Raw genomic sequence first — 72,089 nt, forward strand, 5'->3', positions numbered from 1 at the left:
GTGCAAATTATACAAATAAGTGTAATACACTCTATAGTAAATCACTTCTTTTCTTCACCTTAAAAGTACGAAAATGAGTTTTGGAGAACTCCTATTCCAATTAAGTCCTGATGCTAAGAAAATAGTTAGAGGGATAGAAGCCCTAAACCAGAAAAAAATAAATACAGAATATGCGGTCATATTCAATGAAACATGTTTGAAAGAAAACCTGCTGCCAGTATACACCAATATATATATATGTCGTACCTAGTAGCCAGAACGCACTTCTCAGCCTACTATTCAAGGCCCGATTTGCCTAATAAGCCAAGTTTTTCTGAATTAATTGTTTTTCGACTACCTAACCTAACCTAACCTAACTTTTTAGGCAACCTAACCGAACCTAACCTATAAAGATAGGTTAGGAAAGGTTAGGTAGGGTTGGTTAGGTTCGGTCATATATCTACGTTAATTTTAACTCCAATAAAAAAAAATTGACTACATACATAATGAAATGGGTAGCTTTATCATTTCATAAGAAAAAAAATAGAGAAAATATATTAATTCAGGAAAACTTGGCTTATTAGGCAAATCGGGCCTTGCATAGTAGGCTGAGAAGTGCGTTCTGGCTATTAGGTACGACATATATATATATATATATATATATATATATATATATATATATATATATATATATATATATATATATATACACACATGTCGTACCTAGTAGCCAGAATGCACTTCTCGGCCTACTATGCAAGGCCCGATTTGCCTAATAGGCCGAGAGATTTTTTCTATTTATAATAAATTGTTTCCAATTGACTGATTTTACTTATAGTTGTTTTATTATATTAAGAACATATATTATTGAATTAGTTATGTTAGTTTAGGTTAGGTTAAGATAGGTTAGGTTAGGTTAGGTAGGGTTGGTTAGGTTCGGTCATATATCTCCGTTAGTTTTAAAAAACTCAAATTGAAAAAAAATGAACTCATACATAATGAAATGGATAGCTTTATCATTTCATAAGAAAAAATAATAGAAAAATATATAAATTCAGGAAAACTTGGCTTATTAGGCAAATCGGGCCTTGCATAGTAGGCCGAGAAGTGCATTCTAGCTACTAGGTACGACATATATATATATATATACTCGCAGACGTCCAGCCGTCTGCTATCGCTGTATCTATCGATGATTTCTGTGTTGTTTGCTAGGATTTCTCTGGTGATGGTTTGTTTGTGGGAAGAGATTATATGTTCCTTAATGGAGCCCTGTTGCTTATGCATTAGCAACAACGCTCCATTAAGGAATATATAATCTATATATATATAAATATATATATATATATATATATATATATATATATATATATATATATATATATATATATATATATTATTAAATATGACCGAAAAAGTAAGATTAATAATTCTAACACGAATTTTCTCAATCTTTCGTACATTTCTTTTCACTGTTGGAGGTAATTCAAAAATCAATTCTCCAAAATTCATTTTTATTTCTAGTCTGACGCGACACTTGAGCGCGTTTCGTAAAACTTATTACATTTTCAAAGACTTTACACATACACAACTGAATAGAACTTACATATCTCCAATTTGTTTATATCTACATTTGAGTGAGGTGGATGGGGTGAGGTGGTATTTAATAGGGTATTAATTTCATCAACACAAGACAGAACATGAAACAATAGGTATTGAAATGGAAGTGATTGTAGAAAGCCTATTGGTCCATATTTCTTGATGCTTCTATATTGGAGCGGAGTCTTGAGGTGGGTAGAATATAGTTGTGCATTAATTGGCTGTTGATTGCTGGTGTTGACTTCTTAATGTGCAGTGCCTCGCAAACGTCAAGCCGTCTGCTATCGCTGTATCTATCGATGATTTCTGTGTTTTTACTACGATTTCTCTGACGATGGTTTGGTTGTGGGAAGAGATTATATGTTCCTTAATGGAGCCCTGTTGCTTATGCATCGTTAAACGCCTAGAAAGAGATGTTGTTGTCTTGCCTATATACTGGGTTTTTTGGAGCTTACAGTCCCCAAGTGGGCATTTGAAGGCATATACGACGTTGGTCTCTTTTAAAGCGTTCTGCTTTGTGTCTGGAGAGTTTCTCATGAGTAGGCTGGCCGTTTTTCTGGTTTTATAGTAAATCGTCAGTTGTATCCTCTGATTTTTGTCTGTAGGGATAACGTTTCTATTAACAATATCTTTCAGGACCCTTTCCTCCGTTTTATGAGCTGTGGAAAAGAAGTTCCTGTAAAATAGTCTAACAGGGGGTATAGGTGTTGTGTTAGTTGTCTCTTCAGAGGTTGCATGGCGTTTCACTTTCCTTCTTATGATGTCTTCGACGAAACCATTGGAGAAGCCGTTGTTGACTAGGACCTGCCTTACCCTACAGAGTTCTTCGTCGACTTGCTTCCATTCTGAGCTGTGGCTGAGATCACGGTCGACATATGCGTTAACAACACTCCTCTTGTACCTGTCTGGGCACTTCGTCGACTTGCTTCCATAACAAAACAAGAGGAGTGTTGTTAACGCATATGTCGCCCGTGCTCTCTCTCTCTATATATATATATGCAAAATCTAAATATAAAAAATCTATATAAAAAAAATGGAAATCACACATAATGCAATAGAGGGAATGTTTAGGTCCCGTTGAATACAGTTTCTGTGTGGTTTTCTCCTACCACCCTCTTCCTTTTGTGTTTTGTTGTCTTTTATTAGATATTTAAAGGTTACAATATGTACATTAGTTAATACAATTAGCGCTTAAAGGTCATGGATCTCTTGTGAAACACATGGGTATTAATAGTTGTTTTATTATGTAAAATAAATATAAAAGGCCCAAGGGCCATGTAGGAACAAGAATGCAAGGCCGGCAGAAGCTGCCATAAGTCTGGGAAGACAGAAGATTCTTTTGCTTTGAAGAAATTAGAAGACCCTGCTTCTCCATCCTCCTGTTTCCAAGATGGCGGCCACACCCTGCTTGCCCTGGACAATCACCATATGGAGAAGGACTGTGTGTTTACTGTGAAGGGAAGGTCAACAAATGCAGTGCCAGCATGAGTCAGTCTTGAAAGGTAAACGGTGATGGCACCCTCCCAGTAACACAAAAGCCAAGCAGGCCCAGTGAGGAAGACCTGTTGAAGGGAAAGAAGGAGAACTTGTAGTCATACATTTTTATTATATAAGATTCCTAAATATTAGATTGATATAAATTTGTGAGAGTATTCTGAGCATTTTGAATCATCTTGAGTCTTCTCCTCCCTCAGCAAATAAACTGTCAAAAGATTAAACAACCCCTGGCTCACAAGTAGCATACCCATCAATGCTTACCAATATAATACAAAGAGCCAAAGCTTCCTTTTATGAGAATAGATTTAAAGAAGCAAAACGAAATATGAACATTACATGGAAAGTCATCTCTAACATCCTAGGGTCTAAACAACACTCACATACCAAGCAGATAAAACTCTCCAAAGATGGTTACACACTTGCAACAGACTTAGATATTGCAACTAATTTCAATAGCTTCTTTTCATCAATTGGTGCAAACCTTGCCAGAAAAATTCCAGAGACCCAGACACAATATACTACATATCTCACAGGTAGCTAACTCTCTATTCCTTTTACCAGTCAGCCCGACAGACATTATATCCATAATTCAATTACTTAAAACCAAAACTTGGAACATTAATAAAATACCATCTATGATATATAAGAGTGCTGCCCCTGTTCTTGCAACACCCATTCCTCTGCTATTCAACAAATCTCTAGTGTCCTACTTTTCCTGATATCCTTAAAAAAGCAAGATTGGTGCCAGTTAATAAAGGAGGCGAGACAACTGACAATTACAGAATAATATCACATCTACCTATACTTTCAAAAATTGTTTTTTTTTTTAATCAGCTCTATTCCTACTTCGTAAAATCTATATACTAAGTCCCTGCCAGTTTGGCTTTTGTTTCCAAATGAGTATCAATGATGCCATCATTAGACTGTTTGATATAATCTACACTGCCCTTGACAAAAATGAGTTCTCAATTGGCCTCTTCATTGACTTGAGAAAAGCCTTTGATACTATAAACCATAATTACCTCTTATTTAAACTTCACCACTATGGTATTCAAGGCCTTGCTTTGGACTATATTCGTTCCTATCTAAGTGACAGGAACTAATATGTACTCATCAATAGCATAACTCCAACTTTTGGACAAAAGTCCAACTTTTGCCTTATTCAAAAATAAAACCAAAAAGTACCTATTTCATCTTCATAGTTTTCTACCTAGTACTTTATGTTCACACTGTATCTAGTGCTACCTAATCCCCCAACATTTGTACCTAAGCCATATTACTTTACCACTGTAATCTTAGATATCATCTGATATCATGGTTGTTGTATTGAGTGCATATTCTACTGCATTATTCCTTGAGATTTTTCCTTGAAACGATCCTCATATTATGCTTCAGTGAACCAACTATAACCCTGAAATGTTATCCTCATGTACCTAGTAATCCTTGTTTCATTATTGTGTATTGTTATTATTGCGTATTGTTATTATTGTGTATTGTTATTAATAAAAATATTAAAAAATTATCCATTAATAAAAAACATGACCTTGAGAAGAAGTATAGGTTAGGAACCGTCTCCAAAGAATTCTCTAAGAATTACTCGTTATTGCTATCTAAAATAATTAGTCGAGCCAAAACTAAATACTACGAAGATAAATTTACCCAAATAAAGAGCAACATTAAAAAAACTTGGAGCACAATTTCACAAATATTGGGATCAAAGAAGATTTTAAATAACAAACCAACAGTCATGTCCAATAACGATGGTCAGCTTTCAGCCTCTGATTCTGCTATTGAGTTCAATAGGTTCTTCTCTTCCATTGGGTCATCCCTTGCAAATGATATTCCATCTTCCAGTACTGATGTTAAGGACTATCTTACAGGTAACTATCCACAGCCTCTGTACCTAAAGCCTACAAATTCCACTGACGTTAATGAGATAATCCTTTCCCTTAAAACCAAGTCTAGTGCCCTTGAGGAGATACCAACTTTAATTTACAAAAAAGCCTCCAGATTTTTAGCCTCTGGTATTGCATTGCTCTTCAACAAGTCACTTGAACTCCAAATCTTTCCAGATATTCTAAAAAAAGCGAGAGTAACCCCTGTCCACAAATGTGGTGATCTCACAGATGTTAACAACTACAGACCTATATCAATCCTGCCTAACTTGTCAAAAATATTTGAAAAACTAATCTACAAGCAGATTTACTCTTATCTAGCCAAACACAATATACTTAGCTCTTGTCAATATGGCTTCAGACCCAAAAAAGCACTAACGATGCACTTATTAGTATGATTAACTTGATTCATGCAGCTCTTGATAAAAATGAGTTCCCTGTTGGGCTATTTGTGGACCTGCGTAAGGCTTTTAACACTGTCAACCACCAACACCTTCTTCTTAAATTACATCATTATGGAGTCAGAGGACGCTCCCTGCAATACCTCAAATCTTACCTTACTGACAGGCTCCAGTATGTTTCTGTGAATAATTCAATTTCTCCCACCCCTACCCATCAACATCGGTGTTCCTCAGGGCAGCATACTTGGACCTCTCCTGTTTCTCATCTACATTAATGACCTTCCAAATCCCTCCCAACACCTCAAACCAATTCTATTTGCTGATGACACAACCTTCATTTACTCCAGTCCTGACCCCCTTACTGTAAATGCCACAGTAAATATTGAGCTAAATAAAGTCCATCTTTGACTAACTGCCAACAAACTCACCCTTAACATTGAAAAAAAATTCTATATTCTGTTTGGCAATAAATCCTCTAATCAAATAAATCTCAGAATAAACAATACCCAAATTTGTAACAAAATAGATGGCAAATTCCTAGGCGTTCTCATTGACCACAAGCTGAATTTCCAGGGACACATTCTAAATATATAAAAAAAAGTTTCAAAAACTGTTGCCATTCTTTCTAAGATCAGATATTAAGTTCCCCGCCCTGCCCTGGTGACGCTCTATTACTCCCTCATCTATCCATATCTCAACTATGGTATTTGTGCTTGGGGTTCTACTACCCAAAATCATTTACGTCCTCTAATTACTCAACACAAAGCTGCTATTACGATAATATCCAACTCTGGCCCCAGACATCACTCGGTACCCCTACTCAAATCTCTGAATATGTTAGATATTAAGTCACTGCACATTCTCTCATATGTATTATACATATATAAAACGCTGAACTGTAATGCCAATCCTGACCTCAAAAGCTTCATTGAAGGTTGCAACAGAACCCATGAGCACCACACCAGAAACAAATACAGTTTTGATATTCCAAGAGTACGACTTAATCAAACTAGAAATGCTCTACAAATCAAGGGACTCAGAATGTGGAATGACCTTCCCAATCATGTTAAAGACTGTATCTCTCTCAACCAGATTAAGATAAAAGCGAAGCACTACCTAATAAATTCCCTGTAACTACCTTACCCCTATATTGTCAACCCATGTCTGTTTTTTTAAACAACGCTGTTTGTCGACCTAATTGTATTTGTGCTGCTTTTTCAATCATGTTACCCCCCTTTTTTATCTTTATTTTAATTTGTTCTCAACACATTCTATACTTTAAACTCAACTTGTATTAAGTTATAGTCTTTAATGTTTTTCCTGCCCGAAACGCTTTGCGTAATAGTGGCTTTAGGCATTGTATGTACTAGCCCTATCTATAAATCTAGAAATTTTTGTAAAATCTGTTGTGTGTATGTACCTTACCTGAATAAACATTTATTTATTAATTATTTATTATTGTGTATTGTTATTATTCTAATCTGCTTTTGTGTCAAATTTCTTCAATGTACCTGTAAACATTTTTTTGTTAATTTTAATGTAATTCTTCTACTTAAAATTATCTGTACAGGTAAAATAAATCTGTAAAGTACCTGTAAACATTTTTTTATCAATTTTACTGTTAATTTATGTAAAAAATTTCTGTTAGTTTAAGGACTTGCCCGAAACGCTATGCTTACTAGTGGCTTTACAAGAATGTAAATTCAATTTAATTTCTGTATTCTCTGTTAACCCCCAATGTACCTTCTTGTATATAAATAAATATAAATAGCCTCCCCCTACTCTACCATTGACAGTAGGGGTGCCACAGGGCAGCATCTTGGGACCTCTCCTATTTCTTATTCAGATTCAGATTCAGATTCAGATGTTTATTCAGGTAAGGTATATACATACAAGTGATGTTACATTAATGGATTGATATATAGATAGAGCTAGTACATACAATGCCTAAAGCCACTATTACGCAATGCGTTTCGGGCAAGAAAAACATTAATATCTAGAACTTAATACTAATTGAGCATAAAGAATAAAAGATGTTGAGAACAAATACAAATAAAGATAAAAAAAAGGGGGAACATGACTGAAAAGGCAGCACAAATACAATAGGTTGACAAACAGTGTTGATTAAAAAAAAAAAGAAAAAAAAAAAAAAAAAGAAAATAACAGACATGGGTTGACAATAGAGGAGTGAGGTAGATTACAGGGAATTTATTAGGTAGTGTTTAGTTTTTATCTTAAACTGGTTGAGAGAGGTACAGTCTTTAACATGGTTGGGAAGGTCATTCCACATTCTGGGCCCCTTGATTTGCAGAGCATTTCTAGTTTGATTAAGACGTACTCTAGGAATATCAAAACTGTATTTATTTCTGGTGTGGTGCTCATGGGTATATACATTATATACGTATATACATTATATATACATTATATAGTACATTACATACATTACATTACATACATTACATTACATTACATATATATACATTATATACATTATATAGTATATACGTATATACATTATATATATATATATATATATATATATATATATATATATATATATATATATATATATATATATATATATATATATATATATATATATATATATATATATATGTCGTACTTAGTAGCCATAACTCACTTCTCAGCCTACTATGCAAGGCCCGATTTACCTAATAAGCCTAGTTTTCATGAATTAATGTTTTTTCGACAACCTAACCTTCCTAACCTAACCTAACCTAACGTTTTCGGCTACCTAACCTAACCTAACCTATCTTTATAGGTTAGGTTAGGTTAGGTAGGGTTGGTTAGGTTCGGTCATATATCTACGTTAATTTTAACTACAATAAAAAAAAATTGACCTCATACATAATGAAATTGGTAGCTTTATCATTTCATAAGAAAAAAATTAGAGAAAATATATTAATTCAGTAAAACTTGGCTTATTAGGCAAATCGGGCCTCGCATAGTAGGCTGAGAAGTGAGTTCTGGCTACTAGGTACGACATATATATATATATATATATATATATATATGTCGTACCTAGTAGCCAGAACGCACTTCTCGACCTACTATGCAAGGCCCGATTTGCCTATTAAGCCAAGTTTTCCTGAATTGATGTATTTTTTCTAATTTTTTTCTTATGAAATGATAAAGCTACCCATTTCATTATGTATGAGGTCAATTTTTTTTTATTGGAGTTAAAACTAACGTAGATATATGACCGAACCTAACCAACCCTACCTAACCTATCCTAACCTATCTCTATCGGTTAGGTTACGTTAGGTAGCAGAAAAAGTTAGGTTAGGTTAGGTTAGGTAGGTTAGGTAGTCGAAAAAACATTAATTCATGAAAACTTGGCTTATTAGGCAAATTGGGCAATGCATAGTAGGCAGAGAAGTGCGTTCTGGCTACTAGGTACGACATATATATATATTGATATATATATATATATATATATATATATTTTATTAAATATGACCGAAAAAGTAAGATTAATAATTCTATCACGAATTTTCTCAATCTTTCGTACATTATGCTTCACTGTTGGAGGTAAATCAAAAATCACTTCTCCAAAATTCATTTTTATTTCTAGTCTGACGCGACACGGGCGCGTTTCGTAAAACTTATTACATTTTCAAAGACTTCACAAATACACAACTGATTAGAACTTGCGTTTCCCTGATTTTATATCTACATTTGAGTGAGGTGGGAAGGGTGATGTGGCATTACATTTGAGTAAGGTGGGAAGGATGATGTGGCATTAGAGGATATTAATAGGGTATTAAAAGTATCAACACAAGACAGAACACGAAACAATGGATATTGAATAGAAGTGTTTGTAGAAAGCCTATTGGTCCATATTTCTTGATGCTTCTATATTGGAGCGGAGTCTTGAGGTGGGTAGAATATAGTTGTGCAATAATTGGCTGTTGATTGCTGGTGTTGACTTCTTGATGTGTAGTGCCTCGCAAACGTCGAGCCGCCTGCTATCGCTGTATCTATCGATGATTTCTGTGTTGTTTACTAGGATTTCTCTGGCGATGGTTTGGTTATGGGAAGAGATTATATGTTCCTTAATGGAGCCCTGTTGTTTATGCATCGTTAAACGCCTAGAAAGAGATGTTGTTGTCTTGCCTATATACTGGTTTTTTTGGAGCTTACAGTCCCCAAGTGGGCATTTGAAGGCATAGACGACGTTAGTCTCTTTTAAAGCGTTCTGTTTCGTGTCTGGAGAGTTTCTCATGAGTAGGCTGGCCGTTTTTCTGGTTTTATAGTAAATCGTCAGTTGTATCCTCTGATTTTTGTCTGTAGGGATAACGTTTCTATTAACAATATCTTTCAGGACCCTTTCCTCTGTTTTATGAGCTGTGGAAAAGAAGTTCCTGTAAAATAGTCTAATAGGGGGTATAGGTGTTGTGTTAGTTGTCTCTTCGGAGGTTGCATGGCTTTTCACTTTCCTTCTTATGATGTCTTCGATGAAACCATTGGAGAAGCCGTTATTGACTAGAACCTGCCTTACCCTACAGAGTTCTTCGTCGACTTGCTTCCATTCTGAGCTGTGGCTGAGAGCACGGTCGACGTATGCGTTAACAACACTCCTCTTGTACCTGTCAGGGCAGTCGCTGTTGGCATTTAGGCACATTCCTATGTTTGTTTCCTTTGTGTAGACTGCAGTGTGGAAACCTCCGCCCTTTTCCATGACTGTTACATCTAGAAAAGGCAGCTTCCCATCCTTTTCCGTCTCGTAAGTGAAACGCAGCACGGAACTCTGCTCAAATGCCTCCTTCAGCTCCTGCAGATGTCTGACATCAGGTACCTGTGTAAAAATGTCGTCAACATACCTGCAGTATATGGCCGGTTTCAAGTTCATGTCGACTAAGACTTTTTGCTCGATGGTACCCATGTAGAAGTTTGCAAACAGGACACCTAGGGGAGAACCCATAGCGACCCCATCTACTTGCTTATACATGTGCCCATCCGGGCTCAAGAAGGGTGCCTCTTTAGTACAAGCTTGGAGTAGTTTCCTCAGAATACTTTCTGGCATGTCAAGAGGAGTACAGGCTGGATCACGATACACTCTGTCGGCTATCATTCCGATTGTCTCGTCCACAGGTACGTTAGTGAACAGCGATTCTACGTCCAACGAGGCTCTTATCCCTGTGGCCCGTGCGCCCCGCAGTAAGTCCACAAATTCCTTTGGAGACTTCAGGCTGAAGGCGCAAGGAACATAAGGAGTCAGCAGGCCGTTGAGTCGCTTCGCCAATCTGTACGTGGGTGTGGGTATCTGGCTAATGATTGGCCGAAGTGGGTTTCCAGGCTTGTGCGTCTTGACATTTCCATACGCATATCCAGGTTTATATTCCCCAATGATCTTTGGCAGGTGGAGTCCGGATTTCTTGGCGTTCACAGTTTCGATCAGTTTGTTGACCTTTGCTTTTAATTCGGCTGTAGTGTCCTTCGTTACCCTTTGGAACTTAGTTTGGTCAGAGAGTATGATGTTCATTTTCGCCAGATATTCGTCTTTTTTAAGAATGACATATATTGGCGACTTGTCACCTCTCCTGACAACTATCTCCTTGTTCTCACGAAGGCTTTTAGCTGCCGCTCTAAGCTCGGGGGACAGTATGGTGCTTCTGTAGTTGCCTCGATTCTTTCCTCCTTCTGCAATAAGTTCTGCTTGTAAGGTATCTTTGGTAGTGACCTTCTTTTGTGTCTCGAGTTCGAATATGTCGTCCAACAGAATTTCCAACTCCACTTTCCGGGCCATTTCACTCGGTCTGGACATAACATGACAGTTTATGCCCAGATTTAGGAGAGTGACTTGGTCCTCAGTGAGGTTAATTCCTGCAAGGTTCAGGAAGCCATCTCTTGGTCGTGGAATTGCCATAGGTCCTCCATATAATGTTGTTAGTTTCTTGATAATCCTTGTTTTAGTGCTGAGGTGATGTTGGTCTGTGAGGATGTCGAGGTGTTGTTCAATGCGGGTACGGATACTATGGTCGATGTTGCTATTTCTCCACTCGTTTGTAGCATGAAGTAGTTGCGTTTTTTTGTCTTTGATTTCATTCTCTGCCTTGTATATCTGATCACGAATCAGATCCTGGCGATATTTTATCGTGAAGGCTTTATCGTGCCTGCTGACTCCTTATGTTCCTTGCGCCTTCAGCCTGAAGTCTCCAAAGGAATTTGTGGACTTACTGCGGGGCGCACGGGCCACAGGGATAAGAGCCTCGTTGGACGTAGAATCGCTGTTCACTAACGTACCTGTGGACGAGACAATCGGAATGATAGCCGACAGAGTGTATCGTGATCCAGCCTGTACTCCTCTTGACATGCCAGAAAGTATTCTGAGGAAACTACTCCAAGCTTGTACTAAAGAGGCACCCTTCTTGAGCCCGGATGGGCACATGTATAAGCAAGTAGATGGGGTCGCTATGGGTTCTCCCCTAGGTGTCCTGTTTGCAAACTTCTACATGGGTACCATCGAGCAAAAAGTCTTAGTCGACATGAACTTGAAACCGGCCATATACTGCAGGTATGTTGACGACATTTTTACACAGGTACCTGATGTCAGACATCTGCAGGAGCTGAAGGAGGCATTTGAGCAGAGTTCCGTGCTGCGTTTCACTTACGAGACGGAAAAGGATGGGAAGCTGCCTTTTCTAGATGTAACAGTCATGGAAAAGGGCGGAGGTTTCCACACTGCAGTCTACACAAAGGAAACAAACATAGGAATGTGCCTAAATGCCAACAGCGACTGCCCTGACAGGTACAAGAGGAGTGTTGTTAACGCATACGTCGACCGTGCTCTCAGCCACAGCTCAGAATGGAAGCAAGTCGACGAAGAACTCTGTAGGGTAAGGCAGGTTCTAGTCAATAACGGCTTCTCCAATGGTTTCATCGAAGACATCATAAGAAGGAAAGTGAAAAGCCATGCAACCTCCGAAGAGACAACTAACACAACACCTATACCCCCTATTAGACTATTTTACAGGAACTTCTTTTCCACAGCTCATAAAACAGAGGAAAGGGTCCTGAAAGATATTGTTAATAGAAACGTTATCCCTACAGACAAAAATCAGAGGATACAACTGATGATTTACTATAAAACCAGAAAAACGGCCAGCCTACTCATGAGAAACTCTCCAGACACGAAACAGAACGCTTTAAAAGAGACTAACGTCGTCTATGCCTTCAAATGCCCACTTGGGGACTGTAAGCTCCAAAAAAACCAGTATATAGGCAAGACAACAACATCTCTTTCTAGGCGTTTAACGATGCATAAACAACAGGGCTCCATTAAGGAACATATAATCTCTTCCCATAACCAAACCATCGCCAGAGAAATCCTAGTAAACAACACAGAAATCATCGATAGATACAGCGATAGCAGGCGGCTCGACGTTTGCGAGGCACTACACATCAAGAAGTCAACACCAGCAATCAACAGCCAATTATTGCACAACTATATTCTACCCACCTCAAGACTCCGCTCCAATATAGAAGCATCAAGAAATATGGACCAATAGGCTTTCTACAAACACTTCTATTCAATATCCATTGTTTCGTGTTCTGTCTTGTGTTGATACTTTTAATACCCTATTAATATCCTCTAATGCCACATCATCCTTCCCACCTTACTCAAATGTAATGCCACATCACCCTTCCCACCTCACTCAAATGTAGATATAAAATCAGGGAAACGCAAGTTCTAATCAGTTGTGTATTTGTGAAGTCTTTGAAAATGTAATAAGTTTTACGAAACGCGCCCGTGTCGCGTCAGACTAGAAATAAAAATGAATTTTGGAGAAGTGATTTTTGATTTACCTCCAACAGTGAAGCATAATGTACGAAAGATTGAGAAAATTCGTGATAGAATTATTAATCTTACTTTTTCGGTCATATTTAATAAAATATGTCTACAGGAAAGACTGCTACCAAAATATACTAATATATATATATATATATATATATATATATATATATATATATATATATATATATATCAATATATATATATGTCGTACCTAGTAGCCAGAACGCACTTCTCTGCCTACTATGCAAGGCCCGATTTGCCTATTAAGCCAAGTTTTCATGAATTAATTGTTTTTCGACTACCTAACCTAACCTAACTTTTTCGGCTACCTAACCTAACCTAACCTATAAAGATAGGTTAGGTTAGGTTAGGTAGGGTTGGTTAGGTTCGGTCATATATCTACGTTAATTTTAACTCCAATAAAAAAAATTTGACCTCATACATAACGAAATGGGTAGCTTTATCACTTCATAAGAAAAAAATTAGAGAAAATATATTAATTCAGGAAAACTTGGCTTATTAGGCAAATTTGGCCTTGCATAGTAGGCTGAGAAGTGCGTTCTGGCTACTAGGTACGACATATATATATATATATATATATATATATATATATATATATATATATATATATATATATATATATATATATATATATATATATATATATATATTAGTATATTTTGGTAGCAGTCTTTCCTGTAGACATATTTTATTAAATATGACCGAAAAAGTAAGATTAATAATTCTAACACGAACTTTCTCGATATTTCGTACGTTTCTTTTCACTGTTGGTGGTAATTCAAAAATCAATTCTCCAAAATTCATTTTTATTTCTAGTCTGACGCGACACTTGGGCGCGTTTCGTAAAACTTATTACATTTTCAAAGACTTTAGTTTACACATACACAACTGAATAGAACTTACACATCTTCGATTTGTTTATATCTACATTTGAGTGAGGTGGATGGGATGAGGTGGTATTAATAGGGTATTAAATTCCTAAACACAAGACAGAACACGAAATAATGGGTATTGAATGGAAGTGATTGTAGAAAGCCTATTGGTCCATATTTCTTGATGCTTCTATATTGGAGCGGAGTCTTGAGGTGGGTAGAATATAGTTGTGCATTAATTGGCTGTTGATTGCTGGTGTTGACTTCTTGATGTGTAGTGCCTCGCAGACGTCAAGCCGCCTGCTATCGCTGTATCTATCGATGATTTCTGTGTTGTTTACTAGGATTTCTCTGGCAATGGTTTGGTTGTGGGAAGAGATTATATGTTCCTTAATGGAGCCCTGTTGCTTATGCATCGTTAAACGCCTAGAAAGAGATGTTGTTGTCTTGCCTATATACTGGTTTTTTTGGAGCTTACAGTCCCCAAGAGGGCATTTGAAGGCATAGACGACGTTGGTCTCTTTTAAAGCGTTCTGCTTTGTGTCTGGAGAGTTTCTCATGAGTAGGCTGGCCGTATTTCTGGTTTTATAGTAAATCGTCAGTTGTATCCTCTGATTTTTGTCTGTAGCGATAACGTTCCTATTAACAATATCTTTCAGGACCCTTTCCTCCGTTTTATGAGCTGTGGAAGAGAAGTTCCTGTAAAATAGTCTAATAGGGGGTATAGGTGTTGTGTTAGTTGTCTCTTCAGAGGTTGCATGGCGTTTCACTTTCCTACTTATGATGTCTTCGACGAAACCATTGGAGAAGCCAATGTGTAAACTAAAGTCTTTGAAAATGTAAGTGTCGCGTCACACTAGAAATAAAAATAAATTTTGGAGAATTGATTTTTGAATTACCACCAACAGTGAAAAGAAACGTACGAAAGATCGAGAAAATTCGTGTTAGAATTATTAATCTTACTTTTTCGGTCATATATATATATATATATATATATATATATATATATATATATATATATATATAATATATATATATATATATATATATATATATATATATATATATATATATATATATATATATATATATATTGGTGTATACTGGCAGCAGGTTTTCTTTCAAACATGTTTCATTGAATATGACCGCATATTCTGTATTTATTATTTTCTGGTTTAGGGCTTCTATCCCTCTAACTATTTTCTTAGCATCAGGGCTTAATTGGAATAGGAGTTCTCCAAAACTCATTTTCGTACTTTTAAGGTGAAGAAAAGAAGTGATTTACTATAGAGTGTATTACACTTATTTGTATAATTTGCACGACGTTTCGAACCTCCATGGTTCATTCTCAAGTGAACAATCTTACAATACTAGTTGATTTTATACCCGCATTAGGTCAGGTGATAATACAATGAAGGTGAAAAACATGGGGGGATACATAAGGGATAAACATAGGGGCTGCAGAAGGCTAATTGGCCCATACGAGGCATCTCCTATCTAAACACAAAGATTAATCCAGTGTAATTGGCCTGTTATGTTGGACATTGTCTTCTGTGTTGGCATCGATATGTTCTTGTCTTGTTCTTACTCTCATGGTGGGTAGAGTAAATAGTTCCGTGATTTGGGTGTTCATGGTAGGTCGCTCTATTCTTATGTGAATTGCCTCAAGAATTTGTAATCTTCTTGAATCTTGGGTTTTATCTATTATGCAAGTATTCTTGTTCAACATTTCTCTTGTTAGAGTAATGTCATGGGCTTGTCTCATGTGATTCCTAGGGGCACCAGATTGAAGATGGCATGTCAAACGCCTCGTCAGCTTGGTCGACGTCATACCTATGTACTTACATTGAAGGTTACATCCTTCGTGGGGGCAAGTGTACATGTATACAACGCTTGACTGCTGTAGAGGGTTCTCCGTCGGCTTCGGGCTGTTTTTGATAAGGAGTTCGGAAGTCTTCTTGGTTTTGTAGAATATTATCAGGTTTATGTTTTGGTTAGGAGTAGTGCTTTTTACTCCTTTACGGATTATTTCTTTCATTATTCTTTCCTCTTTTATATGTTCACTGTGCATGGTTGATTTGTAATATAATTTTATTGGGGGTGTTGTGGTTTCTGTTCTAGGTTCTGAATTATACCAACGGTCCAAGTGTCTTCTTATAGCAGCGTTTATTTCCGCGTTGCTATATCCGTTGTTCACCAATACCTGAGTTACTCTTTCAAACTCTCTACTCACGTTGCTCCATTCAGAGCAGTGGGTAAGCGCTCGACGAATACAAGCATTGAGAACACTGGCTTTGTATCTTTGGGGGCACTCACTTCTACCGTTCAGGCATAATCCTATGTTGGTGGGCTTGGTATATACGTTGGTGCTTAAAGAGGTTCCTGTTTTTGTTATTAGTACATCCAAGAATGGCAGACTGTTATTTTCACTATTTTCATGTGTAAATCGGAGTACTGACTCTCTCTCTAGGTGTCTTTTTAGGTCAATTAGTTCATCTGAGTCTTTTACTATTACGAATATGTCATCTACATAACGGCAGTATACAGTTGGTTTTTGTCTGCTACTGAAGACCCTATCTTCGATGGTTCCCATATAAAAATTAGCAAATAAAACTCCTAAGGGGGAGCCCATTGCTACTCCGTCTATATGTAAATACATGTCTCCTTGTGGACTGATGAAAGGGGCTTCCTTTGTACATGCTTCGAGAAGACTTTTCAAGTGTGGCTCAGGTATGTCTAATTTGGGGGTGCTCTCGTCTCTGTATACTCTGTCCAGTATCATTCCTATGGTTGTGTCGACTGGGACGTTGGTAAAAAGGGATTCAACGTCCAGGGAAGCGATGATTCCATCGGGCTGGGTAGATTTGATCAATTCTAGGAAATCTGCTGATGATTGTAGACTAAACTTACTTGGAGTGTATGGAGTTAGGAGTTCATTGAGTTTTTTTGCCAGGTGATAAGTTGGGGTTGGTATTTGGCTGATTATAGGGCGTAGTGGGTTACCTGGTTTATGCGTCTTAACATTGCCGTAGGCATATCCTAAGCCATAGTCGCCTTGAAGTTTATTGAAATGCACACTACCTTTCTTTGCGTTGATTGCTGTAATTGTTTTGTTTACTTTCCGCTTAAGGTCTTCTACGGGGTTCCTCGTGATTCGTTGAAATTTGGAGTCGTCACTTAGGATGTCGCTAATTTTGTTCATGTATTCATTGGTAGGAATCAATACATATGCTCCTGTTTTGTCGGCTTTTCTTATTGTTACGTCTTTCAGATTTTTTAGTTGTTTCGCTGCTTCTTTGAGTCGTGGGGTTAAGATTGTAGATGAATATGTTCCTCGTTTTTTCCCTGCTTCTGCAAGTAGTTCAGCTTGAAGTGTGTCCGTGGTGATGACTTTTTTGTTGTCTTCTAGCTTATGGATATCGTCCAGAAGCATTTCGATTTCCAGGCGTTTTTGATGCATCTTTGGTTTAGATAAGAATTGACAATTTAGACCAAGATTTAAGAGGTCTCGTTGGTCCTGGGTAAGATCATAAGAAGTCAGGTTAAAGTAGCCATCTTTAGGACGAGGGATTTTTAGCTGTCCACCGTTTAGGGATGTTAACTTAAGGAGTGTCTTTGTTTCTACAAGAGTTTTATGTTGTTGTTTCAGGTTAAATAGTTCACTGTTGATGGTTTGCTTGAGTTGGATAGGGATGTCGTACTGGGTCCATTTGTTTAACAGATGCTCCGCCTGCTCTATAAAGGTTTGGAGGGCTTCCTTCTTCTTGTTTAGTTGATGCCGAATGAGCTCTTGCCTATACTTATAGGTAAACTCTGTATTGCGGACTGCTGGGTCATGTGGGTTTATATTGGTGTATACTGGCAGCAGGTTTTCTTTCAAACATGTTTCATTGAATATATATATATATATATATATATATATATATATATATATATGTGTGTCATATATATATATATATATATATATATATATATATATATATATATATATATATATATATATATATATATATATATATATATATATATATATATATATATATGACAATGTCAGACCACGGAGGAAAAATGAAACAGGAAATTTCCTTAAGTACTTTCGTATATTAAATACATCTTCAGAAGGACCTTCTGAAGATGTATTTAATATACGAAAGTACTTAAGGAAATTTCCTGTTTCATTTTTCCTCCGTGGTCTGACATTGTCACATTCTTAATCACGTGTTTATTTTCGTGATATACACACATATATATATATATATATTTATAGTAGCCAGAACGCACTTCTCAGCCTACTATGCAAGGCCCGATTTGCCTAATAAGCCAAGTTTTCATGAATTAATATATTTTCTCTAATTTTTTTCTTATGAAATGATAAAGCTACCCATTTCATTATGTATGAGGTCAATTTTTTTTTATTTTAGTAAAAATTAACGTAGATATATGACTGAACCTAACCAACCCTGCCTAACCTAACCTAACCTATCTCTATAGGTTAGGTTAGGTTAGGTAGCCGAAAAAGTCAGATTAGGTTAGGTTAGGTAGGTTAGGTAGTCGAAAAACAATTAATTCATGAAAACGTGGCTTATTAGGCAAATCGGGCCTTGCATAGTTGGCTGAGAAGTGCGTTCTGGCTACTAGGTACGACATTATATATATATATATATATATATATATATATATATATATATATATATATATATATACCTAACCAGCCCTACCTAACCTAACCTATCTCTATAGGTTAGGTTAGGTTAGGTAGCCGAAAAAGTCAGATTAGGTTAGGTTAGGTAGGTTAGGTAGTCGAAAAACAATTAATTCATGAAAACGTGGCTTATTAGGCAAATCGGGCCTTGCATAGTTGGCTGAGAAGTGCGTTCTGGCTACTAGGTACGACATTATATATATATATATATATATATATATATATATATATATATATATATATATATATGTCGTACCTAGTAGCCAGAACGCACTTCCCAGTCTACTATGCAAGGCCTGATTTGCTTAATAAGCCAAGTTTTCATGAATTAATTGTTTTTCGACTACCTAACCTACCTAACCTAACCTAACCTAACTTTTTCGGCTACCTAACCTAATCTAACCTATAAAGATAGGTTAGGTTAGGTTAGGTAGGGTTGGTTAGGTTCGGTCATATATCTACGTTAATTTTAACTCCAATAAAAAATAATTGACCTCATACATAATGAAATGGGTAGCTTTATCATTTCACAAGACAAAAATTAGAGAAAATATATTAATTCAAGAAAACTTGGCTTATTAGGCAAATCGGGCCTTGCATAGTAGGCTGAGAAGTGCGTTCTGGCTACTAGGTACGACATATATATATATATATATATATATATATATATATATATATGTCGTACCTAGTAGCCAGAACGCACTTCTCAGCCAACTATGCAAGGCCCGATTTGCCTAATAAGCCACGTTTTCATGAATTAATTGTTTTTCGACTACCTAACCTACCTAACCTAACCTAATCTGACTTTTTTGGCTACCTAACCTAACCTAACCTATAGAGATAGGTTAGGTTAGGTAGGGCTGGTTAGGTTCGGTCATATATCTACGTTAATTTTAACTCCAATAAGAAAAAAATGACCTCATACATTATGAAATGAGTAGCTTTATCATTTCATAATAAAAAAATTAGAGAAAATATATTAATTCAGTAAAACTTGGCTTATTAGGCAAATCGGGTCTTGCATAGTAGGCTGAGAAGTGCGTTCTGGCTACTAGGTACGACATATATATATATATATATATATATATATATATATATATATATATATATATATATATATATATAGAAAGATAGATACAGCGATAGCAGGCGGCTTGACGTTTGCGAGGCACTACACATCAAGAAGTCAACACCAGCAATCAACAGCCAATTATTGCACAACTATATTCTACCCACCTCAAGACTCCGCTCCAATATAGAAGCATCAAGAAATATGGACCAATAGGCTTTCTACAAACACTTCTATTCAATATCCATTGTTTCGTGTTCTGTCTTGTGTTGATGAAATTAATACCCTATTAATACCCTTGTTCTGTCTTGTGTTGATGAAATTAATACCCTATTAATACCACATTTTGTTCTGTCTTGTGTTAATGCCACATCACCCCTTCCACCTCACTCAAATGTAGATATAAAATCGGAGATACGTAAGTTCTATTCAGTTGTGTATTTGTGAACTAAAGTCTTTGAAAATGTAATAAGTTTTACGAAACGCGCCCGTGTCGCGTCAGACTAGAAATAAAAATGAATTTTGGAGAATTGATTTTTGATTTACCTCCAACAGTGAAGCGTAATGTACGAAAGATTGAGAAAATTCGTGTTAGAATTATTAATCTTACTTTTTCGGTCATATTTAATAATATATGTCTACAGGAAAGACTGCTACCAAAATATACTAATATATATATATATATATATATATATATATATATATATATATATATATATATATATATATATATGTCGTACCTAGTAGCCAGCCAGAACACAGTCCTCGGCCTACTATGCAAGGCCCGATTTGTTAAATAAGCCAAGTTTTCCAGAATTTACATATTTTTCGATTTTTTTGTAATGAAATGATAAAGCTATCCATTTCATTATGTATGAGTTAAGTTTTTAATATGATTTAAAACTAAAGTAGGTACGTGACCGAACCTAACCAACCCTACCTAACCTAAACTAACATAACTAAGTCAATAATTTATGTTCTTAATATACAGACAATCTTCAGAATAGACAGTACGTTTTAATACTAAATGTAATAAGTACAATCCTGACTATCGGCATAGTACATAAATGCACTTAATCGCCAGCATTCCACCAAAATATTGTGAATATTATTGTTTACCTAAAAAGCTGTATAGAAAACCACGACCTAAACTTACCTTAGTTATGTAGGAGGACAAACATGTAAATAGCATTTATTGCTTATTAATTACAATTAATACCTAACCTATATCTATATGGATATTACAGTTTTATAGAACTAATAAAACAAAACTAAAGTCTTTCAATAAATTATAAAGTATCTCAGGATATTTGCATTTTTTTTATAAAATCTCTATTGTTTAAAACAACGGAAAAAGAAATTCTTTATATTTAAAACTTGTGTGCATAGAATTGAACACAAAAACTTCAACCTAAAAATTTTGAGTGTATTAACAAGAAATAAGGGGAATATATGGGAAGGTAAATGTAACAGCATAATTAAGTGTAATGATATACTATTTAGACAGTCAGGAATGTACTTATTACATTTAGTTTTAAAGGGTACTGTCTATTCGAAAGAAGGGTTGCACTCACAAGATGAGTATGGGGTGTCCAATAAACTACAACTTGCATGATGAGTATAATATTCATGCTATATATTACAGTAAATAAAATATAACATTTTATCTGTGGCGTACCAAAGGTAAAATGGTAAATTTTAAGGGTTAACTGGAGAAGATCATCACAACAAATGGGGGGACCATCGACAAGCCGCCAGCTTCTTGTCCTCGTCGATGCCACTAATGTAAGTGACCCTCAGGTATATAAATACTTTAATGACAAAAATTTGAAAATATATAGTATGGTTCCGAATGTCTCATGATATAGAACATATTAAGGTTTAAAATCAAATTAATTAGGAGCTCTACTTGTGGCTGACATTCCCCAGCTTGGCGCCTTCTTTTGGTAATTACTTGCTTGTGGCTGACATACAGTATATAATCAGACTATTTCTGCCATAATTCAGCTACACATCAGTCATGCATCATAGTTAGCATATGCATATCTTTACTGCTGTTTTGTGTATTAACGCAAGTAAGTAATTATCAAAGAAGGCACCAAACCGGAAAGGCTATGTAGCACCATCAAATGTGTGGAATAATCAGAGGGCGCTAAATATCACTAAGGATGCCAATACGAGAACAAACGCTTAAGGCGAACGATATCAAAAGTATCCGATTCTTGGTGAATCCTATCGAGGGACAAGTGACCGCGAGGGACGGTCGGAAAGCAAGACACGCTCGTCCTGGAAGTGAAGACATTCAACAAGGATATGCACAACTGTAAGAGGGATAATGCAGTTAGGACAATAAGGAGCAGGGCGGCGCTCCATTAAGTGTCCATGAGACACTTAAGCTCGTCTGGCCAATACGCAACCTCGCCAGAACCGTTTCCCACTCGGTTACGGTGGTAGGAGGAAGGCCACGGGGACACACTACTCTTAAGAGTATGCAGTTTGTTACCAGTATCAGAAGACCAACAACTCTGCCATTGGGCAAGGATGGAGGAATGAATAACTGGGTAAAAGTCAGAATAAAGAATCCCTTTATGGGAGATAGGATAGGTGCGGAGAGCTTCCTGAGCGGCAGCATCCACACGCTCATTGAAAGAGACACCAATATGGCTGGGAACCCAGCAAAACTCAATTGTCTTAAATCTACTGGAGATAAGAAACAGTCAATGTTGAACCTCGACGACCACCAGATTGACTGGATTAAAGGACTCCAGAGCCATAAAGGCACTGCGAGAGTCAACTACAACCACAAAGGAGGATTGACAGCGAGAAAGCAGGAGACGAAGAGCATAGAGAATAGCATAAAGTTCTGCAGTGAAGATGCTAGTCTCCGGAAGCAGGCGACACATATAGGTGTGGTCAGGAAAAACAACAGAGTTGCCTATACCATGCACAGATTTAGACCAAATGGTGAAGATGGAAACGGAGTGGGAGTGTGAAGATAAGTGTTCAAGGAAAAGGCGTTTCAGAACTGTAGAAGAGGTAAAAGCGTTAGTGATGTGAGTCAGAGATTTACAATATTTAGGAAGGGGGACCCTCCACAGAGGCATGCACGGAACAACACGAGGAGAAATGTTAGTAATACTAACTGAAAGAGAATGTTGCAGGAGAGACAACCAGACAGAAAGAGGGAGATGGTGAAGGGGAACAGGAACTATAGGACTGGGGAAAAGTCAAAGCACGACACAGGCAAGAGTGAGGGTGTTGTAAGGACCACGCAAGGTAGCGAAGATAGTAGCGGTCTCGGCGGTCCTGGAGAGACAGGAAGCGAGTGTCAACATACAAGCTGAGGGCAGGAGTTGAACGAAAGGCACCAGAGCTGAGGTGCAACCCAGTATGGTGCCAAGGATCAAGACGGCGAAGAGTAGAAGGAGAAGCAGAAGAGTAAACAATGCAACCATAATCGAGATTGAACAGTATGAGAGAGGAATGTAAAGAGAGGAGTGTACTCCTATCCGGTCCCCAAGAAGTATGGGACAAAACCTTAAGTAGGTTAAGGGCCTTAGAGCATTCAACACGGAGGTAAGAGATATGGGGTGACCAAGACAAACGAGTGTCAAAGATTAACCCCAAAAGCTTAGGAAAATCTTTGTACACAAGGGGATGACCATAAAGCGACAAAGAGGGACGGAGAACGACATGCTTCCGAGTAAAAGTCACAGCAAAAGTCTTAGTTGCAGAGAACTTGAAGTCATGATTGGAGCCCAAGACAACACAGCATCAATCGCAAGTTGAAGCCGCCGTTGAAGGATAGGTGAATCATCACTTCGACAGCAGAGGGCAAGATCGTTGATATAGAGAGCGGAGAAGACGCCAGAAGGGAGGGAAGAAGACCATTGAGGGCAACCAGAAAAAGATTAGTACTCAGAACACTACCTTGGGGTACACCTTCGTATTGTCGAAAAGAGGCAGAGAGAGTGGCACCAAGCCTCACTCTAAAGGAACGATGAGAGAGGAAGCTTCGGAGGAAGAGAGGGAGATTACCACGAAGGCCAAAATAACGAAGTTGGGACAGAATATGGTATCTCCAGGTGGTGTCGTAGCCTTTTCCAGGTCAAAAAGGAAAGCTACAATGAAGGTCTTCACAGCAAAAGCAGTGCGAATATGAACGTCCAAGTTCACCAGAACATAAGTCGTGCTGCGGCACTTGTGAAAACCAAATTCAGAAGGGAAGAGGAGGTGAAAGCATTCCAAGTACTACATCAGACACACATTGTCCACTCATTCAAAGAGTTTGTTAACACAACTCGGTGAGGGAAATAGGGCGGAAGTCCTTAGGGAATGTCCCGAGAGACCCCGGTTTCCGAATAGGGCAGTACAACGGCATTGAGCCAGTCCTCAGAGACTGACGACGACTCCCAGACCTGATTATACAGACTCAGTAAATACTGAGACGTGCAAAGAGGGGGATGCCGAAGCATCTCATAATGAATTTCATCTTAACCCCCTGCCGTAGAACCGCAGAGGGCCAGGGCAGACTGCAGTTCAAAGAGAGAGAGAGAGAAGGCATCTTTATAGGGAAGGTGGAGATGAGTGCAGAAATCTAAGGGATGAGATTCAAGAGCGGGCTTAAGAAGAAGGAAGGATTGAGGAAGATGAGAACCAGAGCTAACAGTAGAAAAGTGGGAACCCAGTTCGGTTACGACCTTCACTGGGTCCGCCACAAGAGTACCTGGAGGTGAAGGACCGTGAGACATCTGGAACGAACTTACTTCTTGCGGACTTTCTTCCAGATTTGCGGTAGAGGAGTTTCGGATGTAATGGTGGAAACATAAGATTGCCAACTCTCACGTTTAGCTGTACGGATGGTCCTATGGGCCACTGCTCTTGCCTTCCGAAACAAAATAAAAGAATCAGCCGTCTGCCGACGTTGGTATTTATTCCAGGCTGCACGCTTACAGCGGACATAGTCCGCATTCCACCAGAGAACGCACTTCTACGTGCCCCGGAAGGTAGAGCGAGGAATAAAGAGGAAGGCAGTGTCGAAGACAGTATCATGAAAAAGGAGGAGGGCGTGAGGGAAAGGCAGAGCGGAGAGGTCGGAGAGAGTAGCATGGAGGGTGAATAGATTCCAGTCAGCCCTGGCAAACTACCACCTAGGGAAGGAAAAGGGAGGGTGAAAAGAGAAAAAGATAACAAGGATGGGGAAATGGTCACTGTTATGGAGGTCATTAAAAACCCGTCACGTGAAATCTAAGTAAAGAGATGACAAACAAAGAAAAAGATCAAGACAGGAAAGGGTGCGAGTGCGAGAGTTCACTTGAGTGGTTTCACCAGGATTCAGAAGAGACGGAAGAAGAGAGGACAAATGGTTCCAGAAGGCGGCCTCGGGTGTTTGTCAGAACATCACCCCAGAGGGTATTGTTGGAAATTTCCAACACTGATACATCTCTATTGTATCACAATACACTACTGTTGTATATTAATTACAGTATCAATTAACTTTACTTACTGTAGTACTAATATAAACTAATATTTCTATCTGCGCGTCATTTGCTGACATTCTCACCACATCGAGAGGCAGGATTGCATCAGATATTGTCTAGTATGACATATTTATTACCAATATGTTAGAGAATTGAGTAAGGTTCTCTACTTTTATCAGTATTCTGTATAATAATTAATTATGTGAAGATTGGCATGGCTGGCGAGTCGCACAGCAAGACGTGAGGATTGGCGTGGCTGACGAGTCGCACAGCGAGACGTGAGGATTGGCGTGGCTGACGAGTCGCACAGCGAGACGTGAGGATTGGCGTGGCTGACGAGTCGCACAGCGAGACGTGAGGATTGGCGTGGCTGACGAGTCGCACAGCGAGACGTGAGAATTGGCGTGGCTGACGAGTCGCACAGCAAGACGTGAGGATTGGCGTGGCTGACGAGTCGCACAGCGAGACGTGAGGAGTGGCGTGGCTGACGAGTCGCACAGCGAGACGTGAGGAGTGGCGTGGCTGACGAGTCGCACAGCGAGACGTGAGGATTGGCGTGGCTGACGAGTCGCACAGCGAGACGTGAGGATTGGCGTGGCTGACGAGTCGCACAGCGAGACGTGAGGATTGGCGTGGCTGACAAGTCGCACAGCATTAGTCGCGTGGTAGCTCAACAGACGGCCACCATTCAATACCATCACGTGGTCTACAGTGCTCAACAGTTTAATAATGCGTCTACAATTATAGTCATGACCTGTTATTACGCGTACACAGCAGTGGACGCCAGGGACTGACAGATGCGATACCGGCAGACCTTAGTGTTCTCGCACGCTCACGTTAAGTATACTTTTCTGGTTTGATACATCATTCAAGATCGTGTATTTGTGGGTAGTCTGTCGTTATATTACAAGAAGACCTATACTACAATGTTAGTTGATTTTCCCTTTTTATTTCAATGAATATTTAAATAATTCATAGCCTAATCAAATGCTACTCAAATTTCCATGATTGCAGCATGCAGGCGAGGATGTAACAAGTTGTCTCTCTTCACCTATGATGTTCACTGCTGGTTTCTTCATTATTGGAATCTTGTGATCACGTGGGCGAGTAACGAAACGGACTTAGTGAAGTCGTCTTACAGCTAAGACATATGTTTTTGTAGAAATTTGAATAAGATTAGTAGTAGTTTCTCTATATAAATTCATATAGGATAGTTAAGAGGAATAATCTAACGCAAGAATTTATCACTCGGTGTTTAATGAACCTACATTTATTATTTCTTAAGATTTAATAATCTTTCATTATTAATTATTTAATATGTCATATCTTGAATCTACATTCTAGTTCAGTTTTTGCCATGTTACTGACCTTTTAATGAACTAGTGACGAACCACACTGGTTCCTAGATATATATGAACGTCTAGAAATAACCCCCCAATGTTGATATTTGAGGCTTTAACTTTAATCAATTAATAATACAGTCTATTCATTGTCTTTAAGTGATTGTTAAATCAATTACCATACATAGGCACTGGTTCTATAGTGTTAAATTCATACTCACCTTTATTTGTTTTCCCTCTTTTCTCAAAAGTGGGTGGTCCTTCGATTTATGTTAATTATCATTATTAAATAATTCAATATGTGAGTAAAGCCCCAGATACCCAACAGGTATGTCAACAGTTGAAATCACTCAACAGGAGCACAGGCTCCGGCAAGGAGTCCAGTAGGTCCTTAAGATCAGGAGGAGAAAGTGGGACATTTGGGGGGGGGGGGAAGATAAATGGAACAAACCGTATACCATTTACTCTGACAAAGACATGGGCAGCAGAACATTGGATAGGGATGGAAAATGTAGGGGGACGAAGGGAATATTAGTACGAATCGAGAGAGCAGTAGAGTTATGAGCCCCAGAAAAAGTTGGGGAAGGGGGGGAGAGAAAAAGGAATAACCACGGAAGTGACCAGGACGAGCACCAAGCATTGGCTCCTGGAGACATACAAAAAGGGGTGAAAACTGTGTAATCATGAGTTGGAGTTCATGGAAGTTGGCATAAAATCCACGAATAATCCATTGAAGCATTGAAGAATAGACATCGGCAAAAAGAGAAAGGACAGCAACAGAGAATAATGAAGAAACAAAGGTAAAGAAGAACACAATATATTAAATAAGCTCAGGATCAGGATCAGAGTCAGCAAAGTCAGGGTTAAGGGGGCATTTATAAACTGAGTAAGGATGGAGTGAAGGGAGTGGGAGGACAGACCAGAGGCGGACGGGTAGATTCCGGAGGAGGAGAAGACAACTGAGAGGGGTGGTCTGGGACAGCAGGAGGAGGGGGTGGGGCAGAAACAGGGGAGGGAATCAGGGGCTAAAGTAACCTCCATGGCTGGGACAGGGGGCATGACCACCGAAATGGGAGAGGATGGAGTGAGAGAGTCAGGGGTAGGGGGGGGGGGGAAGGAAGAGAGTGTTGCCTTCTTACCCGCCGGGGAGGACAAAAGAGAGGAGCCAGGCTTATGTTTCAGACTCGAAGAGACAGGTGTTCCAGCAACAACGTACTGGGTGACAGACTCAATTGTCTTAACAGGAGAAGATGAATGGGAGTGAACAACATGGAGATTGCAGGGAGGATGATGTATATCAGCCTGGACAGACAGGCGGTGTGGAGGGCCACGAGACTGGGGGAAGGGATGGGAAGAAGGATCGGGGAAAGAAGACACAGGAGACATGGCAGACTGGGTAGGAAGGGGGGAAACTCCAGATGGAGAACCAGGAGGGGGGCCCCTTCAGGACAGAACGTAAAGGAACAGAGGAGGAGGTGGGCGTGTCCGTGTCTAAGGCCTGGAAACGGTTGAGACTGAGTAAGGTGGGAAGGACGAGGAGAGGTAGAACGCAACACGCGAGCACAAGATACGCCAGTGAAAGGGGTGAGACAGCGAACTTGGTGTCTCGCTTCATTAAAAAGACAGACGATCCCAGTGTTTCAAGTGGAGGACGACTTCCTTAAGATTGTAGTGAACATACGCGCGGGAGAAGGTTCACCGCAATTGAGGTAGCGAGCCTGAGGGGAAGAGCACTCTGACTTAGAGTGATCATTATCCCTACACAAGGGGCATAGATACACAGTACTTGTGCATTTGAGAGCACCATGCCTGAACTTTCAGCACTTATTGCAAAGTCTAGGAGAGGGAATGTACTCCTGAACGTAGAGGGCGGAAGGGTCCTACTATTAAAGGTGATTTTTAGAACTCGAAGGGGCTGACGGCGATGACCACGAGGGGGTCGAGTAAACGTGCCCACCTGGAGGACAGAATGGCCTTAGGCTTTGAGGATATATTTAATATTCAAATTCAAATTCAAATGTTTATTTAGGTAAAGTACATGCATACAAGGTGTGATACAAATATTGATGAATTTATAGATAGGGCTAGTACATACAATGCCTAAAGCCACTATTACGCAAAGCGTTTCAGGGAGGAAAAACACTAAAGACTAAAACTTAATACTAATTGAGATTAAAGTATAAAATGTGTTGAGAAAATAAAAAAATAAAAAAAGGGGGGAACATAGCAGAAAAACAGCAAAAATACAGTATGGTCGACAAACAGCATTGTTTAAAAAAATAACAGACATGGGTTGACATTATAGGGGAAAGGTAGGTTACAGGGAGTTAATTAGGTAGTGCTTAGTTTTTATCTTAAACTGGTTGAGAGAGGTACAGTCTTTAACATGATTGGGAAGGTCATTCCACATTCTGGGTTCCTTGATTTGTAGAGCATTTCTAGTTTGATTAAGTCGTACTCTTGAAATATCAAAACTGTATTTGTTTCTGGTGTGGTGCTCATGGGTTCTGTTACAACCTTCAATGAAGCTTTTAAGGTCAGGATTGGTATTACAGTTCAGCGTTATATATATATATATTATATATATATATATATATATATATATATATATATATATATATATATATATATATATATATATATATATATATATATATATATATATATATATATATATATATATATATATATATGTCGTACCTAGTAGACAGAACGCACTTCTCAGCCTACTATGCAAGGCCCGATTTGCCTAATAAGCTAAGTTTTCATGAATTAATATATTTTCTCTAATTTTTTTCTTATGAAATGATAAAGCTACCCATTTCATTATGTATGAGGTCAATTATTTTTTATTGGGAGTTAAAATTAACGTAGATATATGACCGAACCTAACCAACCCTACCTAACCTATCTTTATAGGTTACGTTAGGTGGCCGAAAAAGTTAGATTAGGTTAGGTTAGGTAGTCGAAAAACAATTTATTCATGAAAACATGGCTTATTAGGCAAATCGGGCCTTGCATAGTAGGCCGAGAAGTGCGTTCTGGCTACTAGGTACGACATATATATACCTGTATATATATATATATATATATATATATATATATATATATATATATATATATATATATATATATATATATATATATACAGGTATATATATGTATCCCCAGTACTCTAGCTGGGGAGCCGGCTAGAGTACCATCATCCAAAAACTAAATGTTGAGCTCACTGGACAGGTTATCGGTGACTTCCTTGAAAACTAGGCAGAAAAGAAAGGGAGCAAGGGGGTCACCTTGTTGGACACCTTCTTGTGATTCAATTTCATGTTCCCCCCCCCCCAAAAAAAAAAACACACAAAAATATATATATATATATATATTATATATATATATATATATATATATATATATAAGTGTTTGTAGAAAGCCTATTGGTCCATATTTCTTGATGCTTCTATATTGGAGCGGAGTCTTGAGGTGGGTAGAATATAGTTGTGCAATAATTGGCTGTTGATTGCTGGTGTTGACTTCTTGATGTGTAGTGCCTCGCAAACGTCAAGCCGCCTGCTATCGCTGTATCTATCGATGATTTCTGTGTTGTTTACTAGGATTTCTCTGGCGATGGTTTGGTTGTGGGAAGAGATTATATGTTCCTTAATGGAGCCCTGTTGCTTATGCATCGTTAAACGCCTAGAAAGAGATGTTGTTGTCTTGCCTATATACTGGGTTTTTTGGAGCTTACAGTCCCCAAGAGGGCATTTGAAGGCATAGACGACGTTAGTCTCTTTTAAAGCGTTCTGTTTTGTGTCTGGAGAGTTTCTCATGAGTAGGCTGGCCGTTTTTCTGGTTTTATAGTAAATCGTCAGTTGTATCCTCTGATTTTTGTCTGTAGGGATAACGTTTCTATTAACAATATCTTTCAGGACCCTTTCCTCCGTTTTATGAGCTGTGGAAAAGAAGTTCCTGTAAAATAGTCTAATAGGGGGTATAGGTGTTGTGTTAGTTGTCTCTTCAGAGGTTGCATGGCTTTTCACTTTCCTTCTTATGATGTCTTCGACGAAACCATTGGAGAAGCCGTTATTGACTAGGACCTGCCTTACCCTACAGAGTTCTTCGTCGACTTGCTTCCATTCTGAGCTGTGGCTGAGAGCACGGTCGACGTATGCGTTAACAACACTCCTCTTGTACCTGTCTGGGCAGTCGCTGTTGGCATTTAGGCACATTCCTATGTTTGTTTCCTTAGTGTAGACTGCAGTGTGGAAACCTCCGCCCTTTTCCATGACTGTTACATCTAGAAAGGGCAGCTTCCCATCCTTTTCCATCTCGTAAGTGAAACGTAGCACGGAACTCTGCTCAAATGCCTCCTTCAGCTCCTGCAGATGTCTGACATCAGGTACCTGTGTAAAAAATGTCGTCAACATACCTGCAGTATATGGCCGGTTTCAAGTTCATGTCGACTAAGACTTTTTGCTCGATGGTACCCATGTAGAAGTTTGCAAACAGGACACCTAGGGGAGAACCCATGGCGACCCCACCTACTTGCTTATACATGTGCCCATCCGGGCTCAAGAAGGGTGCCTCTTTAGTACAAGCTTGGAGTAGTTTCCTCAGAATATTTTCTGGTATGTCAAGAGGAGTACAGGCTGGATCACGATACACTCTGTCTGTGTATATATATATATATATATATATATATATATATATATATATATATATATATATATATATATATATTTTTTTTTTTTTTTTTGTGTTTTTTTTTTTTTGGGGGGGGGGGACATGAAATTGAATCACAAGAAGGTGTCCAACAAGGTGACCCCCTTGCTCCCTTTCTTTTCTGCCTAGTTTTCAAAGAAGTCACCGATAACCTGTCCAGTGAGCTCAACATTTGGTTTTTGGATGATGGTACTCTAGCCGGCTCCCCAGCCTCACTCTTGGACGACATAAGAATAATTCAGGAGCACGGAGCACGTCTAGGCCTCACCCTGAACCCTTCCAAGTGCGAAATAACCTCCACCAACCAGCACATAATAGAGCAAATAATGGTTGTTTTGCCTGACATTCATACAACCAACCCTGAGGACAGCACACTCCTAGGTGCTCCTCTTGGAAGGAATGCCATCGACAGGGTCCTTGGTAAGAAGATCACTGACCTGAAGAGGATGAACGAGAGGATTGAAGACATCGATGCTCATGATGCACTTTACCTCATCACCAGATGCTTGTCCCTCCCCAGGCTGACCTACTTTCTAAGATGTTCGCCATCTTTCAACAATATTAAATTAGAAGAGTACGACAGCTTGCTGAAATCAACACTAGAAAAAGCCCTCAGTCTTTCCCTCAGCGACTTACAGTGGAAACAGGCCTCCCTTCCTGTCAGACTCGGGGGCCTTGGCGTGCGCACAGCAACACAAATTGCTGTACCAGCGTTCCTGTCCTCTTCAGTGGGGTCTGACAACTTGGTGAAGGAAATCCTACCTGAGCACCTAGTTCAACAGGCAGGGGTACATGATCCCAGTTTCACAGACTGCATAACCAAATGGGCCTCTCTCGCAGGCCCAGCACCCCAACCACCGCCTTCTGAAGCCCATATGCAATCCAGCTGGGATCGCCCCATTGCCGACCAAGAAGCTGCGACTTTGCTAGAAGCTGCAACAACACCACATGACACTGCCCGACTTAGAGCTGTAGCAGCTCCCCATGCAGGTGATTTCCTATTAGCAACCCCAATGTCAGCAATCGGCACCCGTCCCACACCGCAGGCCCTCCGAATTGCCGTGGCTCTCTGCCTCGCTGCCCCAATCCACACCGAATACTCCTGTATTCGCGGGGAGGCAGAGGCGACAGATACGGACAGGAGGATGGCATGTAAGACACGGCGAGGTCAATGACATTATTAAGAGAAGCCTTACCACAGCCGGTTGTCCAGCAGAGAGAGAGAGCCCCGTTACCTAATGTCCCGCAACTCTGATGAGCCTGTCGGTCGCCCAGACAGAATCACGGTGAACCCCTGGAAGAATGGTAGACAGTTGGTGTGGGACTACACTTGCGTTTCAACTTTAGCCAATACCTATGTTGACTTCAGTGCTACACAAGCAGGAGGAGCTGCCAATCACTGGGAAGCGGCCAAGTCACGTAAATACAGAGACCTTGAGCACCACTACAATTTTGTCCCCATTGCCTCAGAGACACTTGGTGCCTGGGGTAAAAGTGCTGCTAGCTTTTTGAAGGAGTTGGGGTGTAAGCTAATCGAAACAACTAGAGACCCTAGAGCTGCCAGTTTTCTTTTTCAGCGCCTTAGTGTGGCAATCCAGAGAGGAAATGCTCACTGCATCCATGCTTCCTGCCCGCCATCTGAGGAGCTGGAGGAACTGTTCAACTTGTGACAAGCAGCCTTGTACCCTGCATGTAATCAATATTGTAACTTTTTTTGTGTAATGACATTTTCAAATAAAGTTAGATAAATATACACACATACCAAAAGAATAGGGGTGGTAGGAGAAGAAAATATCAAAGTGTTCAGTGAGGATCCACAAGGTCTTCTCTGAGTACTCTTTATTTTCTTCTCCGAGGCTATGGGTCCCTACACTTGCACCAGAGGTGGTACCCCTTCTAGGTAAAAAAAAAAAATATATATATAAATATATATATATATATATATATATATATATATATATATATATATATATATATATATATATATATATATATAATACACATGAGAGGATGTGTAGTGACTTAATATCTAACATATTCAGAGATTTGAGTAGGGGTACCGAGTGATGTCTGGGGCCAAAGTGAGATATTGTCCTAATAGCAGCTTTGTGTTGAGTAATTAGAGGACGTAAATGATTTTGGGTAGTAGAACCCCAAGCACAAATACCATAGTTGAGATAAGGAAAGACGATGGAGTAATAGAACGTCACCAGGGCAGGGCGAGGTACATAATATCTGATCTTAGAAAGAATGCCAACAGTTTTTTAATCTTTTTTTGATATATTAAGAATGTATCCCTGGAAATTTAGTTTGTGGTCAATGAGAATGCCAAGGAATTTGCCACCTATTTTGTTACAAATTTGGGTATTATTTATCCTGAGATTTATTTGATTTGAGGATTTATTGCCAAACAAAATATAGAAAGTTTTGTTTGGCAATAAATCATCAAATCAAATAAATCTCAGGACAAATAATATCCTCGTGGCAGTCTTTTAGGTCTCTAACACCAGTTGCAACAGAACAATGCGGCTAAGCAGGTAGCTGCATCCTGAGAAGGAGCAGCGACGACACGTGTACCGAGACGGGCGGGGTTAAAAGTAACAGAGGCATCTACCGAATCAACAGGGTGTTTGTGGAGGAAGAAATCGTCAGGAAAAGTTGAATCAAGATGATGTAGATCAAGTGTGGCCGTGGTGGGGACGGCATTGAGAACCCCCACAGAGAGAGAGGTTAAAAGGTGCGGTAGTCACAATGAGAGACAGAGCCGTGCCGAGGTCACCCGTGACGGCTTGGGACTCAACCCTACCAAAGAAGGGGGTGGGAGCGGGGGCAGTAGTTCGGTCTGGGCCCAATGTAGCGAGGGCTTACTTTGAGGTTACCCTGAGGTGCTTCCGGGGCTTAGCGTCCCCGCGGCCCGGTCGTCGACCAGGCCTCCTGGTTGCCGGACTGATCAACCAGGCTGTTGGACGTAGCAACTCGCAGCCTGAAGTATGAGACACAGCCTAGTTGATCAAGTATCCTTTGGAGGTGCTTATCCAGTTCTCTCTTGAACACTGTGAGGGGTTTGCCAGTTATGCCCCTTATGTGTAGTGGAAGCGTGTTGAACAGTCTCGGGCCTCTGATGTTGATAGAGTTCTCTCTCAGAGTACCTGTTGCACCTCTGCTTTTCAACGGGGGTATTCTGCACATCCTGCCATGTCTTCTGGTCTCATGTGATGTTATTTCTGTGTGCAGGTTTGGGACCAGCCCCTCTAATATTTTCCACGTGTAAATTATTATATATCTCTCCCGCCTGCGCTCAAGGGAGTACAGATTTAGGCTCTTTCGGCTCGATCGGTCCCAATAGTTTAGATGTTTTACTGAGTGGATTCTAGCAGTAAAGGATCTCTGCACGCTTTCCAGGTCAGCAATTTCTCCAGCTTTGAAAGGGGCTGTCATTATACAGCAGTACTCCACTCTAGAGAGCACTAGCGTCTTGAAAAGTATCATTATCGGTATAGCATCTTTAGTGTGAAAAATTCTTGTTATCCAACCTGTCATTTTTCTTGCAGTTGTGACGGCTACTTTATTGTGTTCTTTAAAGGTAAGTTCTTCCGACTTGAGTACACCCAGATCCTTTACATTGCCTTTTCGTTCTATGTTATGATTTGCCTGAGTTTTGTACGTGGTTTCCGTTTTTATATTTTCATTTTTTCCATTGCGCATGAGCTGGAACTTATCTTCGTTAAACACCATATTATTTTCTGTAGCCCATAGAAAGACCTGATCTACATCTGATTGGAGGTTTGCCGTGTCCTCTATGTTGCCAACTCATGAAGATCCTAGTGTCATCTGCAAAGGATGTTACAGTGCTATTGGTTGTGTTCTTGTCTATGTCCGATATGAGGATGAGAAAAAGTACTGGAGCAAGCACAGTACCCTGGGTGACTGAGCTCTTCACGGTTGATGGGCTGGATTTTATTTTGTTGACTATTACACATTGGGTTCTGTTGGTCAGGAAATTGTAGATCCATCTGCCTATTTTTCCGGTAATTCCTTTTGAACGCATTTTATGTGCAATAACACCATGGTCACATTAATCAAAAGCTTTGGCGAAATCTGTGTAAATTACATCAGCGTTTTGTTTGTCTTCCATAGCATCTAATGCCATATCATAGTGGTCCCGCAATTGCGACAGGCAAGAGCGCCCTGTTCTGAAACTATGTTGTCCGGGGTTATGGAGATGCTGTGATTCCAAGTATTTTGTGATCTTACTTCTTAGCACTCTCTCAAAAACTTTTATGATGTGCGATGTTAGTGCTATCGGTCTGTAATTTTTTGCCTCTGCCTTATTTCCTCCTTTATGAAGTGGTGCTATCTCTGCTGTTTTTAGTATATCAGGAATAACGCCAGTATCTAGGCTTTGTCTCCACAAAATGTGGAGGGCCTGCGTAGTGTTTTTTTACAGTTCTTGATGAATATGGAGTTCCAAGAATCCGGGCCTGGTGCAGAGTGCATAGGCATACTGTTTATGGCTTCTTCAAAATCCAGTGGGGATAGGGTGATGTCTGATATATGATTTGATGTTGGTATCATATCCATGAAAAATTCTACAGCTACAAAGGGCTACAAAGTCTTCCATCACAGTCCGACTCAGGGGCCAGGTCGTCCACCCCACGAGTCTCGGTAAGAAAGATCGTGTCGGTTTCCATTCGGCATTCACTTTAAAAGCCTGGGGCTTGGAACCAAGGGACACCACCTACCAGGGCAGCCAGGGAGGCCGAATGCCGGCCAGTGCAGGAAGGGTGCGGCGTCCCCAGCGATTTTCCACCTTTTTAACAGGGGAGTCCTACTGCTTCTTCCAGTCTCCCTCACTGGTGCAAAGACCCCATTCCCCCTTTTGTCCCAGCCTGGACACCCAACCATCCACTTAAGGCAGTCCCTCACGGGCGACCCCTCCAGTGGGCGGCCCGATGACTCACAAGGCCCTTACGTGGTGCCTTTTAGCACGTACAACACCCAAAGAGGGGAGGAGAGGGGACAAAGGCAACCCTCACCAGTCCCAGGGAGGTTTATGTGAGCCCCTCACTACGACAAGGCGACACCACGGAGGCGTTTGTGTATTAAAGTGACAAAAAATTTAAGTTAATTTCTGTCTGAATATGATGATGATAAAGTGCAATTAAGGTATCATTGCAACTTTATAGGAAATCGTTAAATGCTAAATATATCTTGGTTCTAATACTTGAAATATTGTTACATTAAATGTTTAAAACAAAGTTTATATCTGTATTTTTAATAAATATAAAATATTAACGTTTATCAATGCATCTCTGAGAGTTACATAATTTATTAGGATTGTGCAGCCTGTGTTCACCATCTGGCTGGACACTGTTGCCTTGGTAGTGTTCATGTGTCCGGACACTGGTGATGGTGGAGTAGTATTTATTTAACCATGTCTGGGTTTTCATGTAAGATATATGTTCCTTGAAATGTAGACACATTATCATCTACATCTGTCTTTATTCTGACTTATAGACCTTTAAGGTTACTTTGTATATATGCAATTTAATTACGAAATTTATTGACATTTGTGCAGGGCTTCACACTCCCTGAGCTAGCCATCAACAATAAAAATGCTTATATCTTCACTGTCACTTCAGTTGTATAGGAACAGACAAAATCTTTTATTTAAACTACATCAAGTTCGTAAAAATTCCAATGGATCAATTAAACATTGTTTTGTAAGAGGTGGTAAAACACTAGCTAAGAAGTCTGACACTGGGAAGACCTATGAAATAACCACTGAGGCACACCTCAGATCTTTCCTCACTGACTGTGGATTATTGACTGAATAACCAGATGCCAAGTGAACACTATCCCTGGAGTCCCCTCTACCACAGAACCCTATCCCTGGGGTCCCTCTACCACAGAGCCCTATCCCTGGGGTCCCCTCTACCACAGAACCCTATCCCTGGGGTCCCCTCTACCACAGAACACTATCCCTGGGGTCCCTCTACCACAGAGCCCTATCCCTGGGGTCCCCTCTACCACAGAACCCTATCCCTGGGGTCCCCTCTACTACAGAACCCTATCCCTGGGGTCCCCTATACCACAGAACCCCTATCCCTGGGGTCCCCTCTACCACAGAACCCTATCCCTGGGGTCCCCTCTACCACAGAACCCTATCCCTGGGGCCCCCTCTACCACAGAACACTATCCCTGGAGTCCCTCTACCACAGAACCCTATCCCTGGGGTCCCCTCTACCACAGAACACTATCCCTGGGGTCCCTCTACCACAGAGCCCTATCCCTGGGGTCCCCTCTACCACAGAACCCTATCCCTGGTGTCCCCTCTACTACAGAACCCTATCCCTGGGGTCCCCTATACCACAGAACCCCTATCCCTGGGGTCCCCTCTACCACAGAACCCTATCCCTGGGGTCCCCTCTACCACAGAACCCTATCCCTGGGGCCCCCTCTACCACAGAACACTATCCCTGGAGTCCCTCTACCACAGAACCCTATCCCTGGGGTCCCCTCTACCACAGAACACTATCCCTGGAGTCCCTCTACCACAGAACACTATCCCTGGGGTCCCTCTACCACAGAACACTATCCCTGGGGTCCCCTCTACCACAGAACACTATCCCTGGGGTCCCCTCTACCACAGAACACTATCCCTGGGTCCCTCTACCACAGAACACTATCCCTGGGGTCCCTCTACCACAGAACACTATCCCTGGGGTCCCTCTACCACAGAACACTATCCCTGGGGTCCCCTCTACCACAGAACACTATCCCTGGGGTCCCCTCTACCACAGAACACTATCCCTGGGTCCCTTTACCACAGAACACTATCCCTGGGGTCCCTCTACCACAGAGCCCTATCCCTGGGGTCCCCTCTACTACAGAACCCTATCCCTGGGGTCCCCTATACCACAGAACCCCTATCCCTGGGGTCCCCTCTACCACAGAACACTATCCCTGGAGTTCCTCTACCACAGAACACTATCCCTGGAGTCCCTCTACCACAGAACACTATCCCTGGGGTCCCCTCTACCACATAACCCTATCCCTGGGGCCCCCTCTACCACAGAACACTATCCCTGGAGTCCCTTTACCACAGAACCCTATCCCTGGGGTCCCCTCTACCACAGAACACTATCCCGGGGTCCCTCTACCACAGAACAGTATCCCTGGGGTCCCTCTACCACAGAACCCTATCCCTGGGGTCCCCTCTACCACAGAACCCTATCCCTGGGGCCCCCTCTACCACAGAACACTATCCCTGGAGTCCCTCTACCACAGAACCCTATCCCTGGGGTCCCCTCTACCACAGAACCCTATCCCTGGGGCCCCCTCTACCACAGAACACTATCCCTGGAGTCCCTCTACCACAGAACACTATCCCTGGAGTCCCCTCTACCACAGAACCCTATCCCTGGGGCCCCCTCTACCACAGAACACTATCCCTGGAGTCCCTCTACCACAGAACCCTATCCCTGGGGCCCCCTCTACCACAGAACACTATCCCTGGAGTCCCTCTACCACAGAACCCTATCCCTGGGGTCCCCTCTACCACAGAACACTATCCCCGGGGTCCCTCTACCACAGAACACTATCCCTGGGGTCCCTCTACCACAGAACCCTATCCCTGGGGCCCCCTCTACCACAGAACCCTATCCCTGGGGCCCCCTCTACCACAGAACACTATCCCTGGAGTCCCTCTACCACAGAACCCTATCCCTGGGGTCCCCTCTACCACAGAACACTATCCCTGGAGTCCCCTCTACCACAGAACCCTATCCCTGGGGTCCCTCTACCACAGAACACGATCCCTGGAGTCCCTCTACCACAGAACACTATCCCTGGGGTCCCTCTACCACAGAACCCTATCCCTGGGGTCCCCTCTACCACAGAACACTATCCCTGGAGTCCCCTCTACCACAGAACACTATCCCCGGGGTCCCTCTACCACAGAACACTATCCCTGGGGTCCCCTCTACCACAGAACACTATCCCTGGGGCCCCCTCTACCACAGAACACTATCCCTGGAATCCCTCTACCACAGAACCCTATCCCTGGGGTCCCCTCTACCACAGAACACTATCCCTGGAGTCCCCTCTACCACAGAACACTATCCCTGGGGTCCCCCTCTGCCACAGAACACTATCCCTGGAGTCCCTCTACTACAGAACACTATCCCTGGGGTCCCTCTACCACAGAACACTATCCCTGGAGTCCCTCTACTACAGAACACTATCCCTGGGGTCCTTCTTCCTACCTCAGAACACTATCCCTGGGGTCCCTCTACCACAGAACACTATCCCTGGGGTCCTTCTACCTACCTCAGAACACTATCCCTGGGGTCCCTCTACCACAGAACACTATCCCTGGGTTCCCCTCTACCACAGAACCCTATCTCTGGAGTCCCTCTACCACAGAACACTATCCCTGGAGTCCCTCTACCACAGAACACTATCCCTGGGGTCCCCTCTACCACAGAACACTATCCCCGGAGTCCCTCTACCACAGAACACTATCCCTGGGGTTCCCTCTACCACAGAACACTATCCCCGGGGTCCCTCTACCACAGAACACTATCCCTGGAGTCCCTCTACCACAGAACCCTATCCCTGGAGTCCCTCTACCACAGAACACTATCCCTGGAGTCCCCTCTACCACAGAACACTATCCCTGGGGTCCCTCTACCACAGAACACTATCCCTGGGGTCCCTCTACCACAGAACACTATCCCTGGGGTCCCTCTACCACAGAACACTATCCCTGGAGTCCCTCTACCACAGAACACTATCCCTGGAGTCCCTCTACCACAGAACACTATCCCTGGGGTTCCTCCACCACAGAACACTATCCCTGTGGCCCCTCTACCACAGAACACTATCCCTGGGGTCCCTCTACCACAGAACCCTATCCCAGGAGTCACTCTACCACAGAACACTATCCCTGGGGTCCCTCTACCACAGAACCCTATCCCAGGAGTCCCTCTACCACAGAACACTATCCCTGGGGTCCCTCTACCACAGAACACTATCCCTGGAGTCCCTCTACCACAGAACACTATCCCTGGAGTCCCTCTACCACAGAACACTATCCCTGGGGTCCCTCTACCACAGAACACTATCCCTGGAGTCCCTCTACCACAGAACACTATCCCTGGGGTCCCTCTACCACAGAACACTATCCCTGGAGTCTCTCTACCACAGAACACTATCCCTGGAGTCCCTCTACCACAGAACACTATCCCTGGGGTCCCTCTACCACAGAACCCTATCCCAGGAGTCCCTCTACCACAGAACACTATCCCTGGGGTCCCTCTACCACAGAACACTATCCCTGGGGTCCCCTCTACCACAGAACACTACCCCTGGGGTCCCTCTACCACAGAATACTATCCCTGGGGTCCCCTCTACCACAGAACACTACCCCTGGGGTCCCTCTACCACAGAATACTATCCCTGGGGTCCCCTCTACCACAGAACACTATCCCTGGGGTTCCTCCACCACAGAACACTATCCCTGTGGCCCCTCTACCACAGAACACTATCCCTGGGGTCCCTCTACCACAGAACCCTATCCCAGGAGTCACTCTACCACAGAACACTATCCCTGGGGTCCCTCTACCACAGAACCCTATCCCAGGAGTCCCTCTACCACAGAACACTATCCCTGGGGTCCCTCTACCACAGAACACTATCCCTGGAGTCCCTCTACCACAGAACACTATCCCTGGAGTCCCTCTACCACAGAACACTATCCCTGGGGTCCCTCTACCACAGAACACTACCCCTGGGGTCCACTCTACCACAGAACCTTCTCAACACCAGAGTGTACCTTATAGTTTCATCTAACAACCAAAGTGTACTATAGCTCTGCCTTTCCATTCAAAAGGTTTTAAATTTTATTTTGTTTTTATCTTGTTTATCCCACCATTTTACATTGTTCATTTCTTCATTTGTCACTTACTGTATTATTATTTGTTATTACTGTCACAGTACAATGAGCTATATTTTACTTTTACTTGTTTCATTTAAATGTGGTTCTTCATTTTTCTTTTTTTACTATAGTTATTTAATATTTACAGCAGATATAGTATTTGACTAAATTGCATTGGGAAATTTTCGGTAATTTCTTACCTTATTGTATTTTGACTCAATTGCATCTACATGCAAGCTGATAGTGATCTTGAACTAAATCTGCTGTGACAAATTTACAATAGCCAGTATATTGATCATCACTACTGCAGGTATTACACAGCAAACTTTGCAAAAAACAAACTCCAGAATAACATTTGCCTATCAGTTTTTCACCAAAATGTCAGATCACGTGGTAATCATTTTTGATGATATAAATGCACTATTCACAGCAGTAAGTACTAAACTATGGGTCCTTATTTTAAAAGAAACCTGGCTAAATAGAGACCATACCCAACTTTACAACTTTGTTGGTTACAAAGCCATTCACAACTGTAGGCCTAACTAAAAAGAAAGTAGCACAACTATATATTACCAAGATACCTTCATTTGCAATAGTATCATTAGTGATAGAGATGATTACTGTGAATATACCTTTGATCACTTCAAGGAGTTCCCTTAAATCCTCCTTGATTATAGGAGCTATCTATAGATTTGCCAATACTAACAAAGCTTCATTATCAGATAACCCAAGGAATCTTATCGTAAACAACAATCTCAACTAAAATCACATCATTCTAGAAGGTGACTTCAATACTGACCTGTGTCAACAAAATAGCCTTCAAGTCGACTATTTCCTAAACTGCATGAACTCCTGTATGCTAATCCCCACAATCACCAAGCCCACCCGAGTCACTCAAACATCTGCCACTACCTTGGAGCACTTATGGACTAACGTAGTAGCTCCCCTTGCATCTGTTATAATCACTGACAGAACTGACCACTATTCTACCTTCCTCATAGCAAACATGGACATAACACCACCAACGAACAAGAAACTTACCTTCAGGTTACACAGTGAAGCAGCAATTGACAATCTCACAAATGCACTTCACAATATATACTGGGAATCTGAATGTAATAATACACAGGATATAAATTCATTAGTTAATTAACCTCTTCCTTTCCAAAACTCTGAGTCTTTACAACACTAATTTTTCTCTCCTCACCAAGCAAGTAACCGGCTAAAAATTAGACAATCACTGGCTCACAAGTGGCATAATCAATCAATAAGAAACATGAATATGAAAAAATCTTAGGAATGGCCTAGTTACAAAGGAAGTAGTTAAGAGGTACTCAACAATGCTTACCAGTATAATAAGAAAAGCAAAACTTTCCTATTGTGAGTAGATTCCAAGAAACAAAAGGCAACATGAAAAGCACATGGAGAGCCATCTCTATCATCCTAGGAGCTAAACAACATTCACATAACCAGATGAAACTCTCCAAGGATGATTATACACCTGCAACAGATCTTGAAGCGGGAACAGAATTTAATAGGTGCTTGGTGCTAACCTTGCCAGAAAATTTCCAAAGACTCAAGACACATATTACCACATATCTTTCAGGCAGCTATCCAAATTCTTTTCTCCTTTCACCAATCAGCCCGACTGGTGACTCATTGAATCACTGAATTGTGTCCATCATTCACTTACTGGAAACCAAAGCTGGGAACATTAGTGAAATACCATCTATGGTGCCTCGAGGGGGCCTCGTAGCCTGGTGGATAGCGAGGGGGCCTCGTAGCCTGGTGGATAGCGAGGGGGCCTCGTAGCCTGGTGGATAGCGCGCAGGACTTGTAATTGTGTGGCGCGGGTTCGATTCCCGCACGAGGCAGAAACAAATGGGCAAAAGTTTCTTTCACCCTGAATGCCCCTGTTACCTAGCAGTAAATAGGTACCTTGGAGTTAAGTCAGCTGTCACGGGCTGCTTACTGGGGGTGGAGGCCTGGTCGAGGACCGGGCCGCGGGGACACTAAAGCCCCGAAATCATCTCAAGATAACCTCAAGATGGTATACAAGAGCACCTCCCATGCCCTTGTGCACCCAAAGCTCTGCTGTTCAGCAAATCTCTAGTATGTCATTCATTCCCTGATATCCTTAAAAAAACAAGAGTAACGCCAGTTCATAAAGGTTCATCCGACAGACATAAGCAATTACAGACCATATCAAATCTACGTATATTATTAAAAATATTTGAACAAATTATTTACAAATAGCTCTACCACCACCTCCTAAAACCTAAAATTCACCATACTAAAAAACCTACCTAAAATTCAACATACTAAGTCCCGGTCAGTCTGGCTACCGCTCCCTAAAAAGAGTTCCAACGATGCAATTATTAGTCTCCTTGATATAATCTTCTCAGCCCTTGACAAAAATGAGTTTCAGATTGGACTCTTCATTGACCTGAGAAAGGCCTTTGATTCTGTTAACCATAACTACCTCTTACTTAAACTCCACCATTATGGAATCCGAGGCCTTGCCCTGAACTATATATGATCCTATCTTAGTGACAGACACCAATATGTAGCCCCATCAATGATAAAACCTCTCCCACTCTACCATTAACCATAGGAGTGCCACAGGGCAGCATCCTAGTGCCTCTCCTATTTCTTATATACATCAATGATTTTCAAAACCCTGCTCTTAAATGCAAACCCTGTTCTGAAACTCTTCCTGGACAGATGTAATAGAACCCATAATCGCCACACCAGAAATAAATATCTCTTTGGTATCCCCAGAAGTCAAACTTAATCTGTGTAAAAACACTATGCAAATAAAGGGACCTAGTCTATGGAACTCACTAACGAATTGATAAGCTGTCCAACTTTTGCCTTATTAAAAAAAAGTGCCTAATTTCACCTTCATATTCCTACTTAGTGCTTTTAACTCGCATTGTATCTAGTGCTACCCAATCCGCCAATATATGTACATGAGCCTTTACATAACATGTACATTACTTTACCCTTGTAATCATTGCTATCCTCTTATATCATGGTGTTACTCTGAATGCAAATTTTACTTCAAAATACCTTTAAATAATCCTCAAATTATGCTACAATGTACCTGTTGATAACCCTCAAATTTTATTTTAATGTACCTACTAATGTCAAATTTTCTTATAAATTACCTACTTAAAATTATCTGTTAGATTAATGACCTGCCTGAAACGATATGCGTGCTAGTGGCTTTACAAGAATGTAAAGACACCAATGTTATGTATTTTCATAAACCCAATGTACCTTCTTGTATATATATATACTGTGACGGTAACGCGTTGGTGTTCGGCTGTTTAAGGCTAGGGGTATGGCCTCGTCACATAGTTATAAAAAAAAATAGAAAAACTGGAACTTCGTCTGTGGTAAGGTAAGGAGAAGACACACAAAACACATGTAAACTTTAACAATGAAATTTTAATTACGTTAAATAAATCAAAACATGAAAATAATGCACAAACAAATTCTTATAATAAAATCAATCAATCAAAATAATAAGAATACTTAAATGACACAATGAAAAGTTACGTTAAGGCAAAATAACAAGAAGTGCAACACAAAGGTAAGTGGGAGGTGCTGGAATATTGGCTTAAAGCCACCACCTCTCTCAGTACACGCTAACGTCTAGCTGGGAGGAGTGCTGGCTACGAAAGCACTGAACATTCTGAGGACTGATGTTGGGGCGACCCCAGACATCAGGTAGTATTGGGGGGGGCGAGGCAGGTGCAGCCAGACCGGCGACCAATCAGCGGAGCCGTAGCGATCAACGGGTAGTTTGGTGGTTGGAGTTCGAACAGGTGGCTGGCTGCATACGTTTCTGCTCACCCTGGCAAGCCTTGCTGGTGTTGTTGTCGTTGTTGGACATTTCTTCCATAGTCTTTTTATATAATTGTGAAGACGTAATTATGGAGGGAAGAGCAGGCTCAATCTCTTGAAGGAGATTATCGTCACAACTCTCCCCCGAAGCCTGCGGTTCTGGAAGAAGTACGTCGTTATGTGGTGGAGTGATGGATGGAGTCGCTTCTACTTCATAAACTCTGGAGAGGGCATCGGCTATGGTGTTGTCAGAACCCTTGATATAGCGGATCTCCAGGTTGAAGTCTTGTAAATACAGAGCCCATCGTAGAAGACGCTGGTTGGTGAATTGGGCTTGATGTAGGAAGCGGAGAGGGTTGTGGTCTGAGAAGATGGTGGTAGACCTGGCGCCTTGTAGGTACGGAGCGAAGTGTTGGAGGTTCAGGACGATGGATAGTAGCTCCTTTTCAATAGTGCTGTAGTTCCTCTGGTGTGGTTTCAGTTTGTAGCTGTAGTAGCTGACAGGTAGAACCTCCTCGCCTCGTTGTTGCATCAGGACACCACCAACGCCGGTACCACTGGCGTCGACATGAAGGACGAAAGGCTTGGTGATATCTGGAGAGGCGAGAATGGGGTTAGAACAGAGGAGGAATTTGAGTTGTTCAAAAGCAACGGTTTGCTGTATGGTCCAATTATACCGTTGCTTGGGACTGGTTAATAGAATTAGAGGTGTGGCGACTGTACTGAAATTCCTCACAAACCTACGGTAGTAAGAGGCAAGACCAAGGAAGCGCAGGAGCTGCTTCCTGGTGGTAGGCTGTGGATACTGTAGGATGGCTTGAGTGTGTGAGTCTAACGGAGCTATGCTGCCACTCCCAATAACATGACCCAGATAACGCACTTTACCTTTCGCGAAAGTGGACTTGCCCAGGTTGATGGTGAGGCCGGCTGTCAGGAGCTTGGAGAACAGACGTCGCAGCTGGAGCAGATGTTCACTCCAGGAGTTGGAGGCTACGACGATATCGTCCAGGTAGGCGTATGTGTTATCCAAGCCCTGGATGACACGGTTGACAGCTCTTTGAAAGGTGGCCGGGGCATTACATAGTCCGAAAGGAAGGCGTTCATATCTGAAAAGTCCAAAAGGAGTGATGAAGGCAGATATCTCTTTAGCGCGCTCCGTTAGACACACTTGATAGTACCCCTTAAGCAAGTCCACTTGGGACAAGTACTGGGCACTACCAATGGCATCAAGGATGTCATCTATCCTTGGCAAGGGGTAAGCATCCTTGACAGTGACAGAGTTCAGTTTTCGATAGTCAGTGCACAACCGCACCTTACCTTGGGGTTTGGGCACCAAGATACAGGGTGAGGCCCAGGGGGACTCACAAGGTGTAGCCAGTCCATGATCCAAGAGGTATTGCACCTCAGCACGCATGACTTCCTTCTTGCTCGGGCTGATTCGGTAGAAGGGTTGACGAATCGGCCGGGTGTCGGGGAGCAGTTGGATGTCGTGCTGGGTAACATTACACTCTTGGGGATCATCTCGGAACAACTCTTGATGTTCTCTGAAGATCTTGACGAGAGGTGCACTATGATTATCCTGAAAGTATTTGGGAAGATCATTAAGGATTTCGGAATTAGAAAGCGCTGACTCCTTGTCAGTGCTTTCGGGAGGAGAAGCTGGGAAGGTCTCACTGTGGATGTAGGGTTCTGTGAATGTGGAATAGTTAGTCAAGACAGTGGGAGGAGTACCATTATATTGCTTCAGGAGGTTGACGTGGCACAGCTGGGTCTTCCGCCGCCTATCTGGAGTCTCTATGACGTATGTGTTGTTGTTTCTGCACTCTTTGACGCAGTAGGGTCCTGAAAATTTGTTTTGTAAAGGTGAACCTGGGATAGGAAAATAGGCAAGGACGAAGTCTCCCGGCTTGAATTTTCTTACTTTGCTGGTCTGGTCGTAATGAGTCTTCATTCTCACCTGGGCTTTCAATAGATTATCATGAGCAAAGCGGTGGACTCTCTCTAGAATGTGTTGAAGGTTTTGAAGAAACTGGGGCACATTCTGATGCTCACTGAAGGTGGCATCTCTGAGAGAGTCTTTGAAAGCCTTAAGGGGAGTACGGCACTTACGGCCGTAGAGCATCTCATAAGGAGATACTCCTAGGGACTCATTGGGGAGACTTCTGAAAATACACATTATTAGGTCAATCTGCTTATCCCAATCCTTTGAGGTTTCACTACAAAACTTTTTCAAGAGTGCTTTGATGGTCTGATGACTACGTTCAAGAGAACCCTGTGAAGCAGGATGATAGGGGCTGGACAATACCTGTTTGATGTTGAACTCCTCCAGTGTCCTTTTGAAGAGATCACTGGTGAAGTTGGTGCCACAGTCACTTTGAATCTCCCTGGGAAATCCGTATTGAGTGAAGATCTTCAATAGATGTTTGATAACCGTAGCAGCCGTGATGTTCTTCACTGGAACTGCTATGGGAAATCTGGTGGTAGGACACAGGATGGTTAGGATGTAGGCGTTACCTGAACTGGTCCGAGGTAAAGGACCAACACAGTCTATTATGAGTCTGTGGAAAGGTTCCGCAGGCACCTGTATGGGAATCAGTGGTGCTCTGGGAATGGAGACGTTCGGTTTGCCTGCCATCTGACATGTATGACACTGTTTTACGTACTGTTTGACGTTATTTACCATACCTGGCCAGTAGTAGTCTTGGCGAATCCCATGGTAAGTCTTGTTGAAGCCGTAGTGGGAGAATGCTCCGTGGGCCAGGTGTAGAATAGTGGGCCGCAGGCTGGTGGGAATCACAAGTTGTTCGGTGTTGGCCCAATCGTCCTCCTCCTTCAGTTTACTGGGTCTATATCTGCGGTAGAGCAAGTCGTTCTCTAGGAAGAACCCAGGAATACTGTCGGGTTGAGTCTCAGCCTGGAAAAACAATGGTGTTAAAGTAAGATCTTCCCTCTGCAACTTACGGAACTCCAACTTGGTCAGATGCGGGGGTAGTTTCTGAGGGTCTTGAGGGACAGCGGTAGCAGTAGAGTCAGCTGGCTGTGGACGTGCGGCTTGCGCACGGGTGGTCACGAGAACCGGAGGAGAAACTTCACTCTCTTGAACCTCTGCTGGAACATACTCAAGAATAGGGTTACTTGGCACAGAGTTACACACCTGGGGTTTGTCCATGACGATCAGGTTGGTCGGTTGCAGGTCTTCTGCCAAGTCGTTGCCTAGGAGAAGTTGCACTCCAGGCATGGGAAAAGGCTTTTCCCTGACGGCGACTTGGACTTCCCCGTTCACGTAGGGACAATCCAGGTGGACTCTGGCGAGAGGGTATGGAGTGGTAGCAGTGAGGTCAGTGATGAAGACTGTTTCCCCGGTGTAGACTATGTTGGGCACAGCCGACTTCAAGATGATCGATTGTAGAGCCGCTGTGTCCCTCAAGATCTTCAATTTGAAACGTCCCTCCGGATTTGAACCGTTGGCAGAGACAGTTCCAGTATACAGGTGGTTACTGAAAAGAGAAAGATCATTAACATCAACACCAACATTCATCACAGGCTTACCGGACTTAGGAGGAGTTGGTTTGGGTCGTTGTTGGTCAGTGGTTCCCTTGTATTGAGACTTACCACACTTGTCTATGGTATGTCCATAGAGTCTACAATACTTGCAGTACAGTTGTGAACCAGCTTGATCGGGGCTCACCTTCTCGTAACTGTACCACGACTTCTTACTGGAGGATGGTTCAGGTGTCAGCCGGTGGATGAGGCTGTAAGTGTCAGCCGACTTAGCACACTTCAGGTAGTCGGTTTCTTCTTTATCTGCTAAGTAGAGGCGGACAGGAGGTGGCACACGTCTCAAGAATTCTTCAACAAGCATCAGGTTGACGAGTTCTGCAAAAGTAGAGACATGTGCTGCTTCCAGCCATTTCATGAAATACCTCCGTTTCGTGTTAGCAAACTCGAGGAAGGTAGTGGTACTTGCCTTCAGGTGGTCACGGAATTTCCTTCTATAACTTTCAGTAGAGAGGAGGTAGGCGTCCAACACTGCTTGTTTCAGAGTGTAGTAGTCATTCTCAGACGCCAAAGTACTGAGTGTGACTGCAGCTCTACCTGTAAGATGGACTCTGAGAAGTGTGGCCCATTGGTTGACAGGCCAACTGAGTTGATTAGCAAGGGTTTCAAAGGTGGTGAAAAAAACATCAACTTCTGCTTCTACAAAGGATGGCATTAACTTACTTGCATGTGATATATTAAAACTGACGGGAAGATTGGCAGTAGCTTGCTGGCGTTGGGTGAAGTGTGAAGTTTCCAAGGAGATTTCGCGTTGACGACACTCTAGAGCCAGAGTCGCTTGTTGCTTGTCATGTTCGCGTTGTATTTCCAACTCGCGTTGTTTGGTTTCAAGCTGTACTCTTTCACGTTCACGGAGTAATGCGACCTCGCGTTCGTGTTCTTCTCTCCTCAAAGCAGCTTCACGTTCTCTGAGGGTGATTTCTCGTTCTTGTTCTTCCCTCCTCAAAGCAGCTTCGCGTTCTTGTTCGTCTCTCCTCAAAGCAGCTTCGCGTTCTTGTTCTTCTCTTCGTATGGCAGCAGCTCGTTCTTGTTGTTCGAGGGCTTCCCTTTGCTGCTCACGTTCAATCTTGGCCAGCTCTAGTTTGAGTTTCAGCGTTGCCAAATCAGTTTTATCTGCAATATAGTAAGTTTCATGAGTTTCAGAGTCTATCTTACCTTGCTCTAAATAGTAATCCAGCAACAGGTTGTGTAGGTCATTTTTGTTGGCTTGGTAGGGAACTTCTAGTTGATACTCATGTGCAAGAGTTTGTAATTCAGTCCTCTTGGCACGACTTAAAGTCCCTATTTCACCTGCTGGATTTGCACGGAAAGCTTGGAGACGAAACATGGTGAAATTAGCAAATAAAGGTACACGAATGTTCAATAATGAAATGTCAGAAACAGGACAACGTGGCAACTGGCACCTATCCTGTGTGATCTTTAACAATTAACGTTAAGTGAAAGATATTAAATGATTAAATTAAATCAAGGGCGCAGGAAATCTTGTACCCGGTACTCATGTAAGAGAATAAGGGCAAGAAAATCCTACTAACAAATGAAACAAAGTTTCGAAAACAAATGAAACAGTTAAATGCTTCAAAAGTAAAATTGGTAGTCCAAGGATGTAGGCATACCTTGCCAAGTCTCTATAGGACATAAAGCAAGTTTTTCCCACTGAATTTAATATGATACTTACAGAATTAGCGAACTTTTGTGCTCTGAAAAAATAAGCTAATTCCCTACCGTTGTATGTATCATCATCTCTGACTGACGTGTAGGGGTGCGAGGTGTCAACTGGTGACGAGAACTGCTGCTGAGGTCCCAATTCAGCAACTAAAGTTCGAGCTAGAGGAACTATGGCCCTCTTTGTCCTCCTACAGTCAGATTGCAGAAGATTGGGTACTCTTGACCCGGGGCAGACCACAGTACCAGGGTACCAATATGATGATCTGTCAGAATGAGAAATATTCAAGGGACATAGATGGTAAATACGAGTAATAACAAGGAGGGAGAGATGACCAATTAAGAGTATGACTGAGGCCTACAGTCACCACGTAATCCAAAGTTGTCTCACCTTCACTATATGTTACTCTCGTAATGCACAATACTCCGCACCTTATAAAAAATGAAATTGAATGAAAAATAGTAAAGCTACGTTAACAAAGTTAAATACGCTTACCATAAATTACCACTTGGCACCAGTACCTGAGTGAAGCTCCTAGGACAGGCCCCCATATAACTTGTGACGGTAACGCGTTGGTGTTCGGCTGTTTAAGGCTAGGGGTATGGCCTCGTCACATAGTTATAAAAAAAAATAGAAAAACTGGAACTTCGTCTGTGGTAAGGTAAGGAGAAGACACACAAAACACAAGTAAACTTTAACAATGAAATTTTAATTACGTTAAATAAATCAAAACATGAAAATAATGCACAAACAAATTCTTATAATAAAATCAATCAATCAAAATAATAAGAATACTTAAATGACACAATGAAAAGTTACGTTAAGGCAAAATAACAAGAAGTGCAACACAAAGGTAAGTGGGAGGTGCTGGAATATTGGCTTAAAGCCACCACCTCTCTCAGTACACGCTAACGTCTAGCTGGGAGGAGTGCTGGCTACGAAAGCACTGAACATTCTGAGGACTGATGTTGGGGCGACCCCAGACATCAGGTAGTATTGGGGGGGGCGAGGCAGGTGCAGCCAGACCGGCGACCAATCAGCGGAGCCGTAGCGATCAACGGTAGTTTGGTGGTTGGAGTTCGAACAGGTGGCTGGCTGCATACGTTTCTGCTCACCCTGGCAAGCCTTGCTGGTGTTGTTGTCGTTGTTGGACATTTCTTCCATAGTCTTTTTATATAATTGTGAAGACGTAATTATGGAGGGAAGAGCAGGCTCAATCTCTTGAAGGAGATTATCGTCACAATACATATATATATATATAAATAAATAAATAAATATATATTTATACAAAAGTATTAACATGCAGCTTATATTTCTGTCTTTATGATGACATAGAAAACTTCATTTATTACAGTATCAAGAAGTTTTTTAAGTTAACATTGATCTTCTAAAGGTCGTAGTTCCCATTGATAGGGAGAGCGCTGGCCAAAAACCTTGTTCAAAATATAAATATCTTTCCTATCTAATAAGATGAATCCATCTCTGTGATGGATTCACAAAAACTATTTTATCTCTACCACTCTGATAACATATACAAATATAATCTTTATTTGTGAATCTCTGTTAATTAATTAATTAATTAATTAAGCAATATATCAGAGAGCATGTAGGGTTTGGTGTTTTATGAGCGAAAAAGACATGGGTAGTTTAAGTAGTGAACAAATACCAATGAATAACGTTAGTATCTATATAACAAAACTATTGTCCTATGAAGTTTATTTAACTTCAAGTCACGTTTTTTTAATAAAGATTAAATGTTTTATGGCTATTTATGCAGGATATTATTATATTATCAACGAAGCAGCAAAACAACTAAAAAATCTGGACGATGTAACAATAAGAGAAGCTGACAAGACAGCAGCATATGTGATGATTACTACCCAAGAATACATGAATAAAATCAGCGACATCCTCAGTGATGACACTACATTTCAACGAATCACAAGGAACCTGTGGAAGACCTTAAACACAAAGTGAACAAAACTATTACTAGGTAACAGGTAACCCACTACGCCCAATAATCAGCCAAATACCAACTCCAACCTATCACCTGGCAAAAAGGCTTAACGAACTCCTACCTCCATACACTACAGGCAATTACAGTCTACAATCAGCAGATTTCCTAGAATTAATCAAAACCACACAGCCCGATGAAATTATTGCTTCCCTGGATGCCGAATCCCTATTTGCCAACGTCCCAGTCGACACCACCATAGACATGGTACAGGACATCTTTCATCAGTCCGCAAGGTAACATGTATCTACAAATAGACGGAGTAGCAATGGGCTCCCCTTAGGAGTGTTATTCGCTAATTTTTACATGGGAACTATCGAAGACAGTCTTCAGTAGTAGGTAAACACCAATTGAATACTGCCGTTATGTAGATGGCATATTCGTCATAGTAAAAGACTCAGATGAACTAATTGATCTAAAAAGCCATCTAGAGTCAGTCCTCCTATTTACAAATGAAAATAGTGAAAATAACAGTCTGCCATTCTTGGATGTACTAATAAAAAAACAGGAACCTCTTTATTAGTGAATGCCTCCTTCAGGGCATATAATTCTGTTTGCAATGTTGAGCACCCACTACTCATGCTCCAGTAAGCTTCATGGTTGGTAGTGTAAACTGCTGCCCCAGCAGAACCTCTTTCTTGATCAACTGATCCGTCTGTGAAGATATGAGTCGTTGAAGGTCTTGAGATGGTTTCCAGTTGTCGTTCTATGACTGCTTTGAGCCTCTGCGAAATGTTTACTCATTGTTCAATCCATTTGTTCACACCTGACCCCATTGTTCGATCCACTTGTATTCACCTGATCCACTAATAGTATAAATATAAATTTCCTGTACTGTAACATCACTTGAGAATGAACCATGTTGGTTCAAAATGTTGTGTAAATTTTATAATAAGTGTAATACATTCTTCAGTTATTTATTTCTTTTTTTCTTCACCTTGAACGAACATGACTTTTGGAGAACTCCTCTTCCAATTAAACCCGGATGCAAGAGCACTAGTCAGAGGGATAGAAGCCTTAAAACAGAAAATAATCAATACAGAATATGCAGTCATATTCAGTGAGACATGTATAAATGAAAACCTGCTGCCAGTATACACCGATATTATTATAAATACGCATTCTTCTTGTTTATATCACCACTTAAATTTGCGACAATTTGAGCAGAGATGTGCGACGACTGGATCACTGTGTTCAGGAGGCTGATACGCCAGCAAACACTCTCCAGGCAACCATATATCTTGCATAAGTCAATCAACAACATTGTCGCTTGGACCGGCGACTTCCTATGGCGTCACCTGCAACATATTTACTTTTAATTTCGTTATGAAATTAGATTATTTCAGAGTAAGAATAGGTTTGATCATGTTCTGCACTCAGCACCAACTTTATAGTAAATATACCATATTTCTTCATTACTTATGTAATACTAGCTGGCTCTGAGTAGCTTGTGGTGACTTTGGGTAGCTTTGAGTAATTCTACAGATCACACTCTTGGTACTGTAGCGAGTAGATTATCCCAATAATATACTCGCTCCAAATGCATTGTTAATATTCCTGTCAACCTTTGGAGATGAATGAGGTGAGGCGTTGCACGGGCAACACGGTGAGGTGTTGCCCGAGCATATAAGCAGCAGAATAACAAACATTAACTAGTCTACTTTCAAGTGTGGTCTAGAGCAGACACTTGCGAGATACTGTACCGACGCTCAGTGCGCTCAACTCACACCAAAGTATCACCTGTGTACTTCTGTATATTCGAGCAAATATATATATAGTATCTTAGTGTCTGTGTTTATTTGTCACCATGCTTTACGTAACAATAGAAACGTTACAGTACAAATACAGTAGTGGCTACTTCAAGTTTAAGGACTACATATGGAACTTTTGTGACAAGAAAGGGCACTTGAGAAAAGTGTGAAGAGAAAACTTGAAAACAAATAGCTAAGTCTTGGAGAGGATACGACCAGGGAATGCAGGAAGAAGAGGTAATGGTACTGTGGTCAAGACAGTAAAGGAAGGTAAACCGTCTGAAGAAGCTGCAGGTGAGGAAAGCAGACAATATTCGGAGAAAGGAAAGGAAGGTATGTTCTGTGAAGTCACAAGTGGTGAATTTTTGTAATTGATGGGAAGTTAGTTCCCTTGAAATTGGACACTGGTGCTGCAGTGTCAACACTGTCTAGAGAGTGGGCAGATACGTTACAATTAAATGTTAAACATGTGGAAAATCATTAAGTGCATACGATAATGCCAATTATCGTATCGTATATGTTAGAGCCAATTCCACATAGTGAATGGGCATCCTCAACTGTACCAGTGTTGAAGGCAGACCGCAAAATCCATGATAATCTGTGCAGATATTTAAAGAATTAAATAACCTAATCCATTGTAAAAATACCCATTACCAAAAATAGATGAGTTGTACCTGGGTTGCAAGGGGAACAAAATTTTCTAAGACTGACCTGAAATATGCCTACTTGCAAACTCCTGTAGATGCAGAGTGTCAGAAATTGTTAGTTATTAATTTTCATAAGGAGTTATTTAAGCGTAAAAGTCCCTTTTGGACTCTCCTCGTCTCCAGAAATTTTTCAGTGATTCATGTCCCATTTGTTAGTAAACATTGAGGGTGTTGCTAGCTTTTTAGATGACATTATTGTATGCGGGGAGAATGAGGAAGAGTATGATACAAGATTAGAAAAGGTTTTGAATCTTCTGCAAGAGCACAATGTGAAGATTAATGCGGGTGAAACAGCAATGAAGACCAATGTCATTGAATACCTGGGGTACCATATTTCAGGTAAGGGCTTTACTCCTCACAAAAACGTATTTACTATATAGCCCCCCCCCCCCAGCCCCAACATCAGTGGGGAAGTACAGTCTTTTGAAGGCATGGTGACATACTTTTTGTAAGTTCGTGAAGAACTTTTCAACAAAATTAGCTGACTTGTATAAATTATTGAAAAAAGGGGCTAGAGTTAGGTGGGCAGCGAATGAGAAGGATTTCAGGAATATTAAGCAGGAATTGATAAATTCTCCAGTGCTCACTAATTTTACTGGTAAACTTCCTTTAAAACTGGAGATTGATGCTTGCCCAGTACGAGTGGGATGAGTATTATTACAGGAAGTAGATGCCAGGAAAAAGCAGTCTGTTTTGCTAGCAAGAAATTATCTCATGCAGAGAAGAATTATTACCAATTAGACAAAGAAGCCTTAGATTTGGTATATGCTGTAAAAAAAACTGAGGTATTTTCTGATGGGTAGGAAATGTCTTGCTAGAACAGACTTCTAGAACAGAACAGAAGGCTAGAACAGAAAAAAATCCTAACCCCTGTTAAGATTATTTGGTAGAGGTAAACAAATTCTTGTTAATGATAATACTAGAATTCAACTATGGGCATTGCTACTTTCACGGTTTGAGTATGATTTGGTATTAAAGTCGGGCAAGGATAATGTAGTGGCTGAGCATTAAGTAGATTGCCTGTTACAGAAGAGTTTAATTCCAGTATTCCAGTGGAGTAAGTTAACCTGGTGAAAACTATGTCTTTTGAGGATATTTCATTCCAGACTATTAGGAAGGCAACTGGTAGGGATCCCAAATTAAATCTGTTGAGGAAGAATCTCAAATATGGCTGGAATGATAATTTATTATTGTCAGAGTATGCTGCGGTAAAGGCTGACCTTAGTATTCACCAGGATATACTCTTATATGGGAATAGAATGGGGGGTTCCTCTGGAACTTAGATGTAAGATTTTGGAACATTTAGGCCACAATGGCATAAATGCTATGAAAGAAGAAGCTAGAAGTTGGGTTTGGTGGCCAAAAATGGACCAAGATATTGCTGAAGTTACTAAAAATTGACACATTTGCTTTAAGAATTATCAGAAACCCCAGGCCCCAGTACTTTCCTGGCCATACACTGGGAAACCCTGGTCTAGACTTCATATAGATTATGCTGGACCTATGGATAACAAATATTACCTGGTGGTGGTGGATTCATACACAAAATTTATGGATGTTCATGTGTGTAATTCCATGACATCATCTGTAACTTGTGAATTGCTCAGGAAAACATTTTATAATTTTGGATTGACAGACATGGTTGTGTCAGATAATGCTTCTTATTTTGTTTCTGAGGAAATGGAGGATTTTTTTTAGAAAGATTGGTATTAAACCTGTAACACCTGCCCTCTATAATCCTTCTTCAAATGGTCTGGCTGAGAGAGCAGTGAGAGCCTTAAAAGAAGAGTTACAGCGATTTACAGAAGCCACTATTAGTACAAGGCTTTGAAGATTTTTGCATTATCAAAGAAAAGCTGTTTATTCTGTCACTGGTAAATCTCCTTCTGAATTACTGTTTAATAGGTTCTTCAACGTGCACATGGTAGCAGTAAAGACAGATCTAGATCAAGAAAAATCTGTAACTAGCTCGGCCAATTAGTTGGCTCAGGGAGAAGAAGTTTTGTTTAAAGAGGAAGATGCAGTATATGCAAGGAATTTTGTAATGGGTAATGGGTGACCCATGCAAAGGGTCACTGGGAATTTTGAGGTCCCATTGGGTGTGGATGAGGCAAATAGGGATGCTGAAGCTAATAATGAAGGGGGTAACACCTGCAGGAGACAGGAAGGCAGAGCAAGGCTCAACAGGGGTAATGTGGATACAGATAATACTAGGGACTCTGCTGTTAGTAACTCAGAAGAAGGTTCTCCAGATGTAACGGGCCCAAGAGTCCCAGTTGGGAAAATCTGGAAGAGTCATACAACCGCCTGATAGACTTAACCTGTAGGCGGTTTAATTCAAAGGGGAGGAATGTTAAGGTATTTTGTAGGATTAAGTTAGGTGCCGTTATTTTGTAGGACTCGCCTACTCAGTGAGTAGGCACATAGGTGAGGTACATAATGTTTCCAGCAGATGCTCTTTTATAAGTATTGTAAATAGTAAGTCATGTAACCTATAACCGGTGAATACTCTCTCTCTCTCTCTCTCTCTCTCTCTCTCTCTCTCTCTCTCTCTCTCTCTCTCTCTCTCTCTCTCTCTCTCTCTCTCTTTCGGTGTGGGTGTGTCAGTATAATTAAAATAAGGAGTACCAACATGTCGAAAAGCGTCTTCTACAGTCAATACATTATTGAATTTCACATCATAAAGTTTGTGAGACACTATTACATTACATAAAAATATATAATTTTAACAATCGTACCTAACACAAGTGATCACACCCTCGTTGTTTTGATCAGTCCGGAAGTCGGTGGAATGTGAGTCCAGTCTCCTCCTGCAAGAAGAAATATTCACATTAATTTTGGGAAAATCAGTGAGTGATGCTACAGAAATAAGGAACGGAGGACAACATTGTATACCAGCTTAAGTTTTCTGCCTATTGACATCATCTTGTTAGATGTTGAGAGTCATTCACTAATGACCTGCTGGAAGATATAAAATATCTAGTTATAGTCAGCTCTCACCGGCAGCAAACCATTCAAAAACCCAAAAGAAATTTATGGAGGAATTTCTAGAGCTAATGCCGCCAAACACACACCGAAACTACGACGTTGGTACAACGTTCGAACAGGGATTTACAGGGAAATTTTGATTTTACCAAGATGTCGTTTAAGGATTTACCTCGTTTCTAAGCTACCATCTTGAGGTTGTCCTGAGATGATTCCAGGGCTTAGTATCCCTGCGGCCCGGTTCTCGATCAGGCCTCCTTTTTGTTACACACCCCCAGGAAGCAGCTGTCTAACTCCCAGGTACCTATTTACTGCTAGGTGAACAGGGGCATCAGAGTGAAGATACTTTTTGCACATTTGTTTCTGCCTCCACCTGGGATCGAACCCGGAACCTCAGGACTAAGGATCCGAAGTGCTGTCCACTCAGCTGTCAGGCACCATGGATATTTCTTGTAGGAATTTCTTCCATGCTTGATGATTTCCGTGTGGCCTCCTTAGATATCCCCAGAGGTTAAGGAGTTATCTCCGGAGCTGCCCGGCCATTCTTGGAATATAGAGGGATGAGAGGATTAGCCTCTCCTTAGTTGGCTGTTGTTCCCTGTGCTGTAACCAATGAAGATCTGGTTCTTTGTGCTAACTTTATAACTGCATCTTGTAGGATTTTACCAGAGTATTCTCTGTGTCTGAAAAAATCCCAGAGACGCTTGAGGACCCCCCCCCCCCCCCCAGTCTCTCCCCATCGCTATTTGTTTTAGTGAGGTTCCCAGGGAGTAGGGCAGGACCTTGTTAATGACAGTGGCTGGCATGACGAGTAGTGGAGATGTGAGTGAGTGTTCGTTGGTTTGTAAAAGATTCTTGTTTGAATCATCCTGGGTTTGTCGAAATAAACGTGTCCAAAACGTTCAGTGCTGTTTCACTAATTTCTAGGGTGAAACGGAGCTTAAGTTGGACTCCATTTGTCCAGGAGAAGAAAGCTGTGAGATCGTGTTCGCCTCCCATCATTACCCCAAAACTATCATCTATGTAGCGCTGGTAGATCCGCCGCTGGTCTGTCCTCTTGTCTGGCCGCTTCACATGTTGTGTGTGTACAAATATTTCCGCGTTGGCTACGCTGCTAGATGCCCCAGTCACCATCCCTTTAATTTGTGTGTAGGTCTTCCCGTGGAAAGTCCTGATGGTGTCTCTTATGATATGTAGTATTGCCTCTTGTAGGAGCTCTATGGTCGGGGCTTCCAGACACCTGCCTCCTGAAGTTCGTGCATGATCTTGTGGCCATGTCAAAAAATGTCGCCACTTGCCATGCTGCTTCTCGTTGTGGAATACTTGGGTACAAGGATAGTGCATCAAGCGAAAATACACACATTTCTTGAGGCAAAAGGTCGCTATAGTTCCGCAAGCATTCAAGGAAGTCAGTAGTATCCTTTAGTCGTTCCGGGAGAAGGTTTAATAGCTGTGTGAGTAGCTCGGTACAGATGAGGTTAACAGGTTTTGTTGGTGCTTGGCAGCCCCGCAACACTGGTCAGTCTGGCCATGAGCCTGTTCTAACCTGTCTTTATGGATTTTTGGGGAGGCTGTACAGAGCCGTAACTTTCGATGGAAAGTTAAGAAAAATTATGTCGTCTCTGCTGTGAGACACCTTCCTACTCCCTGGGACTCCGACTGAAAATATAGTCAGTGATGGCGAGAGACTAGAGGGTATTCTTTAGTGTCTAGGGGATTTTTTCAGACACAGTGGATACCCAATAAAATCCTACAAGATACATATAGAAAGTTTGCACAACGAACCAGATGTTCATTACTACAAGACAGGGAACAACAGTCAACTAAGGAGGGGCTAATCCTCTCATCCCTCTATTTTCCAGGAATTGCAGGGCAGCTCCGGAGATAACTCATTAACTGCTGGGGATAGCTAAGGAGGCCACACGGAAATCATCCATCATGGAAGAAATTCCCACAAGAAATATCCATGGTAGCTTGGTGTGGAGGTAAATCCTTAAATGACATCTTCGTGAAGTAAAAATCTATCAAACCCAGACACACACCATAGGGTCAAGGAGACCCTCCAATATAACGAACCTTCCAATTGTATAAATTGCTTGACAACACTGCACTGACTGCGAGTTCTCTGGGATTTGTTTACATACTTCCAGTCGGAGGCAGTTTGGGTGTGGTGACAAAGTTAGAGACGTCGCAGATCATCCTGGGTTATAAAACGCCTTCCTTGTTACAAAACTCGACCGCTCAGTGGGTCAAGTTCCCGGTCGCCGCGATGTGACACATCCTCAGCACATCATCCTCACCATCACGGCGAATCCGTCTACATACGAGGCCAGCTCCTGGACCCCATTCATGCTGGGAGTCTCGGCCTAAACTATTCTTAGTTCGAGGCCTTCTCACAAGTGTCAAAGTGGAAACAAGCCCAGGTAAGAACGGGAGCACAGACAGGATGTCAGCCCCTTCTCGTGCTCAGAAGTGAAGGGACGAGTGGCTGCCAGTCGGCGTCTTCTGGGTGTGACGTCACCGTCTTGCAGGATGCTGACTAGTCCACACCGCCTTCTCTTGCTCAGTTTATACTCTCAAGCTCCTAGCATTTCCTGGGGCATCCCCACCTCGTCCAGGAAGAGGTACATCAACTTCTGAGCCTTCCTCCTCCTCCTCCTCACAGTATGTCCTTAACTAGTCGTGAATCTAATTATTCTTTATCTTATTAACACGTTGAAGGCAGCCGAGGCTACGACCACTCACGTGAAGGCAGCCGAGGACACGTCCACTCACGTGAAGGCAGCCGAGGACACGTCCACTCACGTGAAGGCAGCCGAGGCCACGTCCACTCACGAGAAGGCAGCCGAGGCCACGTCCACTCACGTGAAGGCAGCCGAGGCTACGTCCACTCACGAGAAGGCAGCCGAGGACACGTCCACTCACGTGAAGGCAGCCGAGGCCACGTCCACTCACGTGAAGGCAGCCGAGGCCACGTCCACTCACGTGAAGGCAGCCGAGGCCACGTCCACTCACGTGAAGGCAGCCGAGGCCATGTCCACTCACGTGAAGGCAGCCGAGGACACGTCCACTCACGTGAAGGCAGCCGAGGCCACGTCCACTCACGTGAAAGCAGCCGAGGCCACGTCCACTCACGTGAAAGCAGCCGAGGCCACGACCACTCACGTGAAGGCAGCCGAGGCCACGTCCACTCACGTGAAGGAAGCCGAGGCCACGTCCACTCACGTGAAAGCAGCCGAGGCCACGACCACTCACGTGAAGGCAGCCGAGGCCACGTCCACTCACGTGAAGGCAGCCGAGGCCACGTCCACTCACGTGAAGGCAGCCGAGGCCACGTCCACTCACGTGAAAGCAGCCGAGGCCACGACCACTCACGTGAAGGCAGCCGAGGCCACGTCCACTCATGTGAAGGCAGCCGAGGCCACGTCCACTCACGTGAAGGCGGCCGAGGCCACGTCCACTCACGTGAAAGCAGCCGAGGCCACGACCACTCACGTGAAGGCAGCCGAGGCCACGTCCACTCACGTGAAGGCAGCCGAGGCCACGACCACTCACGTGAAGGCAGCCGAGGCCACGTCCACTCACGTGAAGGCAGCCGAGGCCACGACCACTCACGTGAAGGCAGCCGAGGCCACGACCACTCACGTGAAGGCACCGAGGCCACGACCACTCACGTGAAGGCAGCCGAGGCCACGACCACTCACGTGAAGGCAGCCGAGGCCACGACCACTCACGTGAAGGCAGCCGAGGCCACGACCACTCACGTGAAGGCAGCCGAGGCCACAACCACTCACGTGAAGGCAGCCGAGGCCACGACCACTAATGTTCATAACATCAATTAATAACAAACTGGCCTCGGGTCTCCACCTGTGACACGCTACCAGTCAGCAGAAGGGAGACATTGTATTGGAAGTCCGAAGACAGACATGTTCTCATTATTTGTATGTTGAACAGGCAATGTCTCACACACCTTGTGAGAGCCTTGGTCTTGTCTCACACACACACACACCTTGTGAGAGCCTTGGTCTTGTCTCACACACCTTGTGAGAGCCTTGGTCTTGTCTCACACACACACCTTGTGAGAGCCTTGGTCTTGTCTCACACACACACCTTGTGAGAGCCTTGGTCTTGTCTCACACACACACCTTGTGAGAGCCTTGGTCTTGTCTCACACACACACCTTGTGAGAGCCTTGGTCTTGTCTCACACACACACACCTTGTGAGAGCCTTGGTCTTGTCTCACACACCTTGTAAGAGCCTTGGTCTTGTCACACACACCTTGTGAGAGCCTTGGTCTTGTCTCGCACACACACACCTTGTGAGAGCCTTGGTCTTGTCTCACACACACACACCTTGTGAGAGCCTTGGTGTTGTCTCACATACATACACCTTGTGAGAGCCTTGGTCTTGTCTCACACACACACACCTTGTGAGAGCCTTGGTCTTGTCTCACACACACACACACACCTTGTGAGAGCCTTGGTGTTGTCTCACATACACACACCTTGTGAGAGCCTTGGTCTTGTCTCACACACACACACACCTTGTGAGAGCCTTGGTCTTGTCTCACACACACACCTTGTGAGAGCCTTGGTCTTGTCTCACACACACACACACACCTTGTGAGAGCCTTGGTCTTATCTCACACACACACACACCTTGTGAGAGCCTTGGTCTTGTCTCACACACCTTGTGAGAGCCTTGGTCTTGTCTCACACACCTTGTGAGAGCCTTGGTCTTGTCTCACACACACACACACCTTGTGAGAGCCTTGGTCTTGTCTCACACACACACACACCTTGTGAGAGCCTTGGTCTTGTCTCACACATACACACCTTGTGAAAGCCTTGGTCTTGTCTCACACACACACCTTGTGAGAGCCTTGGTCTTGTCTCACACACACACACACACCTTGTGAGAGCCTTGGTCTTATCTCACACACACACACACCTTGTGAGAGCCTTGGTCTTGTCTCACACACCTTGTGAGAGCCTTGGTCTTGTCTCACACACCTTGTGAGAGCCTTGGTCTTGTCTCACACACACACACACACACCTTGTGAGAGCCTTGGTCTTGTCTCACACACCTTGTGAGAGCCTTGGTCTTGTCTCACACACACACCTTGTGAGAGCCTTGGTCTTGTCTCACACACCTTGTGAGAGCCTTGGTCTTGTCTCACACACCTTGTGAGAGCCTTGGTCTTGTCTCACACACCTTGTGAGAGCCTTGGTCTTGTCTCACACACCTTGTGAGAGCCTTGGTCTTGTCTCACACACACACCTTGTGAGAGCCTTGGTCTTGTCTCACACACACACCTTGTGAGAGCCTTGGTCTTGTCTCACACACCTTGTGAGAGCCTTGGTCTTGTCTCACACACACACCTTGTGAGAGCCTTGGTCTTGTCTCACACACACACCTTGTGAGAGCCTTGGTCTTGTCTCACACACACACCTTGTGAGAGCCTTGGTCTTGTCTCACACACACACCTTGTGAGAGCCTTGGTCTTGTCTCACACACACACCTTGTGAGAGCCTTGGTCTTGTCTCACACACACACCTTGTGAGAGCCTTGGTCTTGTCTCACACACCTTGTGAGAGCCTTGGTCTTGTCTCACACACCTTGTGAGAGCCTTGGTCTTGTCTCACACACCTTGTGAGAGCCTTGGTCTTGTCTCACACACACACACCTTGTGAGAGCCTTGGTCTTGTCTCACACACCTTGTAAGAGCCTTGGTCTTGTCACACACACACACACACACACACCTTGTGAGAGCCTTGGTCTTGTCTCGCACACACACACCTTGTGAGAGCCTTGGTCTTGTCTCACACACACACACACCTTGTGAGAGCCTTGGTCTTGTCTCACACACACACACACACACCTTGTGAGAGCCTTGGTGTTGTCTCACATACACACACCTTGTGAGAGCCTTGCTCTTGTCTCACACACACACACACCTTGTGAGAGCCTTGGTCTTGTCTCACACACACACACCTTGTGAGAGCCTTGGTCTTGTCTCACACACACACCTTGTGAGAGCCTTGGTGTTGTCTCACATACACACACCTTGTGAGAGCCTTGGTCTTGTCTCACACACACACACACCTTGTGAGAGCCTTGGTCTTGTCTCACACATACACACCTTGTGAGAGCCTTGGTCTTGTCTCACACACACACCTTGTGAGAGCCTTGGTCTTGTCTCACACACACACACACACCTTGTGAAAGCCTTGGTCTTATCTCACACACACACACACACACACACACACACACACACACACACACACACCGTGTGAGAGCCTTGGTCTTGTCTCACACACCTTGTGAGAGCCTTGGTCTTGTCTCACACACACACCTGGTGAGAGCCTTGGTCTTGTCTCACACACACATCTTGTGAGAGCCTTGGTCTTGTCTCCCACACACACCTTGTGAGAGCCTTGGTCTTGTCTCACACACCTTGTGAGAGCCTTTGTCTTGTCTCACACACACACACACCTTGTGAGAGCCTTGGTCTTGTCTCACACACACACACCTTGTGAGAGCCTTGGTCTTGTCTCACACACACACACTTGTGAGAGCCTTGGTCTTGTCTCTCACACACACACACCTTGTGAGAGCCTTGGTCTTGTCTCACACATACACACCTTGTGAGAGCCTTGGTCTTGTCTCACACACACACACCTTGTGAGAGCCTTGGTCTTGTCTCACACATACACAGCTTGTGAGAGCCTTGGTCTTGTCTCACACACACACACACCTTGTGAGAGCCTTGGTCTTGTCTCACACATACACACCTTGTGAGAGCCTTGGTCTTGTCTCACACACCTTGTAAGAGCCTTGGTCTTGTCTCACACACACACACACACACACACCTTGTGAGAGCCTTGGTCTTGTCTCACACACACACCTTGTGAGAGCCTTGGTCTTGTCTCACATACACACCTTGTGAGAGCCTTGGTCTTATCTCACACACCTTGTGAGAGCCTTGGACTTATCTCACACACACACACACCTTGTGAGAGCCTTGGTCTTATCTCACACACACACACACACCTTGTGAGAGCCTTGGTCTTGTCTCACACACACACACCTTGTGAGAGCCTTGGTCTTGTCTCACACACACCTTGTGAGAGCCTTGGTCATGTCTCACACACCTTGTGAGAGCCTTGGTCTTGTCTCACACACACACACCTTGTGAGAGCCTTGGTCTTGTCTCACACACACACCTTGTGAGAGCCTTGGTCTTGTCTCACACACACACACACACCTTGTGAGAGCCTTGGTCTTGTCTCACACACACACACCTTGTGAGAGCCTTGGTCTTGTCTCACACACACACACCTTGTGAGAGCCATGGTCTTGTCTCACACACACACACCTTGTGAGAGCCTTGGTCTTGTCTCACACACCTTGTGAGAGCCTTGGTCTTGTCACACACACACACACATTGTGAGAGCCTTGGTCTTGTCTCACACTCAGACACACACACCTTGTGAGAGCCTCGGTCTTGTCTCACACACCTTGTGAGAGCCTTGGTCTTGTCAAACACACACACCTTGTGAGAGCCTTGGTCTCGTCTCACACACACACACCTTGTGAGAGCCTTGGTCTTGTCTCTCACACACACACACCTTGTGAGAGCCTTGGTCTTGTCTCACACACACACCTTGTGAGAGACCTGGTCTTGTCTCACACACCTTGTGAGAGACCTGGTCTTCTCTCACACACACACACATTGTGAGAGCCTTGGTCTTGTGTCTCTCTCTCACACACACACACACACACACACACACACACACCTTGTGAGAGCCTTGGTCTTGTCTCACACACACACCTTGTGAGAGCCTTGGTCTTGTCTCACACACACACACACACACACACATTGTGAGAGCCTTGGTCTTGCCTCACACACACACACCTTGTGAGAGCCTTGGTCTTGTCTCACACACACACACACACACACACACAACCTTGTGAGAGCCTTGGTCTTGTCTCTCACACCTTGTGAGAACCTTGGTCTTGTCACACATACCTTGTGAGAGCCTTGGTGTTGTCACACACACACACACACACACACACACACACACACACACACACACACACACACACACACACACCTTGTGAGAGCCTTGGTCTTGTCTCACACACACAGACACACACACACACACCTTGTGAGAGCCTTGGTCTTGTCTCACACACCTTGTGAGAGCCTTGGTCTTGTCACACACCTTGTGAGAGCCTTGGTCTTATCTCACACACACACACCTTGTGAGAGCCTTGGTCTTATCTCACACACACACACACACACACCTTGTGAGAGTCTTGGTCTTGTCTCACACACACACACACACACCTTGTGAGAGCCTTGGTCTTGTCTCACACACACACACCTTGTGAGAGCCTTGGTCTTGTCTCACACACACACCTTGTGAGAGTCTTGGTCTTGTCTCACACACCTTGTGAGAGCCTTGGTCTTGTCACACACCTTGTGAGAGCCTTGGTCTTGTCTCACACACACATACACCTTGTGAGAGCCTTGGTCTTGTCTCACACACACACACACACCTTGTGAGAGCCGTGGTCTTGTCTCACACACACACCTTGTGAGAGTCTTGGTCTTGTCTCACACACACACACCTTGTGAGAGCCTTGGTCTTGTCTCACACACCTTGTGAGAGCCTTGGTCTTGTCTCACACACCTTGTGAGAGCCTTTGTCTTGTCTCACACACACACCTTGTGAGAGCCTTGGTCTTGTCTCACACACACACACCTTGTGAGAGTCTTGGTCTTGTCTCACACACACACCTTGTGAGAGCCTTGGTCTTGTCTCTCACACCTTGTGAGAGCCTTGGTCTTGTCTCACACACATCTTGAGAGAGCCTTGGTCTTGTCTCACACACACATACACCTTGTGAGAGCCTTGGTCTTGTCTCACACACACACACACACCTTGTGAGAGCCTTGGTCTTGTCTCACACATACACATCTTGTGAGAGCCTTGGTCTTGTCTCACACACACACACCTTGTGAGAGCCTTGGTCTTGTCACACACGCACACACCTCGTGAGAGCCTTGGTCTTGTCTAACACACACCTTGTGAGAGCCTTGGTCTTGTCTCACACACCTTGTGAGAGCCTTGGTCTTGTCTCACACATACACACCTTGTGAGAGCCTTGGTCTTGTCTCACACACCTTGTGAGAGCCTTGGTCTTGTCTCACACATACACACCTTGTGAGAGCCTTGGTCTTGTTTCACACACACACACACACACCTTGTGAGAGCCTTGGTCTTGTCTCACACACACACACCTTGTGAGAGCCTTGGTCTTGTCTCACACACACACACACACACCTTGTGAGAGCCTTGGTCTTGTCTCACACACACACACCTTGTGAGAGCCTTGGTCTTGTCTCACACACACACCTTGTGAGAGACCTGGTCTTGTCTCACACACACACCTTGTGAGAGACCTGGTCTTGTCACACACACACACATTGTGAGAGCCTTGGTCTCGTCTCACACACACACACCTTGTGAGAGCCTTGGTCTTGTCTCTCTCACACACACACACCTTGTAAGAGCCTTGGTCTTGTCAAACACACACCTTGTGAGAGACCTGGTCTTCTGTCACACACACACACATTGTGAGAGCCTTGGTCTTGTGTCTCTCTCTCTCTCTCTCTCACACACACACACACACACACACACACCTTGTGAGAGCCTTGGTCTTGTCTCACACACACACCATGTGAGAGCCTTGGTCGTGTCTCACACACACACACACACACACACACACACACACACACACACACACACACACACACACACACACACACACACCTTGTGAGAGCCTTGGTCTTGCCTCACACACACACACCTTGTGAGAGCCTTGGTCTTGTCTCACACACACACACACACACACAGACACAGACACACACACACACACACACACACACACACACACACACACACACACACAACCTTGTGAGAGCCTTGGTCTTGTCTCTCACACCTTGTGAGAGCCTTGGTCTTGTCTCACACACACACACACACACACACACACACACACACACACACACACACACACACACACACACACACACACACACCTTGTGAGAGCCTTGGTCTTGTCACACACGCACACACCTTGTGAGAGCCTTGGTCTTGTCTAACACACACCTTGTGAGAGCCTTGGTCTTGTCTCACACACCTTGTGAGAGCCTTGGTCTTGTCTCACACATACACACCTTGTGAGAGCCTTGGTCTTGTTTCACACACACACACACACCTTGTGAGAGCCTTGGTCTTGTCTCACACACACACACCTTGTGAGAGCCTTGGTCTTGTCTCACACACACACACACACACACCTTGTGAGAGCCTTGGTCTTGTCTCACACACACACACCTTGTGAGAGCCTTGGTCTTGTCTCACACACACACCTTGTGAGAGACCTGGTCTTGTCTCACACACCTTGTGAGAGCCTTGGTCTTGTCTCACACACACACATTGTGAGAGCCTTGGTCTCGTCTCACACACACACACCTTGTGAGAGCCTTGGTCTTGTCTCTCTCACACACACACACCTTGTAAGAGCCTTGGTCTTGTCAAACACACACACCTTGTGAGAGACCTGGTCTTCTCTCACACACACACACATTGTGAGAGCCTTGGTCTTGTGTCTCTCTCTCTCTCTCACACACACACACACACACACACACACACACACGCACACACACACACCTTGTGAGAGCCTTGGTCTTGTCTCACACACACACCTTGTGAGAGCCTTGGTCTTGTCACACACACACACACACACACACACACACACACACACACACACACACACACACACACACACACACACACACACACACACCTTGTGAGAGCCTTGGTCTTGCCTCACACACACACACCTTGTGAGAGCCTTGGTCTTGTCTCACACACACACACACACACACACACACACACACACACACACACACACACACACACACACACACACAACCTTGTGAGAGCCTTGGTCTTGTCTCTCACACCTTGTGAGAACCTTGGTCTTGTCACACATACCTTGTGAGAGCCTTGGTGTTGTCACACACACACACACACACACACACACACACACACACACACACACACACACACACACACACACACACACACCTTGTGAGAGCCTTGGTCTTGTCTCACACACCTTGTGAGAGCCTTGGTCTTGTCACACACCTTGTGAGAGCCTTGGTCTTATCTCACACACACACACACCTTGTGAGAGCCTTAGTCTTATCTCACACACACACACACATACCTTGTGAGAGTCTTGGTCTTGTCTCACACACACACACACACACACACACACACACACACACACACACACACACACACACACACACACACACACACACACCTTGTGAGAGCCTTGGTCTTGTCTCACACACACACATCTTGTTAGAGCCTTGGTCTTGTCTCACACACACACACCTTGTGAGAGTCTTGGTCTTGTCTCACACACACACACACACACACACACCTTGTGAGAGCCTTGGTCTTGTCTCACACACACACACCTTGTGAGAGCCTTGGTCTTGTCTCACACACACACACCTTGTGAGAGCCTTGGTCTTGTCTCACACACACACACCTTGTGAGAGCCTTGGTCTTGTCTCACAAATACACACCTTGTGAGAGCCTTGGTCTTGTCTCACACATACACACCTTGTGAGAGCCTTGGTCTTGTCTCACACACCTTGTAAGAGCCTTGGTCTTGTCTCACACACACACACCTTGTGAGAGCCTTGGTCTTATCTCACACACCTTGTGAGAGCCTTGGTCTTATCTCACACACCTTGTGAGAGCCTTGGTCTTATCTCACACACACACACACACCTTGTGTGAGCCTTGGTCTTAACTCACACACACACACACACACACCTTGTGAGAGCCTTGGTCTTGTCTCACACACACACACCTTGTGAGAGCCTTGGTCTTGTCACACACACACACCTTGTGAGAGCCTTGGTCTTGTCTCACACACACACACACCTTGTGAGAGCCTTGGTCTTGTCTCACACACACACACACACCTTGTGAGAGCCGTGGTCTTGTCTCACACACACACACCTTGTGAGAGTCTTGGTCTTGTCTCACACACCTTGTGAGAGCCTTGGTCTTGTCTCACACACCTTGTGAGAGCCTTTGTCTTGTCTCACACACACACCTTGTGAGAGCCTTGGTCTTGTCTCACACACACACACCTTGTGAGAGTCTTGGTCTTGTCTCACACACACCTTGTGAGAGCCTTGGTCTTGTCTCACACACCTTGTGAGAGCCTTGGTCTTGTCTCACACACACCTTGAGAGAGCCTTGGTTTTGTCTCACACACACATACACGTTGTGAGAGCCTTGGTCTTGTCTCACACACACACACACACCTTGTGAGAGCCTTGGTCTTGTCTCACACATACACATCTTGTGAGAGCCTTGGTCTTGTCTCACACACACACACATTGTGAGAGCCTTGGTCTTGTCACACACGCACACACCTTGTGAGAGCCTTGGTCTTGTTTAACACACACCTTGTGAGAGCCTTGGTCTTGTCTCACACACCTTGTGAGAGCCTTGGTCTTGTCTCACACACACACACACCTTGTGAGAGCCTTGGTCTTGTCTCACACACACACACCTTGTGAGAGCCTTGGTCTTGTCTCACACACACACCTTGTGAGAGCCTTGATCTTGTCTCACACACACACACCTTGTGAGAGCCTTGGACTTGTCTCACACACACACACCTTGTGAGAGACCTGGTCCTGTCTCTCACACACACCTTGTGAGAGCCTTGGTCTTGTCTCACACACACACCTTGTGAGAGACCTGGTCTTGTCTCACACACACACCTTGTGAGAGCCTTGGTCTTGTCTCACACACACACACCTTGTAAGAGCCTTGGTCTTGTCAAACACACACACCTTGTGAGAGACCTGGTCTTGTCTCACACACACACTTTGTGAGAGCCTTGGTCTTGTCTCACACACCTTGTGAGAGCCTTGGTCTTGTCTCACACACACACCTTGTGAGAGACCTGGTCTTGTCTCACACACACACCTTGTGAGAGCCTTGGTCTTGTCTCACACACACACATTGTGAGAGCCTTGGTCTCGTCTCACACACACACACCTTGTGAGAGCCTTGGTCTTGTCTCACACACACACACCTTGTAAGAGCCTTGGTCTTGTCAAACACACACACCTTGTGAGAGACCTGGTCTTGTCTCACACACACACTTTGTGAGAGCCTTGGTCTTGTGTCTCTCACACACACACACACACACCTTGTGAGAGCCTTGGTCTTGTCTCACACACACACCTTGTGAGAGCCTTGGTCTTGTCTCACACACACACACACACACACCTTGTGAGAGCCTTGGTCTTGCCTCACACACACACACCTTGTGAGAGCCTTGGTCTTGTCTCACACACACCTTGTGAGAGCCTTGGTCATGTCTCACACACCTTGTGAGAGCCTTGGTTTTGTCTCACACACACACACACACCTTGTGAGAGCCTTGGTCTTGTCTCTCACACACACCTTGTGAGAGCCTTGGTCTTGTCTCACACACACACCTTGTGAGAGACCTGGTCTTGTCTCACACACACACCTTGTGAGAGCCTTGGTCGTGTCTCACACACACACATTGTGAGAGCCTTGGTCTCGTCTCACACACACACACCTTGTGAGAGCCTTGGTCTTGTCTCTCTCACACACACACCTTGTAAGAGCCTTGGTCTTGTCAAACACACACACCTTGTGAGAGACCTGGTCTTGTCTCACACACACACTTTGTGAGAGCCTTGGTCTTGTGTCTCACACACACACACACACACACACACCTTGTGAGAGCCTTGGTCTTGTCTCACACACACACCTTGTGAGAGCCTTGGTCTTGTCTCACACACACACCTTGTCAGAGCCTTGGTCTCGTCTCACACACACACACCTTGTGAGAGCCTTGGTCTTGTGTCTCTCTCACACACACACACACACCTTGTGAGAGCCTTGGTCTTGTCTCACACACACACACACTCAGCCTTGTGAGAGCCTTGGTCTTGTCACACACACACACATACACACACACACACACACACACATACACACACACACACACACCTTGTGAGAGCCTTGGTCTTGTCTCACACACACACATTGTGAGAGCCTTGGTCTCGTCTCACACAC

At 43.1% G+C, this 72,089-nt stretch overlaps 1 long non-coding RNA gene across 1 annotated transcript; it reads right to left on the minus strand.

Moving 5' to 3' along the window:
- Positions 1 to 2,800: 2,800 nt before the first annotated feature.
- Positions 2,801 to 58,350, minus strand: LOC138361033 (uncharacterized). The gene is made up of 2 exons (XR_011226763.1): positions 57,611 to 58,350; positions 2,801 to 3,137 (listed from the first exon to the last, which is right to left on the minus strand). It is a non-coding gene; the product is annotated as an uncharacterized lncRNA (long non-coding RNA).
- Between the last annotated feature and the right edge of the window lie 13,739 nt (positions 58,351 to 72,089).

The sequence above is a fragment of the Procambarus clarkii genome, unplaced genomic scaffold (assembly GCF_040958095.1).
Source record: "Procambarus clarkii isolate CNS0578487 unplaced genomic scaffold, FALCON_Pclarkii_2.0 HiC_scaffold_150, whole genome shotgun sequence".
Lineage (NCBI taxonomy): Eukaryota > Metazoa > Arthropoda > Malacostraca > Decapoda > Cambaridae > Procambarus > Procambarus clarkii.